At 38.8% G+C, this 72,089-nt stretch overlaps 4 protein-coding genes and 1 pseudogene across 4 annotated transcripts; 1 reads left to right on the forward strand and 4 right to left on the reverse strand.

Annotated features, from left to right (window-relative positions):
* Nucleotides 1-4,819: 4,819 nt before the first annotated feature.
* Nucleotides 4,820-7,517, reverse strand: LOC104224630 (glucan endo-1,3-beta-D-glucosidase-like). Its single transcript, XM_009776311.2, has one exon. The coding sequence runs from the start codon at nucleotides 7,199-7,201 to the stop codon at nucleotides 5,018-5,020; it is 2,184 nt and encodes a 727-aa protein (XP_009774613.1). The 5' UTR covers nucleotides 7,202-7,517; the 3' UTR covers nucleotides 4,820-5,017.
* Nucleotides 7,518-21,401: 13,884 nt separating this feature from the next.
* Nucleotides 21,402-22,070, reverse strand: LOC138878452 (uncharacterized). The gene has a single exon (XM_070158131.1). The coding sequence runs from the start codon at nucleotides 22,068-22,070 to the stop codon at nucleotides 21,402-21,404; it is 669 nt and encodes a 222-aa protein (XP_070014232.1).
* Nucleotides 22,071-31,495: 9,425 nt separating this feature from the next.
* LOC104224631 (uncharacterized) lies at nucleotides 31,496-36,958 on the forward strand. Its single transcript, XM_009776312.2, has 6 exons — nucleotides 31,496-31,893; nucleotides 34,789-34,911; nucleotides 35,518-35,694; nucleotides 35,791-35,872; nucleotides 36,309-36,373; nucleotides 36,477-36,958. The coding sequence occupies exons 1-6, from the start codon at nucleotides 31,603-31,605 to the stop codon at nucleotides 36,765-36,767; spliced, it is 1,029 nt and encodes a 342-aa protein (XP_009774614.1). The 5' UTR covers nucleotides 31,496-31,602; the 3' UTR covers nucleotides 36,768-36,958.
* A 1,142-nt stretch (nucleotides 36,959-38,100) lies between these two features.
* Nucleotides 38,101-43,694, reverse strand: LOC104224632 (protein trichome birefringence-like 19). The gene is made up of 4 exons (XM_009776313.2): nucleotides 43,236-43,694; nucleotides 42,764-42,902; nucleotides 39,507-39,796; nucleotides 38,101-38,725 (listed from the first exon to the last, which is right to left on the reverse strand). Exons 1-4 carry the CDS (start codon nucleotides 43,583-43,585, stop codon nucleotides 38,200-38,202), a joined length of 1,305 nt encoding a protein of 434 aa, XP_009774615.1. The 5' UTR covers nucleotides 43,586-43,694; the 3' UTR covers nucleotides 38,101-38,199.
* Nucleotides 43,695-44,165: 471 nt separating this feature from the next.
* On the reverse strand, nucleotides 44,166-49,326 carry LOC104224634 (protein trichome birefringence-like 19; annotated as a pseudogene).
* Between the last annotated feature and the right edge of the window lie 22,763 nt (nucleotides 49,327-72,089).

A 72,089-nucleotide genomic window follows, 5' to 3' on the forward strand; every position in this document is an offset into this window, starting at 1 on the left:
AATGGCTAAATTTATGACAATTATAACACTCAATGTTTTATTTGTCATACCTTTGTCCATTAGTTTCTTGTTTGTAGCCACAACATTTTTCTCCTCTTTGTCCACGACCCCTGACTGGGTGTTACCCGCGATTGGTAATGGCACAACCATAAGAGAAGTAGGGGAGACAAGGTTAGGCACTGGGTAGCGTAGTGCATCTGTTTCGGGTACAAAGGCGACGAAGGTGCTAACCCGGCCACCCAACCCAGCAGGTTAGGGGCAGGCCGACCATAGGTTCGAATCCTGCCACCTTTATCTGTGGATCATTTTGTGGTTACCGGATGATGGGAATAACAAAGCAGAAATTTGGAAATGAGCACGAAATGTCAATATATGAATTGTTTCACTATTCGTTATTTACTGGTCTTTTCGTTGCGTTCACTTACAACAAGAAACGGGTAATAACCCAAGTTTGTTTGAAGCTTTTAAGAAAGATATGTCCCGTGAGTTTGAGATGACGGACGTAGAATCATGTCAAACTACTTGGGCCTAGAAGTGAAGCAGATGGAGGATGAAATGTTTATCTCTCAAGAAAGCTATACAAAAGAGATATTGAAGAAGTTCAACATGCTCGATTGCAATCCCGTGAACACACCGATGTAGAGTGGGACAAAATTGTCCAAGTTTGATGAAGGAGAAAAAGTGAATCTCATATTTCTTAAAAGTCTTGCGGGAAGTTTGAGGTACTTGACTTGTACCAGGACAAATATACTCTTTGCAGTTGGAGTAGTAAGTAGCTTCATGGAAGCTCCTACCTCCACTTATTTGAAAGTCGCTAGAAGAATTCTTCATTACCTAAGAGGTAAAATTGACTTTGGGCTATTTTACTCTTCTTCTAGTGATTTCAACCTTATGGGATTTGGTGATAGTGATTATGTGGGAGATATTGATGATAGAAAAAGCACAACTGGATTTGTGTTCTTCTTGGGTGATTCTGTTATTTCTTGGAGTTCAAAGAAACAATCAATTGTTACTCTCTTGACTTATGAAGCTGAATATGTAGCAGCAATATCTTGTACGTGTCATGCTATTTGGTTGAGAAGATTATTGAAGGAGCTTAATTTGCCACAAATTGAAGCTACCGAGATTTATATTGACAACAAATATGCACAAGCACTCGCGAAGAATCCGGTGTATCATGATCGAAGCAAGCATATAGACACAAGGTATCACTTCATCAGAGAATGCATTGTCAAGAAGGAAGTCGAGCTCAAATATGTAAAGTCTTATGATCAAATTGCAGATATCTTCACAAAGCCTCTCAAGTTTGAAGATTTTCAGTTAAGATCCTGTCTTGCAATGAAGAGAAAAAATCAAAATTAAGGGAGAGATTTTGTGGGACCCATTTAAATAAAAATAAATAAAAGAAAAAGCAAAACAAAAGTTGCAACAAGTTGAAATGGACGGTAACAAGATGTTTGCAAATTGCAACGAATGAATTTGGTTGGCAGAATTGGACGGCTTCTTTCCTTATAAATAGGGCCATTCAGTTTCATTTCAAAACACACCAAATAAAGTGAACGCAATAGAGTGTAGAGAGAGTAATCCACGTATTGTAGCCCGTGAGATAAATAGAGAATGAGAGTAATATCATAGTATGGTATTTAAAATAAAGAGGGTTATTTCTTTTGAAGTTGTAATATTATAGTGATATTATATTGTTCGGCTCGGGTATTGTATTTTATCTCGTTAAAAGATTTGGTGTTGTTGTTTCTCTCTTGTATTATTGTTATTAAAGTGGATATTATTCCTGGGCGGGATATAATATGTTAGGTCTTAGTCTGCAGGAGGAAAGTAAACCAGGAAGAGCATATAGACTTTATACAGAACTGTCCAAGGAGAAACTACTTCTCATACTGGATGATGTTTGGTCATACATTGACTTCGCAAAGACAGGGATCCCTCACGGTGGCACAAGGCCTGCAGGATTATGCTTACCACGCGACAAAAGGATCTATGTACTGCTATGGGGACCAAAGGAATACCATTGAGACTCTTATCAGAAGAAGAATCGTCGCACTTATTGAGGAAAAATGCTTGCACAAACACTTCTTACCTTCCTATGGAATTGGATGGCATGGTCATGAATTTTGTTAAAGAATGTCAAGGTCTGCCATTGGCACTTGTGACTGTTGGAAGTGCATAACGAGGAAAAAGCCTAGTGGAGTGGAGAGCAGCACTATAACTGCTTAAGAAGTCCCAGCCCTTTAGCACCACTTATGCAAAAAGGACCATTTTCTCCTGTCTGAAGTTGAGCTACAATTTTTTGGAAAATGAGGAAATCAGGTTGTGCTTTCTGATGTGTTGTTTGTACCCAGAAGATGGTGAAATAAGTGTTGAAGACTTGACCAGAGACGGGATAGGCAAAGGGCTGTTCTCAGATGTGGACAAAATTGAAGAAGCTTGAGCCAGAGTGTGCTTAAGATTTAGCCAACTTAAAGCATCCTGTTTGTTGCTTGATGTTGGGAAGGAGGGTTTTGTAAAGCATCCACCCTTCTAGCTTTCCCTGAGAACTTTGATCTTCCTAACATACAGAAGTTTGAGATAACTGTAGGTTACAGATCAGCTATATGTTATCCAAACTCAAGGGCATTCTATCTTAGAGAAATAAAGACTGGTATACCAAATGGGATGAAAGATATGCTTCAATTCACAGAGGAATTGACAGTGTTCTGTGCATGCAAGGAAATACTGAAAAGTATCTTTGAGGTCAAAGGGGGTTTGAATCACTTGAGAACTCTTAAAATAACTGCCAATTGACGACATTACCTATCTCGTCGATGAGGTTCTTCATAGCGATGCACCTGTAATTTTAGGAGCTTTGGAGAAATTACAGCTTACGAATCTCAACAAGCTACGTTCACTTTCTTCATTTAAAGAAGGTTCCTTCAAGAATTTGCGGATCCTAAAGGTTGATCTTTGTCTACACTAGTTATGATGTCTTTGCTCAAGAGGCTATCAAGTATAGAAGAAGTTCATGTGAATTCGTGTAACACGTTAACAACAATATTTCATCTTCTTTACCTGACAACGTTTGATGAGATTAGTTATTGTAATAGCTTGAGATATATATTCCCATCCTTTGCTGCTCAAAATCTTTGTCAACTGGATAGGATAATCTCAGAATTGTGGGGTGTGCCATATTGGAAAGAATCATTGGAGAAGCACCAGAAGGGGTGTCAGCAAATATTCAAAATCGACATGTTTTATTTCCCAACCTCAGAGCTGTTCATGTAGAAAGATGCAACAAAATGAGAAATATATTTTCTGTTATGACAGCTCCAAGTCTTGGCAAACTAGAAGAGTTAAAGGTAAATGAGATGCCAAATCTGGTTGAACTCATAAGCAATGAAAAAAGAGAAAGGAAAGACACAATGATTGTGCTCCGCGAGCTGAAAAGCCTGAGAATTACAGAATCTAAAAATGTGGAACGGCTTTGTACAGAGGCATTCACAATGGATCTACCATCGTTAGAAGAATTTGTTGTTATGGAGTGTCCTAAAATGGTTGACACTATTAAACATGGACTGGGTAGCGCATCAAACCTTTTTAAAGCACAGATTGAGGAGCAATCATTCATTGGCACTATGGCACAACAGGTTTTCAGTGGAAATGTTTGAAGAATCACTAATTGCTAGTTTGCACAGGTACACAGTACACTTGCACATACAACCATCTTATATCATATTCACATGAATTGACATTATAGAGTTTCATATACCTTCTTCACATTATCATAATGAACACCTTTGATCTTTTCTCCCATGTTCAACTGACAATATCTTCTAGTCTAGTTAGTTTTACTTGAATCTTCCTTTTTTATTAAAAGCATCATGTTTCAGTAATTTCCCCCAAATCATCCCTCAGTTTTAGGAAAATCCGTTTAATATGTATGGTTGTTGGAAGTGATTTGCAGTTTACAATAAACAAGGGTAGCTGCCATAAGCTGCAGAATTTGCAAGGTAGTTAATAACTTTTGTGTTTTTCTTGAACTTCAATCCAAACAAGGTATAAATAATTTGCTTTCTGGAAGCTTATTCTTTTGTTTTATCTTTTCATATAGTGACAATAGGGGGTTGCTCTGATGGTAAGCACCCTCCACTTCCACCCCAAGAGCAAGGTGGAGAGTTCTTGGAGAGAAGGATGCCGAGGGTCTATCGGAAACAGCCTCTCTACCTCAGGTTAGGGGTAAGGTCTGCGTACACACTTCTCTACCCAGACCCCACTAGTGGGATTATACTGGGTTATTATTGTTGTTGTTGTATCTTTTCATATAGTGCAGCTTGTGTTATACAATTGACATCAACCATCAGTCCTCGGATAGTAAAGATTTAATGTTGTATGCTTCCCTAGCCATCTGTTTGTTGTAAGAATTGTTGGATGGTACAGTTGTTTTTTCTGTAAGTGAAAAGTTCCATTGTTTTTACATCCTGTGCTGTTGACATTTTGTTGGACACTTAAGAGTATCTAATTCTTTCTTTTTCAAAGTTATATTACTCAAAAAACTACAAAAGGTCTTACTTTTATAATTTGAGTCTGCCACCTGAAAAACGTCGAGGTTCAGAAACAAAGTTACCTGATTATGATCTTCTGGTGGTCCACTAGTTAGGTGCAACATTGAATTTGAGTTAGCAGCAATTCTCTTATATAAATTGCTACTTCAATGCTGCCCTTCATAAATAAAGGACCAGTTTCATTCATAAAGCCACATGGTCATGAAAACTGTTTGCAGGATAGGCTTAGTGAAGAAAGAACCTTTAATTTTACAGTGGTCTGAAAATAGTAGTAAAATCCAAGCTTGATCATTTATTTACAGACAATTTGTATAAGTATTACAACATCCATATTAAGAGCATAAATCTGTAGTTTATATACAGACAACACAAATGAAAAGTACCATATTACCAAACTAGTACATCAATCTTTTGTTGTAACAAAGACAATTGTTTTATTCACTGAATGTTACATTACCATAAATTCAATGAGAGTAATGACGAAACCAGCAGAAGTTGTTCCCTCTATCACCCTTCTCAGCTTCATCATCTCTTGTATGAATCCACCACAGAAGATTTGTAAGTGAATTTCCATCATCAAAACCAGTTAATCTCTTAGTTTTGTCCAAAGCACTTGTTTTATCATACATTCCTTCTAAAGCATACACAAAACCTTTCCATCCTTCTCCAACACCACTTCTTGCAAGAGCTGGCATTGTCCATTGAACCAACTCTCTCACAAACCGAACATCGGAAAATAGAACTTCAGTAATAGGCAATATAGGTAAAACCTGAATTCCAAGCCTACATTCTTTCCATTCAGCTGGAGCAAACCAAAGGCCACTGTCCCTTTTGGTAGACCATAAAACACCAACCACGCGGTTATTTTTCACGAATTCTTCTGCATACAAATTGCTTTCCTCTTTCACATGCCACCAAGTTTGTGCTGAATGAATCTCCATAGCTAAAAGAGTTGATCCAATAGCAACAAGATGAGTATCACCATAAGCCAATCCCATTAAAGCTGCTGAATAGTATGCATTTATCGCTTCACTTGTGCTCTCTTGATTCCTTCCATCTGCAAACTCGGTTAATCCTCCTGCCCAAGAATGCAATTTCCACAAATCAAAGCACCTTAACCGCGTATAATGTGAATTTTCTCGCCTGCTTAAGTTCATAAAATCCGCCATAAGTGAATAAGCTTGTGGCCTATACTTTCTCCCCCACATTGGATCTATCTTGGCAAGTACTGCTATAGCGTAAAGGAAGCAACCAATGTGGTAATGATGATCACTGTAAATTCCAAAGCCAAAATCAGCACCAGAATCAAATGAACCTTGTTTAGTTACGATACCTCCCCATTTTGGATCATAAACGAAACCATTTGCTTCAAAAGTCCCATCTAACCAAGGTTCAATTGTATCCTTCAAGAATTTGCGGATCGTTGGGATAACATCATGGTAACAAACTTCTTCAGCTATCAATACTAACCTTGCAGCTCTTGCAATTAACTTTCCATAAAAGTAAGATGATGATGTTGAGATTAACGTTGAGTTCAAGTCCGCGACATCTTTATTCAAAGCATCAATTATTTCAGAACAAGACTCCTCTTTTACACCTTTAATTGAATGCCATGTTACAGAAATTGGATCACTCTTCAACAACCATGTATCTCCAACAACACCAACAAGCTCACCATCAATACTATTGTACTTAAAATCCTCCAAGATAATTACTGAACGATTCGAAAGCAGCTGGAGATGAAGGGGATGAGCTAGCATCAACAAGTCTCCCCAGCCAGTCTTTTCCCACTTATACTCCAAGCTAAATGGCTGACTGAAAACAGCATTACCAAATTTAGGATAACAAGAACTGAACCGATCAAGAACTGATTCATACAGCGGGTTTTCAGAATTTGGCAAAAGAACAATCCTTATTATCCCCGAAAACTCACTAGAAGTGATATTATTCACATCATTATTGCTCAAATTGATAGGCGAAGACGCGTACAAAAGCCAAGTTTGGCCATTGTTGAGCTTAATAGTATATTTGGTAAGAGTAGCATTCCAAGAACATTCAAGAATCGCGTGAATCGTTGAAATTCTAAGTGCAACATTACCAATGACATTACAAGTAACAAAGGGACATCCCCTGACAAGAAAGAACCTAAGGTTACTTGATGGAAGATCCAATGTGACACTAAGATCACTAAATGATGAAATAACATGGGGTGCATTTGGATTAGGATTATTCAATGTACCAATAGTGATATCAGCATTGAATATTTGGTAAACAAAAGCAGGATTATGGAACTGAGATGGGTAACAAAGAGTGAGAGATGAATTTGATGATTTTATAAGATATGGTTGAATATATTCAGGTTGATCACCATTTTTTAGCACAAAGTTTTGAAAGAAAGAATTTGTGGGCAAAGGGGTTGATAAGAGATGATGAGCAAAATATGTTGATGGTTCAGGAAGGACAGTGGATTTTACTGTTGGAAAAAGAAAAGGTTGTGACATTGGCCTAATTTGGGGTTGTGGTTGAGACATTTCAGGGGATTTTGGTGGCGGTTCTGGTTGTAGAGGAGGTTTATAGTGTTTGGAATGTTTCTTGAAAGGTGTTGTGACAATTGTTTTGACTCGTTTTGTGATCTTTTTTAACACCATGATAGGTAAATTTGTCCGCGCAATCTTGAACAAAAACAAGATTAATTGCACTAAGTGTGTGTTTACCTGTCAAGTTTGGCTGCACGTTAGAGAGACCAAAGAGTGAATTAGTTTGCAAATTGATAGCAAAGGAAGCAAAAAACAAATTCTTGATGGTGTCACATTAAGGTAATGACGTGACTTAGCCGTATAGAAAGAGAGAGAATTCTGTTATGGAGTCACTTTAGTGTGTGTATATAGAAACCCCACGAGAGATAGAGATAGAAGAGGGAGAGAGAATGGAATTACAAAATAACAAGTAGGATATTGCTTAGAGAGGTGTTTAAAAAGAGAAAGGTCGGCTACTTTTAGTATTCACTTGGAGGCGGATCCGGAATTTAAAATTTATAATTAATCTTCTAAACAATCTCAAATGAATATAATATTCTGGTCAAAGTTATAGGTATTTAGTGAATTTTTTTAATACATATATAATATTTTGACAAAAGTTACTGAGTTCTCTCTGGATTTGGCGTTGATGCCATATTCGGAAAAAAATTATATGTACATTTTTATACCAAACAAATAAATACAAGATACATCATGTATCATTTTATCAATTATTAAATGAGATGTACATGTTCAATTTGTAACTGCTAACATTAATTTTTTAATTGGTATAAACACTAAGTGCGGATAAATATTTAGCGTGTCGAAGTTTAAGAGCAAGAATGAGTTGGATTGCAAGTGAAGATGAGTATGATGAGGGTAGTGGTAAGCAAGATACCTAAAGGACTTGAGTTAATGAAGGAAGGGATGAGCTGAAAATGGTGGGGTTATCTTTTGCTGAATGGGAAAGCAAAGAAAGGAAGAATTAGATGTGAAAATTCTTTTCGTCTACGGCAGATTACATTCCAGGGAATATTGAAGTTCATAGATTTAAACGTACATAACAGAATATTCTATTTAATTTATAGAAATGATCTAAGTTCAAACCTTGACATTCTAAAAGAGTACACTATTGAAGCATCACTTGCAAATATGGAGTTGATTAACACACACTTGTAGAACCTAATACAAGTGCTGAATACACGCAACACACAGAAATATAGGACCTAGTGTTGCATAAAAGAATGGTTTGGATCCAATATATTCGAACGTCGTGGGCTAGGTTTGTGTTGAAACTTCTCTGTACAAATGATATCGCCTAGCCCCTTTGAGCGGGGCATTTGCATAGATATTCATTTTTGGGCCGCCGTTGAAGTTATACTTACATTACACAAAAACTTACAAAATTTACTTAACAAATCTGAAATTAGTTCTATTACTTCAGTGCAACTTCAAAAATCAAAGCTTAAATTCTTCTTCTTTCAAATGCAACTTCAAAAATTCGAATCTTAAGTAGTTCAATTTCTTCAATGCAATTTCAGATATCAAATTTTAAGTTCTTCTATTTTTCAAATGCAACTTCAAAAAATTTAAATCTTAAGTAGTCCAATCCATTCAATGCAACTTCAAATTTCGAATCTTAAGTTCTAAAACATAAACTTGTTTTTCGAATTTTAACAATCCAACACAAGATTCAACGCCCAAATCTACTTCAAATGAGCTTAAACTTGAAACTGAATTTTCAAATATCATAAAGAAAAAACCTCAATTATCAAGTTGTCAAAACAACAATAAAATCTAACAAACTTATTTTGCAACTAAGAAGAAAACCTCCTAAGCACAACGTACAATCGTGTTTTGCAACTAAGAAGAAGAAACCAAAAGGCTCTTGGATATATGAGACATGAGTACATAGAAGAAGAAAGCAGCAACAAAGCTCCAGAATACATAGGACATGAATACAAAGAAGAAGAAAGCAGCAACGAAGAAGAACAGAAAAGTGTTTGTACATGAAGTTACCCAAAAACTGGGTATCAGTAAAACATTTATTAAAAATAGGTACAAGTTAAATGGGGGTGACCAAATAGGGCAATCCATGAAATTGTTACGCTTTGAGCACCTCTACTTAAATCAAATTAAGTTTTTTTTTAAAAAAAAATAAATATATTTAAAGTTTAGCTAAATTTGAAAAACTTCATGTAAGGCCCCGTAAAATTTACCTAAAATTCGGGGTTTCATAGTGCCGAGGTAGGCTATCATATTTGAAGATTGTAGACAAGCTCGCCGCAGTACTGACTTTTTTAGTTGTACAGTACGTTGGGGAGTTGGAAGAATAATTGTTACAGAACATGGCGTTTATGTTGTCTATTATGCGACTGCAGAACTGTCACGACCTGGATATCCCACCGTCGGGATCGTGATGGCGCCTAACATCGCACTCGCTAGGCCAACGTTAGAGTTATAATCACCTTTTCCCTTTACATTTGCATAGTTAAGATTAGCAAAAGCTAATTCAAATAGAAATAAAAGCGGAAGTACATGTTTAACTGATTATTTATACACTATTAACAACTCCAAAACTGTTACCACTCAGAAACTGGTGTCACAACCCAAGAACGTTCTATGAATTACTTCAAATACTGATCTGAAAAAAAAAGTACATCTGTCTCGAAAGAAAATAAAACAGAAAAGTAGAACATAGGAAGGGGATGCCAGGGCCTGCGGGGTTTTGCAGGACTACCTTAGGTCTCTTGATGAGTGCATGCACCCGATCTCTCAATCAGCCACAACCAGCTCCAAAATCTGCATAGAAAATATAAAGTGCAATATCAGTACAACCAATCCCATGTATTGGTAAGTGCCGAGCCTAACCTCAGCGAGGTAGTGATGAAGCTAAGGCGGGGCTTATACAATATAACCCGCAACAATATATAATAAAACAAAAGGGAAATACAGAACGACTTGAAATAGTAACTTGCAGCAAAGTAAATACAAAACCCAGATATTTTGCCAGTACTCAGCTATAACCAATCCCTAAGAAAGTTGCAATGCTACGGAATAAAATCACAACAGAGAAAGAATACATAATCAACAAAATAATGTGGCGCACATCCCGATACCACCATATAACAAGTAACAATATGAACATTCACCCTTATTACTCCTTGTTGCGACGTGCAATCTGATCCTACCAGTCCACCCTTATTACTCCTCAATATATCACCCTTATTCATCCTGTAGCGGCGTGCAACCCGATCCCACCAGTCCACCCTTATTACTCCTCAATATATCACCCTTATTCCTTCTGTTGCGGCGTGCAACCTGATCCCACCTGTCCACCCTTATTACTCCTTGTTGCAGCGCGCAACCCGATCCCACCAGACAATTACATTTCACCCTTATTCCTCCTGTTGCGGCGTGCAACCCAATCCCACCATATCATACTAATCACAAAATAAGAACAAGTATTTCACAATTTAGCTCGAAACCCTCAACAACATTTATACTTCAAACCAAAACAACGGGAAATCTATACAATTATGAAACTTCATCAATTAATACTACACAGCGAGACCAACCAAAGTGTTCTATGAAGCACGAATAAACCAACAATGTAATATAATGAAACTACGGAACAATTAATACCTTCAATAGAGAAAACAACATTTAACAAGAAACAATTAGATATGTAAACATCAATAAGCAAGTAGCAGTTAAGACAGAAAAACAATATACTAGGAACGAGGAAAGGAACAGGCTAAACAGATAATTTGGCGGCGCATATGTACTCGTCACCACACCTATACGCCACACACATGGAATTTCACATAACAATTAAGTCAGTGATCCCTAATCCCTCGAGTCAAGGTTAGACCAAACATTTACCTCAATCCAACGGGCAATTCAAAGCTCAATTACAGCTTTACCTCTCGATTACACCTCCAATCCACACGTATCTAGTCATAATTAACTTAATAACATCAATTATTGCTAAAGAAATCAATTAGAATGCATAATTATAGGTTTCCCTATATTTTTCCCAAAAAGTCAAAAATCGAGCTTGGGCCCACTTGGTCAAAACCTGAACTTCGGACCAAAACCCAATTACCCATATACCCCCGAGCCCGGATATACAGTCGATTTTGGAATCCGACCTCAATTTGATGTCTAAATCCCCAAATTTCGAAATCCCTAAGTTCTACCCAAAATACCCAATTCCACCATGAAAACCCCTAGATTCTAGGATGAAATCTTATAAAAAGATACAATAGATTGAAAGAAATGAGTTAAGAATCATTTATCTATAATTTGGGGAAGAACTAGCCTTTGGAAAATTGCCTCTTGAAGTTTAGGTTTTGAAAAATGGGAGAATAATGAAAAATCCCATCTAAGTCCAAAGTTATCAGTTATAGATGTCGCATTTGCGACCTGAGCTTTGCAATTGTGAAGCTCGCAAATGCGAAGAACCATCGCAATTGTGAAGTCCTCCACATTTTTGCTGCCTTCGCAATTGCGAAGGTAATGTTCGCAATTGCGAACAGGGACCTCCACAAATGCGACAAAAAGATCGCATTTGCGATCACTAATCCTCCCCCTGCTTCGTAATTGCGAAGAACTCTTCTCAAATGCAATTACTGCTGGCCCAACTTTCCTTCGCAAATGCGATGAAGGCCTCGCAAATGCAGGACCTGTGAGATTCCCAATTGAGATGCCTGATCTCGCAAATGCGAGATCAGAGACCTGCAACAGGTATTGCAGCATCAACTGTGTTCTAAGTCCAAATTCTACTCAGTCTATTTAAAACCCACCCGAGCCCTTAGAGATCTAAATCAAACATGTACACAAGTCTTAAAATATCATACTAACTTTCTCATGCGATTAAATTGCCAAAATAACACCTAGAACTATGAATTTAGTACTAAATTGCATGAAATTTTCAAAATAGTTTCAAAACTTCTATTTTCACAACCAAAGGTCTGAATCACGTCAAATCAATTCCGTTTTTCACCAAAATTTCACAGATAAAGTTTAAATATCATAACGGACCTGTACCAAGCGCCGAAACCAAATACGGTCCCGATACCAACAAGATCAAATCCTTTAAATTATTACATTTTTAGTCTTATTAATTTCCTTCAAAAATTCATTTATGGGGCTAGGGACCTCGGAATTTGATTCCGATTATATGCCCAGGTCCCATATTTTACTACGGACCCTCTGGGACCGTCAAAATACGGGTCCAGGTATGTTTACCCAAAACGTTGACCGAAGTCAAAAAAATCAAATTTAGGCCAAAAATTATTATTTTCTCAAATTTCCACATAAAGGCTTTCCGGAAGCACGCCCGGACTGCGCACACAAATGGAGGAGAAATAAAATGAGGTTTTTAAGGCCTCGAAACACAGATTTGAGTTCTAAAACAGAAGATGACCCTTTGGGTCATCACATTCTCCACCTCTAAAACAACCATTTGTCCTCGAACGGACATAGAAAAGTTTCTGAGTCGGTGAAAAGATGGGGATATCTGCTCTGCATATCAGACTCGGACTCCCAGGTAGCTGCCTCAATAGGCTGACCTCTCCACTGCACATGAACCGAAGGATAACTCTTCGATCTCAACTGACGAACCTGCTGGTCAAGAATAGCTACCGGCTCCTCCTCGTAGGTCAAATCGTTGTCCAACTGGACAATGCTAAAGTCTAACCCGTGGGATGGATCGCCGTGATACTTCCGAAGCATGGACATATGGAACACTGGATACACTGTTGATAAACCTGGTGGCAATGCAAGTCTGTAGGCCACCTCTCCCACTCGATCAAGGATCTCAAAAGGCCCGATGAACCTAGGGCTTAACTTGCCCTTCTTCCCAAATCGCATCATACCCTTCATGGGTGACACCCGAAGCAACACTCTCTCTCTGACCATAAATTCCATATCACAAACCTTACGGTCGGCATAACTCTTTTGCATGGACTGAGCTATACGAAGTCTATCTTGAATGATCTTAACCTTATCCAAGGCATCTTGTACTAAATCTGTACCCAATAACCAAGCCTCCCCCGGCTCAAACCCTCCAACCAATGATCGACACCGTCTACCATACAACGCCTCATAGGGAGCTATCTGAATGCTTGACTGATAACTGTTGTTGTAGGCAAACTCCGCTAACGGCAAGAACTGATCCCAAGAACCTCCAAAGTCAATAACACAGGCACTGAGTATATCCTCCAAAATCTGAATAGTACGCTCGGAATGTCCGTCCGTCTAAGGATGAAATGTTGTGCTCAACTCGACTCGCGTACCCAACTCACGCTATACTGCCCTCTAGAAATGCAAGGTAAACTACGTACCTCGATCAGAAATGATAGACACGGGCACACCATGAAGACGAACAATCTCACGGATATAGATCTCTGCCAACCTCTCCGAAGAATAGGAAACTGCCACAAGAATGAAATGCACTGACTTAGTCAGCGTATCCACAATAACCCACACTGCATCGAACTTCCTTTGAGTCCGTGGGAGTCCAACAACGAAGTTCATAGTGATACGTTCCCACTTCCACTTAGGAATCTCAATCTTCTGAAGCAAACCACCAGGTCTCTGATGCTCGTACTTCACTTGCTGACAATTCAAACACCGACCAACATATGCAACAATATCCTTCTTTATCCTATTCCACCAATAATGTTGCTGCAAGTCCTGATATATCTTACCGGTGCCCGGATGAATAGAATACCGGGAACTATAGGCCTCCTCTAGAATTAACTCACAAAGTTCATCCATATTAGGCACACAAACACGACCCTGCATCCTCAAAACTCCATCATCTCCAACTATAACCTGCTTGGCATCACCGTGCTGCACCGTATCCCTAAGGACAAGCAAATGAGGATCACCATACTGCCACTCCCTGATACACTCAAACAAGGAAGACCGAGTGACTGTGCAAGCTAAAACACGACTAGGCTCAGAGACATCCAACCTCACGAACTGATTGGCCAAAGCCTGAACATCTAATGCAAGTGGTCTCTCACCGACTGGAATAGACGCAAGGCTGCCCATACTGGCTGACTTCCTACTCAAAGCATCGACCACCACATTGGCCTTCCCGGGATGATACAAGATGGTGATATCATAGTCTTTCAATAGATCCAACCACCTTCTCTGCCTCAAATTGAGCTCCTTATGCTTGAACAAATATTGCAAACTCTTATGATCCGTGAACCCCTCACACGATATGCCATATAAATAATGCCTCCAAATCTTCAACGCGTGAACAATGGCTACTAGTTCCAAGTCATGAACTGGATAATTCTTCTCGTGAATCTTCAACTGCCGTGAAGCATATGCAATAACCTTGCCATTCTGCATCAACACCATACAAAGTCCAATACGAGATGTGTCACAATATACTGTATATGGCCCTGAACCTATGGGTAACACCAACACCGGTGCCGTAGTCAAAGCTATCTTGAGCTTCTGAAAGCTCGCCTCACACTCGTTCGACCACCTGAATGGGGCACCCTTCTGGGTCAACCTGGTCATCGGGGCTGCTATAGATGAAAACCCCTCCACAAACCGATGGTAATAACTCGCCAAACCCAAGAAACTCCGAATCTCTGTAGCTGATGTGGGTCTAGGTTAGTCCTTGACTGCCTCAATCTTCTTAGGATCTACCTGAATACCCTCTGCTGATACAACGTGACCCAAGAATGCAGCTGAAGTCAACCAAAACTTACATTTCGGAAACTTAGCATATAATTGGCTGTCTCTCAAAGTCTGAAAAATGATCCGAAGATGCTGCTCATGATCCTCTCGGCTGGGGGAGTAGAACAAGATACCATCAATGAAAACAATCACGAAGGAATCTAGATAGGGCTTGAACACCCGGTTCATCAAATCCATAAATGCTGCTGGGGCAAACAACATCACTAGGAACTCATAATGCCCATATCGAGTCCGAAAAGCTGTCTTTGGGACATCAGATTCCCTAATCCTCAACTGATAGTAGCCAGATCTCAAATTAATCTTCGAAAACACTTTGGCACCCTGAAGCTGATCAAATAAATCATCAATCCTCGGCAATGGATACTTGTTCTTGATGGTAACTTTGTTCAACTGCCGATAGTTTATGCACATCCTCATTGACCTATCATTCTTCTTTACAAATAACACCGGCGCACCCCAAGGCGAGATACTAGGTCTAATAAAGCCCTTATCAAGCAAATCTTGCAACTGCTCCTTCAATTCCTTCAACTCTGACGGGGCCATACGGTATGGCGGGATAGAAATGTGCTGAGTGCACAGAGCCAAATCAATGCAAAAGTCGATATCCTTGTCGGGTGGCATCCCCGATAGGTCTACAGGAAAAACCTCTGGGAACTCCAGAATGACTGGTACAGAATCCATGGAAGGAACCTCTGCACTAGAATCACGAACATAAGCCAAATAAGCCAAACATCCCTTATCGACCATACGACGAGCCTTCATATACGAGATAACCCTGCTGGTAGTATGACCAAGAGTCCCTCTCCACTCCAATTGAGGCAGCCCCGACAAGGCTAAGGTCTCGGTCTTAGCGTGGCAATCCAATATATAATGATAAGGTGACAGCCAATCCATCCCCAAAATGACATTGAAATCAACCATATCGAAAAGTAGGAGATCTACACTAGTCTTAAGACCCCCAATTACAACCACAAACGAGCGATAGTCACGATCTACAACAATAGAATCCCCCATCGGTGTGGACACATATACGGGAGCACTCAAAGAATCACAAGGCATAACTAAATATAAAGAAAAATAAAGAGACACATATGAGTATGTAGACCCTGGATAAAATAAAACTGAAGCATCCCAACTACAAATCGAAACCGTACTTGTGATGACTGCATCGGAATACTGAGCCTTAGGCCTGGCTGGGAAAGCATAACATTAGGGATGGGCCCCACCATCCTGAACCATATCCTTGGGACGACCTCCTGTTTCTGGCCTCCACCTCTAGCGGCCTGACCTCCACCTCTAATAGCTTGACCTCCAACTCTAGTGGGTTGACCCCTACCTTTGGCTCCCTAACCCCTACCTTTAGCTGGATGAGTGGGCGGTGCCGGTATCATGGCACGAGAACCCTGCTACTGTAACTAAACACCCACTAATCTTGGATAGGTCCTCTGGACATACCCATACTCACCATACTCAAAACATCCATCTAAATACTGTAGCTGAGGAAATTGAGACTAACACTGACAGGTTGGCTGACCACGATAGTAACTCTAAAAAGGAGGTGCTCTAATAGGAGCTAGCAGTGCACTATAAGCTGGATGCCCTGAAGGAGGTACATAAAGACCACGACCCCTTGAAGCTCAATGGGATGTCTGAAGTTCTGAATGAAATGGCCTGGGAGGATGGCCCCTACCAAAAGTATCTCGACCTCCAGATGAGGCCCCACTGAATCCACCGGAGTGATGAGGCCTCTTGTCAGACCCCTGACCACTCCCCTATGATAGAAACATCTCAACTCGTCTGGACACATTGGCTGCATCCTAGAAAGAAATCTCACTCCCTGACTCGTTAGTCATCTGCAATCTGATAGGTTGAGCAAGTCCCTCAATAAACCTCCTCACCCTCTCTCTCGGTAGGAAGTATAAGAAGAGCGTGACGGGCCAAATCAACAAATCTGGTCTCGTACTGAGTGACGGTCATAGAACCCTGCTAAAGGCGCTCGAACTGCCTCTGATAGTCCTCTCTCTGAGTGATAGGAAGATACTTCTCCAAGAATAGCTGTGAGAACTAGTCCTAAGTGAGAGCTAGTGACCCAACCGGTCTGGCCAAACAATAATCCCTTCACCATTTCTTGGCGGAACCTGGCAGACAAAAGGTAGCAAAGTCGACCCCATTGGTCTCCACTATACCCATGTTCTGTAACACCTTATGACAACTGTCCAGATAGTCCTGGGGATCCTTTAAAGATGCATCGCCATAGGTAGTGGTGAAGAGCTTGGTAAACCTTTCCAATATCCAAAAGGCCTCAGAAGACATAACTGATCTATCTCCGGTCTGTGCTACAACACCCGACGAAACTACCCCAACTGGTTGGGCTGCTGGAGTCTGAACTGAGGAGCTATCTACTCCAGAGTGTGAGTAGTGGGAGTCTGTGCTCTTCCCCCAGCCCGAGAAATGGCTGGTGCTACAGGAAATGTACCGGCCTAAGTAACGCTCTCCATAAGGCCTACTAGATGGACCAAAGCATCCTGAAGTACCAGGATAGCTGAACCCATCTGGAACTTGAGTTGGCCCCACTGGAATGGTCTGGGCCGGAGTCTCCTCATCAAACTCTACTTGAGGCTCCACCGCTGGTGCTGTTGCTCGAGCTCTAGGCTGAGCCCTTCCCCTGCCTCGGCCTTTAGCACGGTCTCGGCCTCGTCCTCTGCCCCTCATAGGAACTGCCACTGAGGGCTCGGGCTGCTGATCAGCTAATAAAGCGGTACGCGTTCTCGCCATCCACAAAGGAACAAAGTAGAGAGTTCAATTAGCATTGAGACATCAAATTGCACGACAGAGAAGAATAGAAGTGAAATTGTTCCTTACTCTATAGCCTCTAGGGGATAAGCACAGACGTCTTCGTACCGATCCCTCAGACTCTAATAAGCTTGTTCGTGAATTATGAGACCTAGGCAACCTAGTGCTCTGATACCAACTTGTCACGACCCAGATTTCCCACCAATGGGACCGTGATGGCGCCTAACATCGCACTCGCTAGACAAGCCAATGTTAGAGTTATAATCACCATTTTCCTTTACATTTTCATAGTTAGGATTAAACAAAACTAATTCAAACAGAAATAAAAGCAGAAGTATATGTTTAACTAACTATCTATATGCTATTAACAACTCCAAAACTGTTACCACCCAGAAACTGGTGTCACAACCCACGAACGTTCTATGAATTACTACAAGTACTGGTCTGAAATAAAAGGTACATCTATCTCAAAAGAAAATAAAATAGAAAGATAGAACATAGGAAGGAGATGCCAGGGCCTGCGGACGCCTGCAGGACTACCTTGGGTCTCCTGATAAGTGCCTGCACCCGATCTCTCGATCAGCCACAACCAGCTCCAAAATCTGCATAGAAAGTGCATAGTGAAATATCAGTACAACCAACCTTATGTACTGATAAGTGCCAAGCCTAACCTCAACGAGGTAGTGACGAGGACAAGGCGAGGTTTATACAATATGTCATCCTTATTCCTCCTCAATATATCATCCTTATTCCTCCTGTTGCGGCGTGCAACCCAATCCCACATGTCCACCCTTATTACTCCTTGTTACGGCGGGCTACCCAATCCCACCAGACAATTACATTTCAGCCTTATTCTTCCGGTTGCGGCGTACAACTCGATCCCACCATATCAGTACCAATCACGAAATAAAAACAAATATTTCACAATTTAGCTCGAAATCCTCAACAACATTTATACCTCAAACCAAAACAACGGGAAATCTATACAATTATGAAACTTCATCAATTAATACTACACAACGAGACCAACCAAAGTGTGCCATGAAGCACCAATAAATCAACAATGTAATATAATGGAACTATGGAACAATTAATACCTTCAATAGAGAAAACAACATTTAACAAGAAGCAATTAGACATGGAAACATCAATAAGCAAGTAGCAGTTAAGATATGAAAATAATATACTAGGAACAGAGAAGGGAACATGCTAAACAGATAATTTGGCGGTGCATAGGTACTCGTCACCAAACCTATACGCCACACACATGGAATTTCACATAGCAATTAAGCCGAGGATCCCTAATCCCTCGAGTCAAGATTAGACCAAACACTTACCTCAATCCTACGAGCAATTCAAAGCTCAATTACCGCTTTACCTCTCAATTCCACCACTAATCTACTCGTATCTAGTCATAATTAACTTAATAAAATCAATTATTGAACTACTTCGGGTAGATTCTTGTTGAAATTGGTTGAGGGAGGACGTGATTACCATTGTAGAGCCTTGTAGTCGATTTTGCATAATAGGTGTTTGACAAAATTCCTAGGAGACTTATATCATGAGAATTCTTCTAATTATGATTCGATTTTTATCATTTTCCTATAGACTGAAATTTCTAGGAGTATTTGAATATTGTAGTAATCTAAGTAAAGCTCAAGCGATGTATGTTGGCTAAACTTGTCTTGTAGAGTTGAATTCCATGATGCTTTCGTAAGATTCAGGTATGATTGGCTCAAGTTCCTAATTCCCATGTTCCGAGTCATTCTGAGTATATTCAGTTATTCCAAATAAGTATTGTGTCAAAAATTATATGCTGAAAATGTGTGCATTTGCTTCTCTTATATTATGCTCTCCTTCGGGAATGTATTCAAGTATGGTTTATGTATTATAATGTTATAACTTCAATTCATGGTTGAAATGCAAGATTAATTATGCCTTATTCTTGGAAGGAAAACTCAATGTGTTTAAGACTTCTATTGGTCATATACAAGTTTAAAGTCTTGATTACAAATCCCCTTATTGTTGATAATCTATGATGATGCTTGAAAGTGAAATAAAGGAGTATGAAATATAAAATATGGCCATCGTACCAAGAATGAAAATTAACCTGTGGCCCATGGAGCCAATGCAAGGAAAGGAAGTGTGAAAGATTATGAAATGAGCCGTGTGGTAGCTTGAAATGTTTTGGGAGTATCATTTAGTCACCGAGAAAGGGTAGCTTGAAACGACCTAACCTCGAAACTACACGTGCCGATATAGGAGCGATTGAGGGGTAAATCCCCGTGATTGATGTTTTGAGATTATTCCCCTAATTGAGATGGGATTGATATGCTGAGATTATTCCCCTTAATTAGGGTAAGATGATTGCTAGCAGAACGTGATGTTGACCCATATGGTATTGTGGTGAGATGGCTTAGCCGATCGGGCCAAGATCGAACGCCATGCCGCGCATATGGTGGTTTGTAATTGGATGTCTTGGGGTGAGACAACTTAGCCGATCGGGCCGAGATCGGGCTCCGTGCTAAAAGCATGGTGGTATATTGGTACTAAAGATCTCCCAACTTAAAAATATTGATATTCACTTGGAAAATTATCTTTTTCTTAACTTGATGCTTTGATATTGCTTGAGGCTCTCATTGATTCCATGTTTCTTTCTCCTTGTACTGTTACTCGATTCATCGAGAGGGTGTTCAGTCTTTACATTCTAGTACTATTCCATATGTACTAACGTCCTTTTTGCCGGAGGTGCTGCATCTTTAATGGATGCAGGTGGTTCCATAACAGGCGGCATCGATCAGTGATGACAATACATCAGCGGACTTGGTAAGCCCCACTTTATATCGGGGTCTTGTATCTTTTGTCCCTTATGTATAGTATTTTGAGGTATAGCCAGAGCCTTGTTGCCGACACCATCATGTTACTCTTTGTATCCATTAGAGGCTCTGTAAACATAGTGTGGGTTCTATTGTAATTTTGAAAAGTTAAACTAGAAATGTTGTATATGTATCATATGTTCCCGCTTCTAAACTATGAATGTGTAATATATTTTTTTTGGAAATTGTAAATGAAATAACTGATGGTAATGAAATTGTTGTTGTTCATATGATCTTCTCATTGCCTAATTAATGGAATACATCCTCACTTTATTCATGGGTAAGGTCGGGTAGAAGGCATCAAGTAGGCATGCTTGACTGGGATATCTCGGTTGAGCATCGTTGTGCTCCCCAAGGTCGGGGCGTGACACTTCAGACTACTCGTTTACTTCAAACCGCTCGTATTCTTCTTCTTCTTAGACTTGAAGGTCTGAAGTTTGATTTTGATACCTCAGACCTGCGATTTTAACTTCAGAAATTAATTTTGAGGCAACTAACCTTTAAAATTTGTAAATTTCGATTATTTCTTAAATAGGGGGGGGGGGTCCTAAAAATGGATATTTTAGCACTTCCCCATCTTCTTTCCTCCTACATCGACCCTTACAAATGTGTTGGACTGGACTTGGCCTTTATTGATCAATAACTCGGATCATAAATTTATTTCAAACACTGTTGTAATATGACTTTTTTTCTTCCTCGAAACCATACATCTATTAATATCTAAACATCGAGATATGTCCAAAGGAGCATACAACCTCATTTGCAATCCAACTTGGGAATATACTTTCCCAAGACACACCATATACTAGAGAAACTGAGAACTGCGCTAAGCTATGATCAACAAAATTAAATATCCTAGGAATATATACAAAAGAAACATGCTCAAGGTTTGAAGTCAAGTTCCAAATATCTTCACATGCCACTTCAACATCCTAAGAAGCCTTCACACTTTTCTTCAACATATCGACTATCCCTTTTCCATTAGAGAAAATATGTATTTTCCTCCATCCATTTTGAATTGCCCTTTCAATAGCTTTCCTAATTGCAAACGCCTCAGCAATCATGGCCTTCCCAACAAACTGAATCGGGGATCCATGGGCATGAAGCAAAGTGCCCTTGCTGTCCATAGCAACCAAACCAATGCTTGCCTTCTTTCTTTCAGCATGTAGCCATGCATCTACAAATAAACAAATCCCATCTTCGAGCATAGTTAGTGAATATTCATAACTTTCTTGTAAAGTACTATTTGGTAAGTTAACAAGCATTATTTCAGTGAATGCATTATACTCAAACAATGCTTTTGCAACGATATCAGGAGGTTCACTTTTTTCATTACTAAAATACCAAAAAATTCTACCTTTCCAAATATGACACATTATGATTATTGACAAATTTAATACCATAGCAGAGTCAGAACAATTATTTACCTTTTTAATCTTATCATTCCACCATATAGAGAAATCAGTTATACCATCAATGTCCTTCCAATTAACAGGACTCAGATTCCATATTGTTTTAGATTCGGGACAATTAAAAAGCATATGTTCTATAGTTTCATTTTCTAAGCCACATCTTTTACAAGTACCATTAACATGATTCATTCTCTTTTTAAGAATAATATTCACTGATAAAGTGTTAAGCACACATCTTCTAAGGAAATATTTATGCTTATTTTTAATATTTATTGCCCATAAATAGTTCCAAAAAGCTTCAGGGAAAGAGTGACAACTAGATTGAGCTATATTCCTGCTTTTCTCACCTTGTTTGCTTATACTTTTTGCAGTATAATAGCCAGATCTAACTTCATAGTTACCAGATTTAGTATAGTGCCATATTAAGTTATCTCTTGAAGTACACAACAACAACAACAATGACCCAGTGTAATCCCACAAATGGGGTCTGGGGAGGGTAATATGTACGCAGACCTTACCCCTACCCCGAAGGGTAGAGAGGCTGTTTCCAGGAGACCCTCGGCTCAAAAAAAGCAACAGGAGTCGATATATTAGTACCATAAAATTGCATAATAAAATAACATCAATATAAGAGATATGAAATACAGAATATGAAATATGAAATAGATGGCTGGTATAGTAAAACTAGCAGGTAAAGCCCTGCATCAATAGACGAACAATAACATTCTTAGTCTAACTCCTAACTGGCTAGTCTCACTCTATTGTGCTGTAGAAATATTCACAACTTTCCCCTAACCTACAACCTTAATGCTCGACCTCCATAATTCCCTGTCAAGGGCCATGTCCTCAGTAATCCTAAGTCGCGCCATGTCCTGTCTGATCACCTCTCCCCAATACTTCTTAGGTCGCCCTCTACCTCTCCGCGTGCCCACTACAGCCAGTCGCTCACACCTCCTCACCGGTGCATCAGTGCTCCTCCTCTGAATGTGCCCGAACCATCTGAGTCTTACTTCCCGCATCTTGTCCTCCATGGGGGCCACGCCCACCTTCTCTCGAATATCTTCATTCCTAATCTTATCCATCCTTGTATGCCCGCACATCCACCTCAACATCCTCATCTCTGCTACTTTCATCTTCTGGATGTGTGAGTTCTTTACCGGCCAACATTCAGTTCCATATAACATGGCAGGCCTAACCACTGCTCTATAAAACTTACCTTTTAGTAACGGTGGCACTTTCTTGTCACACAAGACTCCCGACGCTAACCTCCACTTCATCCACCCCACCCCTATACGGTGTGTGACATCCTCGTCAATCTCCCCGATCCCCTGAATAACCGATCCAAGGTACTTGAAACTACCCCTCTTGGGAATGACTTGAGAGTCAAGCCTCACTTCAACTCCCGCTTCCGTCGGCTCAACTCCAAATTTGCACTCGAGGTATTCCGTCTTCGTCCTGCTCAACTTGAAACCTTTAGACTCAAGAGCATGTCTCCAAATCTCTAGCCTCTCGTTGACGCCGCCTCGTGTCTCGTCAATTAGAATAATGTCATCAGCAAATAGCATGCACCATGGCACCTCCCCTTGAATATGATGAGTCAGTGCATCCATCACCAGGGAAAATAGGAATGGGCTGAGCGCAGACCCTTGGTGCAACCCCGTAATAACTGGAAAGTGTTCAGAGTCGCCTCCTACTGTCCTAACCCGAGTCTTAGCTCCAACATACATGTCTTTAATCACCCTAATATAGTCAACCGGGACCCCTTTATCCTCTAAGCAGCTCCATAAGACCTCCCTAGGAACCCTATCGTACGCTTTCTCCAGATCAATAAACACCATGTGGAGATCCTTCTTCCTATCCCTGTACTGTTCCACCATCCTCCTAATAAGGTGGATAGCTTCTGTGGTAGATCGCCCCGGCATGAACCCGAACTGGTTGTCTGAAATAGACACCGTCCTTCGCACTCTCATTTCTACCACTCTCTCCCAAACTTTCATGGTATGACTTAGTAATTTGATGCCCCTATAGTTGTTACAGCTCTGGACATCACCTTTGTTCTTATACAACGGGACCATTGTACTCCACCTCCACTCTTCAGGCATCCTATTAGTCTTGAATATAACACTAAACAATGCAGTAAGCCATTCCAAGCCTGCTCTACCCACACACCTCCACAGTTCAACCGGAATTTCGTCTGGCCCGGTAGCTCTGCCCCTTCTCATCTTACGCATTGCCTCCATGACTTCATCGATCTCAATGTCCCTACAATTACTTAATTTATGGTTACTGTCGACATTCCTCAATTCCCCACATATAATATCTTGATCCCCTTCTTCACTTAGAAGTTTATGAAAGTTGGTCTGTCACCTCCTCTTAATCTGGTCATCTCCCATCAAAACTTTTCCGTCATCATCTTTTATGCACCTCACTTGGTCCAGATCCCGAGTTGTCCTCTCTCTCGCCTTAGCGAGTCGGAATAACTTCTTCTCCCCACCTTTGTTCCTTAATTCCTCATACAGACGAGCAAAAGCTGTCGTCTTAGCCTCCGTCACTGCCATCTTCGCCTCCTTCCTAGCTACCTTATACCTTTGACTGTTCTCTCTCTTCTCCTCCTCGTTAATGCTTCCTACTAACCGCAGGTAAGCCGCCTTCTTTGCTTCCACTTTACCTTGGACAACTGCATTCCACCACCAATCTCCTTTGTGGCCACCATTGTGGCCCGTAGATATCCCTAACACCTCTCTCGCCGCCTTTCTTATACAGTCCGCCGTCGTCGACCACATTGTGTTTGCGTCCCCACTACTTCTCCAAGCTCCCATTGCCGATAACCTTCCTTCCAACTCCTTAGCTTTATCCTTAGTTAAGGCGCCCCACCTAATCCTGGGGCGTCCTTGTACTGACCTCTTCTTCCTCCTTATCCTAATACAAATGTCCATCACCAAAAGCCTATGCTGCGTTGAGAGGGTCTCACCTGGGATAACCTTGCAGTCCTCGCACAACCTTCTGTCGCATCTCCTGAGGAGGAGATAGTCAATCTGAGTCTTCGCCACCGAACTTTGGTAAGTAACCAAATGTTCATCCCGCTTCGTAAAACTCGAGTTTGCAATGACTAGATCGAAAGCCTTGGCAAAGTCCAACAGCGCAATGCCCCCTCCGTTCCGCTCTCCGAAACCAAATCCGCCATGCACCTCAGTGTACCCACCTGCAGATAACCCAATATGACCATTGAAATCTCCTCCTATGAATAACCTCTCAGAAGGCGGTATACTACGAACAATCTCATCCAACCCCTCCCAAAAGTGCCTCTTAATATCCTCATCCAAGCATGCTTGCGGTGCGTACGCGCTAACGACATTTAAAGTACCCTCACCCACCACCAACTTAATAGTCATTAGTCTATCATTCACCCGCCTGACCTCTACCACAGACTCTCTAAGATGGCTATCTACCAGGATACCCACTCCATTCTTACCCCTCATGACACCAAAGTACCACAACTTATACCCATCCACATTTTTCGCCCTCGATCCGACCCACCTAATCTCCTGGACACACGCTATATTAATCTTCCTCTTCTGCAGGATTTTCGCCAACTCTATGGATTTACTCGTTAGTGAACCTATGTTCCATGACCCGATTCTCAACCTATAGGCTCCCTTGCCCCCTCTACCTTCCCTGCTACCCGACCCACCCCCTGACCCCAGCCCCACACTCTGCCCCACCCGAGGACATGCCCTTATTCTATCATCCCAGACTGCAGCCACTACACCTACAACAATCTAGAGAAAACTCGCTAGTGCATAACGGACAACAAATCAAACTAGAAGGAAACAAGTGGTAACTAGTATCCTAGTTGAAAGGTTTAACTATTACGAAGTAAAGTAACGGTAATTTAGCTAACACCAAAAGGAAAACAGTAAAACAGGAGGTATCAACTCCCGATAACAAAACTTGTGGGTGATTTGCTGTACTCGATGTAGTTGTACGCTCACGCACCACTTCCTACCGCCCTTTGCTGACACTCGCCCAGGTTGCTTTCCTTTGCCAGTGCTCGTGCGCCCAACTTGTCTCCAATACTCCGAGAATTCCTGAAAACACAGAAAATACCACGACCCAAAAACCAGAAGGAGCTATCACCGCTACCACTGGTATAGCCCCAACAATATAAAATGTACCAAGAAAGGAGAAGAAGAAAACGAGAATATAAGGGGGTGGGGGCAGATTTGGGACGCAAAAGGACAAAACCAATAAACCTAAAAGGAATGTTAAAAATAAAAGGACAAAACAAAAAGAGAAACAACAATGTACGATTAGACTGTGGTGTAAAGAAAAAAGAGTAAAAGAAAACGTATGAAAATAAATTCAAACCTAAAAATCAGATATCCAACAAGCAGTTATTCACTGAAATAAAGCAGTTATTCACTGAAAACTCAAAAAAATCATAAAATTTTAGTATTGTATTGTCTAAATAGATCCGCTATACCTGAAAACCCAAGCAGATCGAGTCAAATCCGACAAAAAATTATCGAAAGGGGCATGAATGCGAAGCAAAAGCGAAAGCGAAACGATTCTGGATCTGATAAAACGGCCATTACGGGATTGAGGGTAACGACCCGGCTTCATCGTGAATGGGCGACGTTGAATGATATAGAAAGACGAGAGCTGGAGGAAGGACCTAGAGTTGGATCTGATATTTGCCAAGTATTACCCAGAGCTGGATCGACCTAGCGCATGTTTCACAAAATAATAATAATAATAATAATAAAAAAACTGTCTATCTCTTGAAGTAGTGGTAGATAAAGGTATTGTCAAAATAGTATTTATATCATCTTTATAAAACTGTCTATTTAATTCTCCCAATTTTCATGTCCCAGATTCTAAATTAATAAGTTTTAGGTCAAAGTTATCGTTAACAATACTTCTATAAGGTCTAAAATTTGTAGCATTCGGAATCCAAGGATCTTTCCAAACATACGCATTCGTCCTATTAGCAACTCTCCATCTTAATCCCTTTTCTAGTAATTCTCTATCCCAAATAATACTTCTCCAAATCCATGACGCAGATGAAGAAATAGTAGTATTCAAGAATGAGTTATTAGGAAAGTATTTACTTTGTAGGACGCACGAAAGAAGTAAATCTGGATTAGTTAAAATTTGCCATGCCCTTTTAGCTAACATTGCTTGATTAAAATTTTTAATATCCCTAAAACCCAGACCCCCTATATATTTAGGTTCACGTAATTTATCCCATCTCTCAAAATAAATTTTTTTGGTTCCATCCCCTTGGCTCCACCAAAAATTTGATAATATAGAAGTAATTTCCTTACATAATCCATTCGGAAGTTGAAAACAGGATAAAACATATGTAGGAACAGTTGTTAAAACTGCTTTTAACATAACTTTTTTCCCCGCTGGACTTAGAAACATTCATTTCCATCCTTTAATCTTACTACGCACTCTATCCTTAATATAATCCAATATTTTTTCTTAGATCTTCCTATTATAGCAGGTAATCCGAGGTACATACCCATTTGATTTCCTTGGCTTTGACCCAATACTGAAAAAATATCTTCTTTCTCAGCCTCTATGGTATTCTTACTAAAATAAATGGCAAATTTTTCTACATTAATAACTTGACCAGAATATTTTGTATATAACTTTAATATATCTACAATAATTCTAGCACTTTGAGTATCAGCCAAACAGAAGATTAAAGAATCACCCGTAAAAAGTAAATGAGATACATTAGGGCCATTCCTAACCAAGCTTAAGCCTCGTATTTGACTCCTTCTTCTGCAGTTTTTAAGAGAGTAGATAAACCTTCAGCACAAATCAAAAATAAATACAGTGATAATGGGTCATCCTGTCTTAATCCCCTTGTTGGCTTAACCCAACCAGTTACTTCACCATTAATATTAAATCTATAACTTGTTGAAGTAATACACTCCATTATCCATCCAACAAATATTTTGTCAAATCTTATTCTTAAAAGCATTTCCTTAATAAAAATCCATTCCACTCTATCATATGCTTTGGACCTATCAAGTTTCATAGCCATAAACTTCTCTCTTCCTCGTCATTTAATTTTCAGTAAATGCATAAACTCATGAGCAAGCACTACATTATCAGTAATTTATCTATTTCCCATAAAAGCTGCTTGATTAGGTGAGATAACCATAGGCAAAAATTCTTTCATTCTAGCCACTAACACTTTTGCAATGATTTTATAAGCAGCTGAACACAAACTTATAGGTCTAAATTGAGCCACAGTGATAGGACTTTTAACTTTAGGAATCAAAGTAATTAAAGTTTGGCTCCATTCTGGAATTAAATGTCTTGAATGAAAGAAACTTCTAACTGCTTCACAAACATCCTTACCAATAAAATGCCAATAGTTTTGGAAAAAAGTGGAGAAATTCCATCTATACCTGGAGCTTTTAAGGAATGCATCGAAAAAGTAGCTTTCTTAATTTCGGCATCAAATACATCTCTTATTAGTCTTCTATTTATTGACTCATTAATAGAAATGGGCATATAAGGAATAATATGCTCAAGGTCTAATGGTCTAGTAGATTTAAAAAGATTATTATAATTTTTTTTTACCATTTTCACAATACCTATTTGATCTGAAATCCAGCGGCCATCATCAGTTTGAAAACCCTTAATGGTATTTCTCCTTCTTCTCTGGATAGTAGATATATGAAAAAGGATGTATTCTTATCTCCTTCTTTCAACCATAAAGCTCGAGATTTCTGTTTCCAATAAATTTCTTCATCCTTATATGCTTGGCCTAAATCCTTTCTTAGCATTTTTAGTTTATTCATATCAAGCCCACTCGGATTTTTCCTAACTTTCTCAATCATCTTTTTTACACCTAAGATTTTTTTTTCTGGAATTTTCATTACCAACCCTTAACCAAGCTAAAGAACGTTTACAGTTTTTTAAATTGAAATAAAATTTAGATTGTTCAAAGCCATTAACATTATTAATATTCCAAGCTCTTTGAATCATGCCAGTGATTTTCTCCTTATCACACCATCTTTTATCAAAGTAAAATCTTTTCTTTTTTTCTTACAAGACAAGTTTCGGTAGAAATAATAAGAGACACGTGATCTGAAGCTTTAGTTTCAACATGAATAACATTTGCATTATCAAATTTAGCTCTCCAATTAGGAGATCCTAAAGCTCTATCCAGTCGTTTTTTCTTTATAACACCACCAAGTCCATGGCTTTCCTTTATAACCTAAATCAATTCCATTTAGTTTCCAAATGAAAATTTTAAAATCATTAAACGACCAAGATTCTCGTGTATTTTAAAATCAAAATTTTGCACACCTTTATAATAGATTTTCTAGACATATATAATAGTGTTATTCCTATATTTCAAAATCAAGCACTTAAACCTCTTCTTTAACGGAAAATCCTAGACAAACAAATTTCTATCTAATTAAATAATTTTAACTTTTAGTTATTCTACTTTAATATACTTAGTTATGAATATACCCCTACTATTTAAAATTAAGCATTTATGAAAATTTAATTCAAATTAATATTTTAATCTACAATTTTCATTATATAAGAGAGCTAATTATATAAATTTGACATATAAGAGGTGTATTTGCAATTGCATTATGTTAGAGGAATGTTCGGTGTATTTTAACCTTAAGTTTTGGTTGCCTAGCTATGTCTGATTTTCTTGGGATATTTGTTGGTAGTTAACAAAGTGAAGGAATATGTATAACCGCTGCAAATTGGGAGGAGAAAATGATAGTATAATTTATCCTCTATTTGAGTAAGTAATTCTTAAATATACGAATGAACAATTTTAATTTTTTATGTTTGCCAAAAGTAAAACTTTTGGATTCCACCAAATATTTAATAAATTTTGACAAATATTTAACAAACTCTGATCGTTCCTTGAATCTGTGCAGGTTTTTGTTTAAAATACTGTGAAAGTCCCATCAAATCCAGGATACTTCGGCAAACATTGAAAAATAGATAAAAAATTACAGGAACTATACTAAATAAAAAAATTGATAAAAAATAGTCGAAATTACAGCAATGTTTCTCCAAATATGAGTTCAAGTTATATATTTCTTCCTTTTCATATTTTTCATTAATTCTAACCGTATTTATTAAATATTTGAGGTTGACCAAAAGTACTAATTTTACAAAATTAAAGGATCAAAACTGTTCAAAAATATATTTAAGAAATTATTTTAAACTTAATCCAAATATAAGGGAGACTTACAGCTTGTTTGGATGGTTGTTCCCCGTTGTATCTAGGGGTATTCATAAAAATCCGAAAATTCGAACCAAACCAAACCGACCAAAAAAACCGATACCTTTTGGTTTGGTTTGGTTTTGATTTTGAAATTTAAAAACCGATCAAATTTGGTTTGGTTTTGGTTTTAATTAAAAAAAACCGAACCAAACCGAATATAGGAGTAACTATTTTAAATTTATTATTACACCTATATATATGTATACTTTTATGCAAAGTTTTAAAATTTTTATAGTAAATATTAATCGTTTGCACTTTTAGTACAGTTCTTTACCTTTACATTCTAGATTAATTGGTAGTTTTCTTTTGTTAAGTGTAAGAATCTAGTTCATGTTAAAAACAATATATTTTTAATTGAGTCCTTAAATTATTCATCACTATTTGATTCAATTATCATCAATATATCTTGGTAAATAATAGATTTCTCAAAAGGCAATTAATTTGATAGTGTTACGTTGAAAATATGGTCGCCGAAATGTGTGTTTGGTAGTGTATGTCTTATATTTAAGCAAAAACCGACAAATAACCGAAAAAATCGAAAAACTGACATAAACCGAATCGAAAAAAATGACTTAATTATTGGTTTGGTTCTAATATTTGAAAAATCGACTTATTTGGTTTGGCTTCTTTTTTTAGGGAAAAACCGATCCAAACCGAACCATGAACACCCCCAGTTGTATCGTATTGTATTGTTAATCCCAAAATAATGTTTGTTTTGATTGTTTCATTAAAATTAGTTGTATTGTATTATTAAATTCATTGTTCCGGAACAATGAAAAATCCCTTTTTTTGAAACAACCAATTTGGTGTGGTGGAGTTGTTTTCTATTTTTCTTTCCAATTATACCCTAACTTATTACTCCACAATTCTATTTTACCATTTACCCTTTTTTCTATTTTAACTCCAAATCTCCAAGCTATAACCTACTTTGTTTGTTTCCAGGTCTTCTAACGCCAACGTTAAAGGTGTTTTGCCGCCTTCAGTTTTATTTTTTCTCCTAATTTGTTTTTAACTCAATTCTAATTAGTTGTGCTCCTTTGTTTTGCCTTCTTCTGTCTCGCTCTTTTATTCTGCTTTCTTAAGGTGTTTTGCCTTCTTTTGTTTTGTTATTTTAAATTATTTTTATGCATAATTTTTGATAAATTTAATATTTAAATAATTAAGGGCATTTTAGTAAACTTATCAATTACAGTACGTACGATACAGTCAAACTAAACAGCAAAATATTATTTAATAATAACAAACAATACAATCTATTTAAATATTATATTTATAAAATAATACCATACAATTCAATACATTATAAAATAATGGGAAATGATCCAAAGATAGAGTTATGTTATTTTCGGTAACACAGTCAAACATCCATGGCAGGGTGAACAAAGTTAGAGGAATTAGTGCTACTTAAGAAGAAATCAGAGACGCTCTGAGCAAGAAATGGCGGGTTTGTTGGCATGGGCAGCAGATGTAGTAGGAGGTGGGCAAAGCAACGACGAAGATGACAACAATCCCAATTCGATCCCTTTAATCTTCACCCCAGAACAACAAACCTACCTTCAGGATTTGAATCGAAAGGCCACTTCTCTTAGCCGTACGATCCAAGATCTACGGCTCAGACTCCCTCCTCCTGACATCTCACAGCGTCTTCCCCATCTCCACGCTCACTCCCTTGCTTCTAATAATGCTCTTGCTCTTCAACTTAATGCTCACTCTGCTACTAAAGAACAGGTCAAATTTTCTACTTTACCCCTCTTTTTCATTTTCAGCTTTTTTTTATGACTTAATTTTATTTTGTTTGCAACTATAGACATTGTAAAGATCGAACCTCTTGTGATCAGTTAATTCCTAATGTTGCCTAAGCAGGCGGATCAAGATTTTAAGTCGGTGTGTGCGGAGTTTTACAACGCCCATTTTTTTTTTTTTTTTGTGACAATGAGTGCTGACGATATTGATATATACTCCCTCTATTCCACTTTATGTTACATATTTACTATTTTGAGAGTCAAAAAGAGTTTTTCTTTGACCAAGGTTGTCAGTCGCATATATTGGTAAAATATTTTGAATTTTTAGCTATTGTGACTTATAATACTTTTACCTAGTTTCCAAATATGTCAATTTTATTTCAAAAAGCTTGAAGATTCTATGTCCAAATTCGCGTAAGTTTGACCGTCGTGCTACGCTACGAACTAAAAAAGGGCAGCCTGGTGCACAAGGCATCTCGCGTTCATGCAAGGTCCGGGGAAGGGCCGCATCCCCAAGCAGTTTGATGTAGATAGCCTACCCTAATGCAAGTATTAGTGGTTGCTTCCGTGGCTCAAACTGACTACGAGTACGAGCTACGACACATAAAGTGGAAAATATAGAGTACTTATATTGGGCTGATAGAACTTAGAAGTGGCTGCACATGCATCTATTGCTGAAGGAGTACATTCTCTGGTTATTTTATGGAATCATATGTTGGTGTACGGCTCCTTATCATCCAAGTAACATGATTTAAAACCAATACTTTCCAGATGTTTATGGTGAAGGACAAGAACAAGCCATACTCAGCTAGTAGGACCAGGAAATTGGAGGTCCAGAACAAGTATCAAGCCCCAAAATTGACCTTCGACTGGATTCAGAGAATAGGATCAGGGAAAAGGATAAAGCTTGCAACGAAAGGTTGAGTGAAACTTGAGTAGAAAAAGTTCTCTGCAAAAATTCGCTTTTTTCGGTTCTCCCTTTTTCCTTTTTGCTAAATGGAGGAGACCTGTTCTAGCTGCTAAAAGCTCCCTATGTGTACAGAGATCATTGAATTTCGGTGATACAAAATGGCAACATAATATGAACTGCTAAGTTAATAACTGCCTGTTTCCCCTGATTTCGACTAACTTAGCTCTGAGATTGTTATTATTGATTATGCTGGGAACACGAGGGCGGAAAAACAGTTCGATCGTTTAACTAAAAATGTTCAATGGCCCCTGGCACACCTTATTTATCCTAGATATAAGTAGGTGCCATCGCCTAAAGCAAGCAGTCAAGGTTGTTCTATACTAGCTATGGTTTATACCACTTGATCACACACATAAGCTTTCAGATTTTGAGAGAAGATGGGATCAGCATTTAATATAACTTTCTACTCCATTGCCTGTGGGAGCTTGCTCATAGGAAGCGATAATCAATCTACGGGATTGCCTATTTGTATATTTTTCTGGTGAAGAGAGAATGGAATAGACTCTCAATAGGGTGAGCACAAAATACCTTGTCGAGTCCAAAGCTTCAGTTCAAGAAAAAAAGTCCAAAAAGGAGATCTCTGCTTCGTCTCGCTCAACCTAAAGCTCAGTCTGCTATAACCAATCCATCACTTTGCATTATTTGGATCTAAAGAACCAGTCAAGATATAATATATAGGTCATATATTTGTAGCAACAAATGTTTGCATAAACACAAATTTGTGCTAATGTCAATATTGATCATTTGCTGTGATCAAAGATATGATATACTAGGAGGCTACTTCATTGAGAGAGCAAGTCTTATGGGATGTTAGCCTTTCCTAATTGCTTTTTACACTGACATTAAAGATGTCAGAGAATCCAAACAGCCCAGAGCAGAAATATCGGAATAGATTTATCTTTCCAATTGGCTAGAAGTAGAGCATAGGGCCTTGCTTAATGTATTACACAAAGTTTCCAGATGAGATGAATACGACGAAGTTTTTGCCTAGGTGTCAGTTTTCTCTTGTTACTTTCCTCTTTATTCTTTGATGAGGTGGGGATGTCATTAATAGTATGAAACTTTTACTAGCTTTCCTACTCTTAACTATTTCAATTCATTTGTATTTGCTTCTGGTTTATATTAACTTTAACTGTATGTATATTAATTCTTGGAGTGATGTATTAAATTAAGAGATGGTTCTATTCACTGAAGACGTTATTTAAGTAAAGTAAAAGTGCTCTTTCTCTAACATAAGCTTTTAGGTGAGATGGTCACACACTTCCATATGGTATCAGAGCAAGCAAAGGTCCCGGGGTTCAAGTCTCACCACCGCCCAATATAAAAAAGAATATCCACATGCTTGAATTCAATTATGTCTTCAGCACGCCTTCTTAGGTGCGGGCTTGATTCTTTTTCAGTAGCCAAGCACGTGAAAATTCTTTTTAATAATGGGTGGTGGTGAGGCTTGAAAACAAGACCTTTGCTTGCTCTGATACCATATTGAAGGTGGGTTACCATCTCATGTAAAAGCTTAAGCTGTTAAAGACAACTCACTTTTATCTATTTATTATATTATGTCTCAACGCTATTGAGTTATTTGGCTAGGTATCAAGGACATCAAAGATGATACTTTTGAATGCACTGGAATATGCATTTAGAGCTTGGAATTTAACGTATAATAGTTTGTGCTAACTTGATGGCAGGCACAATTAAGAGAAATTGTGCCTCAACGCACAATTTCTCTTGATGGCAGGCACAATTAAGAGAAATTGTGCCTCACTTTTATCTATTTATTATATTATGTCTCAACGCTATTGAGTTATTTGGCTAGGTATCAAGGACATCAAAGATGATACTTTTGAATGCACTGGAATATGCATTTAGAGCTTGGAATTTAACGTATAATAGTTTGTGCTAACTTGATGGCAGGCACAATTAAGAGAAATTACTCTGCAAGAAGAAAATTCCGAGTATGAGAAGGCTATCTCAAGTTATGAGAATAAGATTCAGGAGAAGTCACAGGAAGCAGACATTCTACACAGCAAGTTGAAGGTTGGTCATAACTTTCTATAAATGGTCTTTTATGAGTTACTGCTGTTCAAAAAGAAGGGACATGTTTGTTCACTGTTTTATCATTTTATTGCATGTCCAACTGTCAGAGGACAGACGAAATTCTCCAATAAGTGCTCACATAGACAACTGTTGATGTGACTTTTCTTTGTAAAATCAGGAAGCAAGTACAGAACAGAATCCAGAATAAATTTCATGTCAAGTTAGAATCTTAGAATCCCTCGCAAAGAAGTTGTGCAGAGTCTCCTCTCTCTCTCTCTCTCTCTCAATTTAGAAATCATCTTTTTTTTTTCCTGGCATATCCCATGCAGTCTTAAACTAGTAAAAACTTGCCGGCCTGCACAGCAGATGAGTCAGTCCTATATGCGGTTATGTATGGAGTATTACGAATTGTCTTACAAATTGTATTAAAGGATAAGCTTCATTATCTCCTGTATCAAATGTCTGAAGTTCTCACAAGTCACAAGTTATTGCTGGATATAATTTCACCTTCATCCAGTCCACTGATTCCTTTATACATAATCATCTCTGTTACTGGGATCTTCATTGATATAGAGCAAGATTTATGGAGCACCATGCAATTTACAGGAACTGGCTTTAATTGAGGAAAATTTGAAGTTAGAGTTAGAACAGGCGCAGGCTGCAGCAGCCAGCAAGTCCAAATCAAATGATTTTCTGATTAAAAATAATGGTGAAGATCAAGAAGATGAGGAATCCGCAAATTTTGCATTGCTGGGGAAATTAGAGGAGAGAAAGAAAGAACTGGTGTGTAGCTTAGTTTATCTCGGTTGCATCATAATATCCAATGTAAACTAGTTCTCCTCCTTTTCCATCTGCTTGTGCTGAACTATTTTATATTAGACATCAATGGAAGAAGCTGTGCATGACCTGGAGAAAAAATGGGCAAAAGTTCAAGATTATGCACTCAAGCAACCTTCCCCAGGTACCCAACTATGAACATATACTAGCTTACATTATTGTGTATAATGAAAGTGACACACTTTTTATATTTTAGATTTTCCATTATAAGATCACAAGTTATGAGAAAGAGTTTTTTTTTCCTGAAACGGAAAAGGCTATTAAACTTGTCGAATTAGCTTGATGTATTCTTTCATCGAGATTCATCAACACCTATTGTGTGTGGTCAAACCATTATAGATAGATTGGTGTCTTTAAGATTTCTTTCAATTCATGCTTATAAAGAAGCTGGTTTCTTTCATATGTCCACGCACGTTATTTTGAATACACATTGGTAAACTAGTTAGAAATTTAGGGGAATAAAGCTACATAATGACATTTTATAACATGATGAGCCTAAAGAATGACACATTATAACATGATATGCCTAAAATCTCGATCTCTCATGCTCTTTCTTTCAGCTCAGCGAGAGAAAATATTGGATAAGCAGCTTCATAGTCTAATAGAGCAGCTTGCTTCAAAACAGGTGAATGATCTGCTTGTTTCTTATTCTCTTTATATTTAGCATTCTGTTATGCAATTTTCTATCGATTTGTGGCTCCTAATTGTTTGTGTTTTACCTACTTTAGGCCCAGGCGGAGGGCCTAGCCAACGAAGTCCATCTAAAGGAGATGGAATTAGAAAGATTGAATGGCCTTTGGGGGAAGCTTGAAGCTAGCAATGCCGATATTAATGCTGCCAGGAATAGGTATACAAGAAGCAGCATCGACAGGGGACGTATTTCTTCAGATTATATTGTTGATCCTCGTCAAAAGCCTGGCCGAATGGAGAATTTGCAGAAGCTTATGTTACTTAGGTCAGCCTTTGTTGTTTACGTTTTAGCACTCCATATTTTGGTATTCATTAAGATATCATTCTAGAGCTGAGCATATTTGCTTCATGAATTTTTGTTAAACTTTTAAATGTATAAAATGTGAAAAGTCCCTGCATACAATGATGTAGTTTTGCTTGAGAATTAACGTGTAATTCCAGCCTAGTAGTAATGTTTGAATATTCACAATAGTGTTGTCTTTTCGGAAATAATGTATCTAGCTTCTGTTCTTTGTTCTAATGCTTCTCATTTAGAGACCCCGGAATGTTTCCCGATAACTTTGCTTTGATGTAATTGTTTTAGCTTGGCTGTTGAATGAAAGCAAGGAAGTTTTTTGTTAAATTGCTAAAAGTTTTTCAAAAGAAAATATTACATTTACTTTAAAATAATTACTTAAAATGTTCAAAATGCCACCTCTATTTCTGTAGGTTGATAAAATTTATAGCTGTCAAGAATGGCTGAGGATATTCCATGTGCTTTATGTTATTCTTTCTAGAGAGAAGCATTGTCTACTGAATACATCTCCTTCCATTTTCAAAACTGTGAATCGAAAAAGGAATTTTTCGAATCTACAGTTGGTCACAGATTTCTTCTCATGTAGCTAATGCCCATAATAGTTAGTAGCTACAACTACCTCAAGTTAATATACAGTAATAACTAGATTCATAGTCAAATATCTATAGATTTTGATACATAAACAGGGTTTGAGCAAAAGCTACTGGATTAACGTGAACTCGTAACTTATAAGCTAAATCCGCCCTTGAAATATTTACCTATACCTGGTGTTTACACTAAATAATATAATTTAATCTTATCCAAAATGAGAGGAGGGAAGGCACGCTACAACTAACATAACAACCAGCTGAAAACCGTTAGCTAGCTAGGCTAGCGCGCAATAGCTTTCTCTGATAGGGGCTTGCATCTTTAAACTCAGCGCAACCAATACACGGTGCTGCTCGCTTTTTCTCGGCCACTAGTAGCTTATGTAGTGGTTGGCATTCAAGTTTAGTTACAGAGTTTAGTTTATTTTTCCCTGTAGGGGTGTTTAGTTGGTTAGCAGCTATGTTTGTACGCCTAATAATTATTAGTATTACAATGACAACATTTGGACATTACCACCAAATGGCACGAATTAATAGTTATGTCTGGTAGGGACATTTAACCACAATCATCATCTTTTAACTTTTTTTGGGCTGTTGCGAGTCTGACTTTCCTGAATTTGCTAAGAACGCCCTATATTTGGAGAGTTATCGAAGGTTTTTGTAGAGAAATTCATCACATTAAACTTCAATCCTAGCTGTGAACGTAGTTCTTGTCTCCAGAGGTCGATGTTCTGTAGTTTCAACAGGTTCGACCAGTTCCACTTTTACATGAAGCATATGTGAAAAATTACTAAAATTTCAATAAATATTAACTTCTAAATCATAATTGTAAATGTGCAATGAATTTAATGGTACAAAAATAAATATTGAACCCTTTGCTTATAAGCTCCATTGTTTCATATATTGAAGCTTTTCCTCATGAGATCTCTTGCCCTCCAACTTCAACATATGAAGCAAGAAATCACTCCAAGAATCAATAGGACCAGGCAAACACCAATGAACACAATCATTATACAACACAACATTCTCATTTGGCCAATGTCCATATCTACTTGGATGACCATCTGGTCTTAATAACATGGCTTGTGTTGTATCCAACAATCTAAATCTCTTTCCCTTTTTCTTCCCTTCCTTCTCTGCTGCCTTAAATTCTTCAACTTGAATAGTGTATAAATCCAAGTGAAAACCCTCCAAAGTTGTTTCATTGCTTGAAAATGGTTTTCTCCTCACACAATTCCCACCATTATTCCATTCCCCACCTTCAAAATGAGAAGGTGCAAAAGTCCTAAGAAAAGTTATGCCCTTGAAGTTTGCCAAGTTGTTGATGGTTTTCAAAACAGTCCTAATTGCCTTTTGGTAGCCATAACTAGATGGGAGGTCAGTAACATTTGGAAGTCCACAGTACCTGCAGAGCGGGTTAATTTCACGTAAGATAACTATTATAATAGTAAAATCATAAAATTACTCTATGCCGCATCAATGTAACTTAACCTTATTTACTATACCAACAAAGTCACTAAACTTATCAACTGCAACAGTAATGTCATAGGACCTTTTCACGTCTGAAATTTACGTACTATAACAATAAAGTCGGCAAACTTTATCCACTGTAGTAGCAAAACTTACCCATCAAGTTAATTTACTGCAATATTGGATAAAGTTTTGTGACTTTGCTGTTGTAACTTAATCTTATCTACTATAACAACAACGTCAATAAACTTTACAAACTACAACGGTATTGTCATAAGACCTTGTCACGTTAAAGTAATTGAAATTTATCCACTATAACAATAAAGTAGGTAAACTCATGTTATAGTAGCAAAACTTATCCAAGTTAATTTCACCGTAATACTGGGCGAGGTAAAGTTTTGTGACTTTGTTGTTATAACTTAACCTTATCTACTATAACAACAAAGCCGTTAAACTTTACCAACTATAATAGTAAGGTCATAGGACCTTGTTACGTTAAAGTAACTTAAATTTACCCACTATAATAGTAAAGTCGGTAAACTTTATCCACTATAGTAGCAAAACTTACCCATCAATTTAATTTTATTGCAATGTTGGGTAAAGTCTTGTAACTTTATTATTATAATAGGTAAGTTCAATAATCTCTTTAATATGATAAAAGATTTTTATTATTATAAGCAGGTAAGGTGAGTTACTAAACTTAAAATTAGGTGTACCTGCAGCCAACTAGTTGGTTTTTCTCGTAGTATACACTGCATCTAGTAAACCAGTGGCCAGCATTGAGGATGACATAATCAAATTCTTCAATTTGGTTTGCCCATTTCTCGTCAACTTCGTCAAGATAAAGATTGAAGAGTCCAGTTTTAGTTGGACCATCAGAGTCTATATCTTTCATTCTGACCAAGAATGGTGACCAATATGTTGCTAGGGTAAAATTGTAACTCGTATATTTCCACCTTTTGAAGTTTTCATCTGGAGTAGTAGAGACATCAATTGGATATACTGCCTGTAAAATAAAAATAAAAGAAATCAAGAAAAACAATTAAAAAAGCCATGACTCCTCACATAACAATAGGGTAATTTTGACCATTACTATATTTTACATATTATAATAAGTAATTTACTTTATTAATTTTTTAGGCACTAATTCAACTTTGTATGAGCGATTACTTATAATTGTCTTTTAGATGATCGAAAAATTATTTATCGCTGTCGATTTATTGAAGTTAAACTCTTTTACTAAAAAAATTAACTTATATACACTAATAGTTTAATTTTTTTTGCACTATTCCACTCATTATAGGCTTTGCTTGTAGTTATCTCTAGATAGACTTGATGGTGTAAATTTTCTAGAACAATAGCGATGCATAGAAGTCAAACTCTACGCCAAAAGAGTTTAACTTCTATATATCCATCAACAACGTAAAATTTTAATTTCTTGCACTATTCTACACATTACAAATGGTTACATATAATTATCTCGTAGGAAGTCGAAAAATATAAAAACGCGTTAATAATGTCGGTGAATAAAAGTTAAATTCTTTTGCTAAAACGAATATTGAGACACATGCAGAAGCACATGCGGTGTTTAGCAGGCCCCGACTTAAAAAAAAGAAAGAAAAGCTCCGATCGATCTTGTTTATGTCAGGATGTAAAATATAACATATAGAAAAATCTGCTGATTCCTGTCTTTTTCTCGAGCTTAAATATTTTTTAAATTAACCAAAAACCATTTTTATAAGGGGAAAAAGATGGAAAGACCATGGTGTTGGACCTTGGTTGTCAATGAATTTGTCAACAAATCTCTGAAAAAGACAGTTATCCTCTCATTTCTCAACATTTCTCGAGGGAATAACATGTTAGGAACCCACGTTGTCATGCTTGGATTCTATCACAAGTTTGTCATTACGGGGTGAGAACTTCGGATCTACTAAGCTACCCAATCCTGATAAGATTTTACAAGTATATATTTATATATATAGTCTCTGAGTTAAAAATAAGTTTTACGTCATAAATATATCTTAAACATAGTGTAACAACCAATGTCTCAAAAGGCTTTTTTGGGATGCATTTAGGGTTTGTCCTTGGGCGGGGCACTTGCAATACACACCGAGGTTTACGAGTATGGCTTAGTTCTATTAGATTTATGTCCAAGCGTCCGACTATGCACCCTAAGCACGCCAATTGTTCGGAGCTCGCTTAATAATTCTTACGGAAATTATGTGTAAAATTTCCTAATTAGCACAGTTGATTCCCGAAATTCTTTTACCAAATGAATGATAAGAGTTCTATTCATCTATAAATATGAAGATTGAGAGTAACTTTTATAATGAGCCAGCATATTGCAAAATTTAATAACTGAGAATCGTGAGGGTGAATATTACTTCAAAATTAGATAGCCGAAACTTATATCTCACTCGTTAGTCTCAGTTCATATGTCTCACAAAATTTCCAGTGTTTTATTATTTTGATATTTGAGAGAAATTTTATATTTATTTATGAAGGAGTAATGTTTTAAATTATAGTACTAATAAAATTTCTTGATTATTTACTTTTTAAGAGGTAAAATGTGTAGTTTGATATATGCTACATGTTTATTTTCTATGAGTTTTTTTTTAAAATTATTTTTAACTTTCTTAAACATTTTATGTACTTTCTATATTTTTTGTGTTATTATATTATTTTATAAAAATTAAAAAGTTTAAAGATCTATTGGACTTACGCCCACATATCTCGAAATTTATGCCTCATCTCGTATTAAGTAAAATGCCCGCCTCATGCCCCTTTAAAACACAACAGTTAATCTATCTTATTTTCAAAGATAATGAACTCACTTTTTATGAGTAGTCATTTGTCGTTTCTTTTAGGTGATTTTGTAATATAAAAATTCGTTTTCACTGTTTATAAAAACTCACCGTTCTAATAAAATGGCAGATCGACCGTGCTATATATGAATTCACCCAAACCTAGCAATTTTTACTCTTGTACATGTATTCAAAAATTTACTAAATAGTAGTATCTATTAGTTTTGACCGCGAACAAATTAATTTGAGATATAGTACTAAATCCTAAACCCATAAGCTTCAAATCCTTATAAAACTGTTTCTGTTCTATATGATTGTGAAGCTGAAATGCAATATGATAAACTTTATACTAGCACTCTACAAGATTCCATTGTCGTAACTTTCTATTTAAAGTGAGAAGTACTTGTCCAAAAATTTGTTACCAATAGGAAAAATTATTTAACCCTTAAGCTTCTTGTAGTACTTTGCGATGGGTCTTTGTCATCCTTTTTTTTCCTTTTCTTTTTCTTTTTGATGATTAATATATGAAGTAGGAGAAAAGGGTAATGCCGTTGTTCGACTATCAACTCCAGCTCGAAAATCACTTTGAGAATAACGATAATTACATCATTGTTAATTTCGTATTCACAAGAAAAGAAATAGTATAAATTTCAGGTTCAAACCTTATTTGCCTTCAATAGAATTTCACCTAAACCTTGAAAAACGTCAATCTTTGGTTAACTAACCTTCCTCCACATCGAACCTCTATTACACTACAAGCTATGTGCACTTAACCCAAGATAAGCAAAGAAAAGAAAATTAAAAAGAAAAAGAAAAATGAACATCTATTTTTCTTCCATCTAACTAGAGTTTCAAGGAACAAGGTGGTTTATAGTATTTTACCAAGTATTTCTACTGTTTTATTATCTGTTTTGTAAAGTGTATGCACATTATTTAAGAAATACATTTAATAGCCTTAATCATAAGATCAATATTTGCTTGAATAATCCTTTATCTCTCATTTAAATATATCACTTAATAAACGTTTCACTAATTAGAGAAGTAATGGTAGATTTGCAAAAAATAGGTAAAGCAATGAATGTTCAAATACTATATGCAGAATGGAAGGAAAGTTGAGGCTTTAGGCAAATGAACCACAATAATAACAACTATAGAGAGGCAAATGGTACCTGAGACAAGAGACATATTAAGGATTGCATTTGGTTTCTTCCCACTGAATCTCCAACAAATGCCAATGACTTGTTCCTCATCATATCCAAGAATTGATATGGATTGAAGATAGGCAACTCACATCCCTTGGGCTTCCACCTGTTGGAAATACAGTTAAACCTCTCTGTAACAGCACCGTATATAACAACCATTCACTATAAAATTCAACTTTTTAATAAAACCAATTTTCATGCTATGTTATAATATGTGTTCTCTATAAAAGCACTTCACTACAACAACCAAAAAAATCTGAAACAAATAAGGTTGTTATAGAGAAGTTTGACAGTACAGATCAGATCCTCTATCGTTTTGTTTGAGATTGAGGACATAATTGTTGTTGTGCACGCATCGTTTTAATTACTCATGAACTAAGGGAAAAAGAAAAGTCTAAAACTAAATTATGATACATGTACTAAACTAGACACACTATACCTCCATTTCAAGAAGTCAGTATCAGGCCTTCCATATTTCATGCAATTTTGATGTTCATGGATAGCCCAACATGTCGTGTTCGTGTAATATGGACCATCTGGATTTGGAATCCACTCTCCTGTAAAAATATCACATGTTTCATCTTCTGTAAACTTTATTTCCATATCTTCCATATGATATGTTGGTGACTTTTTAGACTGATGGTTTACTAAATCTTTGGCATGATACCGCTTTGAAGTGTGGTGAAGAGGGATTATACCTAGAATGATGAATGTTAAAGCAACAAGTATGAATATTTTTGGGGTTCTTTGAGATGCATTAATGGAGTTTTTCCCACAAGGGAACTCCATTGACTGGAGTTTCTTCAATAGAGTATTGAAAAAGGGAAAGAAGAGATGGGAGGAAGTAGAAAGTTAACAATTAAATTATATTCTTTGTGGAAATGGTATCAAGAAATTAAACAAGGACTAGTTGGCACTGATATGAGACACAACCAACGTGCTAGTTATATAATAATGAATTTAAATTATATACCCTTAGGTGTAAGAAATTTTTACTCACGAGGGTGTAGCAGGTAAAACATATTTTATTTTTCAAGATTATAAAATTTCTTTACATTATGAATGGTTATACTAAAGCCAACCGTTAGAATTAATCGTACTAAAACAACACATTTCCCATAATTTAAATAAAAAAATTATTCAAACAAAAAGAAATATTGGAGAGTTTTCGTCAAAGAATCTCTTGCATAGGCGAAACCATGATTTGAAACTTATGAGTTTTGAACTTGCCATGGATATTCATAGCTCGTCTTAGTTAATGAGTTTACAATTAAGTATTTCATACATATATAAAGAACTTTGTAATACCAATGCAAAATCTAAGCAAAAGTTATTGGGTTCGCCCGAATCCATAACCAATGCTCTAGCTCTATCCTATCTCTTGTTGCTCCATCTTCAACATATGAAACAGGAAATTATTCCAAGAATCAATAGGACCAGGCAAACACCATTGCACAGAGTCTTTGTTCTTCACTTTTTCAGGCTGCAGATGCCCATATTTACTTGGGTGACCATCTGGGCTCAATAACATGGCTTGTGTTACATCCAACAATCTAAACTTCTTCCCCTTTATCTTCCCTTCCTTCTCAGCAACCCTAAATTCTTCCACTTGTGACTTATAAAACTCCAAATTCAAACCTTCCAAAACTATTTCATTGCTTGTAAATGGCCTTTTCCTCAAACAATCCCCACCTGCATTCGTTAATTCTACATACGGTCAGTAAACTAATTTATCCACTAGAACGTTAAAGCTGCGAAACAATTTTTTGTCACATTAAAGTACGTAATTGAACTTTATTCCACACTACAACAATAAAGTCATTAAACTTTACTCAGTAATACAATAAAGTAATATAACTATTTTTAATCACGTAAAAATAACTAAACATTAATTACTTACTATACTCGTAAATCCAATCACTATATATACGCATTATAACGACAAAACCTACTTATTAAGGTGACTTTAATTTACCGCTATCATGGTAAAGCCTAACGACTTTACTCTTTCAGTAAGTAATTGTTACAGTTGGAAAAAGGGCAGCCTGATGCACTAAGCTCCCACTATACGCGGTCTGAGAAAGGGCCGGACCACAAGGGTCTATTGTACCTTACCCTGCATTTTCGCAAGAGACTATTTTCATGGCTCGAACCAGGACGTCACATGGCAGTAACTTTACCAGTTACGTCAAGGCTCCCCTTCTATCGTTACAATTGGAAAAATTCAGGGAAAATACATAAAATGATCTGACCTGTATACCATTCTCCACCTTCAAAATGAGCAGGTGCAAAAGTCCTAACAAAAGTTGTACCCTTAAATTTCTCTAAACTGTTGACGGCTTTTAAAGCTTCCCTAAATGCCAGTGTACGCATAATGAACTGGGAATTCAGTAGCATTTTTTAGTGAACATCGCCAGCAACCAACTAGTTGATTTTTCTTATAGTATAATCCATTGAACCAGTGGCCAACATTAAGGATGATATAGTTGAACTCATTGACTTGGCTTGTCCAATTCTTATCAACTTGGTCAAGATAAATGTTGAAGACTTCGTCGTCCCTACGACCAACCAAGTTTGTTTTGACTAAGAGTGGTGACCAAAATGTTGCGATGATAAAGTTGTATGATGTATATTTCCACCGTTTGTACTTGACATCAGGAGTGGGAGAGATATCGATTGGATGTACTACCTGTCACTACTAGAATTCTGGAAAAAAGCGACCAAATCTTAGCGACCAAAGTTGGTCTGTCAAGAAAAGCAATTAAAGTTGGTCGCTAAATTGGCGAAAATAATAAAATAATTTTTTGATATACATTAGCGACCAAGGTTAGTCGCTAATTTCATCAAAATATTGACCGGACTGGTCAGACTTGCTTGGTCAAAGGTATACTGAGATTAGCGACCAACGTTGGTCGCTACAGGGGATCCACTTATAAAATTATAAAAATTATAATATTATTTAAAAAGAATTATAAAATATAAAATTTAAAATGACCAAAGTTGGTCGCTAATTAAGGGGTAAGCAGATAGCGACCAACTTTGGTCGCTAAAATGGGACCCAATTATAAAATTTTAATAATTATATTTTTATTTAAAAAAAATTATAAAATATAAAAAAATATAATTCAAATTTAGCGACCAAAGTTGGCCGCTTACAAAAATAGAGACCAACTTTGGTCGTTAATCTGGGATATAGTTCTAACGTTTAACAATTATATTATTATTTTAAATATTATATAAAATATAAATAAATCTGATTTAAATTTAGCGACCAACTTTGGTCGCTAATTTAATGTCACGACCCAATCCCCGAACCCGGTCATGATGGCGCCTCTCGTGGAGACAAGGCCAGCCAGACCAAAACGGAATACCTCTTTTAAACAGTTAATCATCATAAACAGTAATAACATATAATATAATGCTCATAAATTGCGGAATTTAACGATAATAACAGCAGGAACCATCCCGACACAGCCCAAACCAGGGTGTCACAAGTCATGAGCTACTACAGAATCTGCTATAGGTCTACAAAGTACGGAATCCGATACAACAGTCTGAAGAAAACATAAATGATAGAGGATAAGAGAGACAAGGGGCTGCGGACGTCAACATCTACCTCGTAACTCCAAATCACTGCCAAGCCTGGAAGGAATCAGCGCTCAGGTGCAGACTCTGCTATACCTGAATCTGCACACATGGTGCAGGGAGTAATGTGAGTACTCCGACTCAGTGAGTAATAACAATAAATAATGGCTGACAGTATGAAATCACGTAAAGGCACTAAGCAGTTCTATATCAAAACAGTAAAATTATTTAAACATCAGTGAATAAGGAAATCATGTGAAATTCTTTTAACCAGGTAAAACAGATGTAATCAGTATAAATCAGCTCCTCAAGCATTTTATTTCATCTATTCATACTTATTCTCAGTTCTCAATTCATATACTTCTCACGATAACCGAGTCAATAAACATATATACCGCTGCGACGTGCAGCCCGATCCGTATATCGCTGTGGCGTACAACCCGATCAATAATAATAATAGCCGACTGCGCTCACTGGGGGTGTGCAGACTCCGGAGGGGCTCCTTCAGCCCAAGTGCTTTATAATTGCTGCGGCGTGCAACCCAATCCATATAAGTAATTGCTGCGGCGTGCAGCCCGATCCATAATATGTATAATATATATATCTGCTGCGGCGCGCAGCCCGATCCATATCATATAAAATATCCTTACTAATGGGTCCTCGACCCCTCTCAGTCATTTAAAATCACAGCCTCTCGGGCATAATGTACGGTCGGGATCTCAGCCCTCATATCTCTTTCTATTTATGTTTAACATTTCAAAAATCTGGTTCATATCATTCTTAAGCAGTTGGAAACATGACTCAGGATATAAATTCTTTAACAAAGTAAGTGAGGAAAACCCGTCAAAAATCCCCTTAGGGTTCTACAGGTCGGCACAAGGCCCCAAGCATGACAACAAGCCCAATTCACAACAATAAAGTATATGTCTCAATCAAAAATATAGTAAAATATCATTCGGGATGGACCAAGTCCCAATCCCCCTAGCATTGAACCTCACGTTCGTCACACAGCGTGTATCTCTACTTAGTATAGCACTACGTTGTGCAAATCCGTGGTTTCAAACCCTCAGGACATCATTTAAAATCATTACTCACCTCAAACTGGCCAAAACTCTAGCTCGCTATGCCCTTGCCTCTCAAATTGGCCTCCACGCGCGTCGAATCTATCCAAAATCAGAACGAATAGGTCACAATATTCTAAGGGAACAAAGCCCAAGCGAAAACATTCAAAAAATATTGAAAATCTCAAAATTAGCAAAACCCGAGCCCCGGGCCTACGTCTCGGAATCGGGTAAAATTTACATTTTCAGAATCCTCATACCCTCACGAGTCTAACCATACCAAAATTATCCAATTCCGATACCATTTGGTCCTTCAAATCATCATTTTACATTTTTGAAAGGTTCCACAATTTTCTTCCCAAATTCCATCTCAAATCACGAATTAAATGACGAATTCAGTGATAGATTCATGTATTCTAGCCAAATCTGAGTTAAAATCACTTACCCCGACCAATTTCTTGAAAAACCTTCGAAACAATCGCCAAAATCCGAGCTCTCTAGGTCAAAATATCAAATAAAACCCAAAACCTCGTATTTATAGGTACCCCTCAGGTTTCCAGCTCACGCGGCCGCACCAAAATGCACGCGGTCCGCGCAAGCCAGTGCGGTCCGCGCAAAGGCAACGCGCGGCCGCACAGGCCTTCTTCTGCAATGACAGGCTTTAGTATTTTAGCCATAACTTTTGCTACAGATGTCCAAATTGTGATATCTTTACCTTTCTGGAAACTAGACACGAAGGGCTACAACTTTCATATTGGAATCACCTCAACATTCCTTGCGTATCAAAAGATATGAGCTTCCGAAGTAGGACCAGCAACCTGCAGCCTTCACGACCGCGGTCGCGGCCACTTTGACGCGGTCAGCGTGCCCAGCGCGAAAAGGAGCACGGTCCGCGCCACAACTGCTGCCCCCTCCATTTTCTAAGTTTCGGGGTGTCTGTACTCGCTCAAAACTCACCCGAAACACACCCGAGGCCCCCGGGACCTCAACCAAAAGCACCAACGCATCCTAAACATTATTCAACCTCGTTCCAATCATCAAAACACCTCGACTAACACCAAAAATCATCAAATCACATCGAATTCAAGCCTATGAATCTCAAGAACTTCCAAATTCCATTTTTGATAAAAAATCCAACCAAACCACGTCCGAATGACCTCAAATTTTGCAAACAAGTCCAAAATGACATAACGAAGCTACAGAAACTCTCGGAATTCCATTCCGACCTTCGGATCAAAATCTCACCTATCAACCAGAATTCGCGAAAATACTAACTTCGCCAATTCAAGCCTAATTCTACACCGTACCTTCAAAACCACTTCCGATCACTCTCCTAAGTCACAAATCACCTCCCGAAGCTAACCGAACTATCAGAACTCACATCCGATCCCTCTAACACATAAGTCAACATCCGGTTGACTTTTCCAACTTAAGCCTTCTTAAAAGAGACTAAGTATCTCATTTCTGACCAAATCCTGTCGGAACTCGAACTAATCATCTCGATCCCATAAAACACAGATAACGAAGCATAAAGAAGCTGAAATGAGGGAAATAGAGCGGTAACTCATGAGACGACTGGCCGGGTCATCACATCCTCCCCAACTTAAAAAAACGTTCGTCCTCGAACGAGTAAAGAGACATACCTGAAGCCTCAAACAGATGAGGGTATCTGTTCCGTATCTCCCGCTCGGTCTCCCAGGTAGCCTCCTCCACGGGCCGGCCTCTCCACTGCACCTTCACTGAAGCTATATCCCTTGATCTCAACTTCCGAACCTGGGGACCCAAAATAGTTACTGGCTCCACCTCAAAGGTCAAATCGTCATCCAACTGAACCGTGTCGAAGTCCAAAACATGAGACGGATCCCCAATATACTTCCGGAGCATAGAAACATGAAATACCGAATGCACACTCGACAGGCTGGGTGGCAAAGCAAGCTCATAAGCCACCTCCCCAATCCTCCGAAGCACCTCAAAAGGCCCAATGAACCGAGGACTCAACTTGCCTTTCTTCCCAAATCTCATAACACCCTTCATGGGCAAAACCTTCAGCAAGACCTTCTCACCGACCATGTAAGACACATCTCGAACCTTCCGGTCCGCATAACTCTTCTGACATGACTGCGCTGTACGAAGCCTCTCCTGAATCACCTTCACCTTCTCTAAGGCATCCTGAACCAAATCTATCCCCAATAGTCTAGCCTCGCCGGGCTCGAACCAACCAACCAGAGATCAACACCGCCTCCCGTACAAAGCCTCATATGGAGCCATCTGAATACTCGACTGGTAGCTGTTGTTGTAAGCAAACTCTGCAAGTGGTAGAAACTTATCCCATGAACCTCCAAAGTCAATAACACAAGCACACAACATGTCCTATAATATTTGAATAGTACGCTCGGACTGCCCGTCCGTCTGAGGATGAAACGCTGTGCTCAACTCCACCTGAGTACCCAACTCTCTCTGCACGGCTCTCCAAAACTGCGAAGTAAACTGAGTACCTCTATCTGAGATGATGGAAACAGGAATGCCATACAACCAAAAAATCTCCCGGATATAAATCCCTGCCAACCGCTCTGAAGAATAGGTAGTACACACAGGAATGAAGTGCGCAGACTTGGTCAGCCGATCCACAATCACCCAAATAGCATCGAACTTCTTCAAAGTCCGAGGAAGTCCAACCACAAAGTGCATAGTGATTCTCTCCCAGTTCCACTCGGGAATAACCATCTGCTGAAACAAGCCACCCGGTCTCTGATGCTCATACTTCACCTGCTGATAGTTGAGACACCGAGCAACAAATCCCACAATATCTTTCTTCATTCTTCTCCACCAGTAGTGTTGCCTCAAATCTTGATACATCTTCGCGGCACCCGGATTAATGGAATACCGCGAGCTATGGGCCTCTTCCAGAATCAACTCTCTAAGCCCATCCACATTGGGCACACAAATCCGACCCTGCATCCTCAACACACCATCATCATCGACAGTCACATCTCTGGCATCATCATACTGGACTCTGTCCCTAAGGACAAGCAAATGCGGATCATCATACTGGCGCTCTCTGATGCGATCATATAAAGAAGACCGAGAAACCACACAAGCCAACACCCGACTGGGCTCCGAAATATCCAACCTCACGAACCGATTGGCCAAGGCCTGAACGTCAACTGCAAGGGGTCTCTCCCCAACTGGAATATATGCCAAACTCCCCATACTCACTGCCTTTCGGCTCAAAGCATCGTCCACCACATTGGCCTTTCCCGGATGGTACAATATAGTGATATCATAATCCTTAAGCAACTCTAACCATCTCCGCTGCCTCAAATTAAGATCGTTTTGCTTGAACAAATGCTGAAGACTGCGATGATCAGTGAACACCTCACAAGATACGCCATACAAGTAATGCCTCCAAATCTTCAATGTGTGAACTATGGCAGCCAAATCCAAATCATGAACGGGGTAGTTCTTCTCATGGGGCTTCAACTACCGAGAAGCATAAGCAATAACTCTACCCTCCTGCATCAACACACAACCAATCCCAACTCTTGAAGCATCACAATACACGGTATATGAACCTGAAGTTGATGGCAAAACCAACACTGGAGCTGTGGTCAAGGCTGTCTTAAGCTTCTGAAAGCTCTCCTCACACTCGTCCGACCATACGAATGAAGCACCCTTCTAAGTCAACTTGGTCAAGGGCGATGCAATGGATGAAAATCCCTGAACAAACCGACGATAATAGCCTGCTAACCCAAGAAAGCTACAAATCTCTGTGGTTGAGGACGGTCTGGGCCAACTCTGAACCGCCTCTATCTTCTTCGGATCAACCTGTATACCCTCGCTGGACACCACGTGCCCCAAGAAAGCCACTGAATTGAGCCAAAACTCACACTTGGAGAATTTTGCATAAAGCTTATCCTCCCTCAGTCTCTGTAACACAACTCTCAAATGCTCCGCGTTCTCCTCCTGACTACGCGAGTACACCAGAATATCATCAATGAATATAATAACGAACAAATCCAGATAAGGCCGAAATACATTGTTCATCAGATGCATGAATACTACTGGGGCATTGGTTAGCCCGAAAGACATAACAAGAAACTCATAATGACCATATCTCGTCCTGAAAGCAGTCTTAAGAATATCTGAATCCCTGATCTTCAACTGGTGATAACCCGAACGGAGATCAATCTTGGAGAACACCCTCGCTCCCTGAAGCTGATCAAATAAATCATCAATGCGAGGCAAAGGATACTTGTTCTTGATTGTTACTTTGTTCAATTGCCTATAATCAATGCACATTCTCATCGTGCCATCCTTCTTCTTCACAAAAAAAACCGGTGCACCCCAAGGGGACACACTAGGCCGAATGAACCCCTTATCTAGGAGTTCCTGAAGCTGTTCCTTCAATTCCTTCAACTCTGCTGGTGCCATACGATATGGCGGAATAGAAATGGGCTGAGTGCCCGGCACCAGGTCAATACCAAAATCAATATCCCTGTCCGGTGGCATGCCCGGCAAGTTTGCGGGAAAAACATCGGGAAAACCCCTCACAACTGGGACAGAATCAATACTAGGAGTCTCAGCTCCAACATCCCTCACAAATGCTAGATATGAAAGTCAACCCTTCCCAACCATACACTGGGCCTTCAAGAAAGAGATCACTCTACTAGGGATATAATCAGTCACACCACGCCACTCGATCCGCGGTACACCCGACATAGCCAAAGTGACTGTCTTAGCATGACAGTCTAGAATAGCACGACACGGAGATAGCCAATCCATGCCCAAAATGACATCAAAATCCACCATGCTCAATAGCAATAGATCCACTCGGGTCTCCAGACCCCCAATAGTCACCACACATGACCGGTACACACGGTCTACAACAACAGTATCGCCCACTAGGGTAGATACATGAACAGGTAAAGCAAGAAACTCACGGGGTGTACCCAAATAACGAGCAAAGTATGATGACACATAAGAAAAGGTGGAATCGGGATCAAATAATATAGAGGCATCTCTGTGGCAGACTGAAACAATACCTGTAATGACAACATCTGAAGCAATAACATCTGGCCTGCCAGGAAGTGCATAGAAATGGGCCTGACCGCCCCCTGATCGACCTCCCCCTCTAGGGCGACCCCTGGCTGCCTGACCTCCACGCCTAGCTGGCTGGGCGGGTGGTGAAGTAACTGGAGCAGAAGTCAAGGGCTGACCCCTTTGCTGATACTGACCATCGCGAAGTCGAGGACACTGCCTCCTCATATGCCCAAACTCTCTGCACTCGTAACAACTACTCGGCGCTGGAAATGGGGACTGAAGGGAACCCCTGGCACCAGAATGGCCAGAAGAAGGACCTGCCACGGAAGAACCCTGGACTGATGGGGCACGAGATGAATTCTGAGCTGGAAGGGCACTGAGTGATGACTGGCCCTGCTGCGACCCATGATAACCACGACCTGAGGATGCCCCACGATACTCTGGACTGGCCGACTGAGCAGGCCTAAAAGAATGACCTCTACCCTGCTGGAACTAGCCCCTCGAAGGAGCACCACTGAAACTTCCAGAGCCTCGAGGCCTCCCTCTCATCTCTATCATGATGGCAAACCATCTCAATCTCCCGAGCGATATCAACCACCTCCTCGAATGTAGCACCCAATACCCTCTCTCTAGTCATCAAGATATGGAGATGGTAGTTAAGGCCATCCACAAATCTCCTGATCCTCTCCCGATCGGTTGGAACCATCCAAACGGCATGACGAGCCAACTCAGAATACCTCGCCTCATACTGTGACACAGTCATATCTCCCTACTTTAACCACTCAAACTGCCTACGCAGCTCCTCCATGCGAGATTGCGGTACATACTTCTCCATGAAGAGAGTGGAGAACTCCTGCCAAGTCAGGGGCGCTGCACCAACCAGCCTACGCCTCTCATACGCCTCCCATCAAGTGAAGGCAGCCCCAGTAAACTGAAAGGTGGTAAATGCCACACCACTAGTCTCAAGAATCCCTATTGTATGGAGCATCCGCTGACACTTATCAAGAAAACCCTGGGCATCCTCGCCCTCAGCACCACTGAATGACGGAGGCTAGAGTCTACCAAACCTCTCAAGATGACGCTGCTCATCATCCGGCATAACTGGCACAATAAACCCCTGAGCTGGTGCAGTCGGCTGAGCTGGAGGTGCCCCCGGTGTCTGTAGTCCCTGCACTACCTGCTCAGGTGTGCGAGCAGCGGGGGTCTGATTGCCTCCCCCGGCCTGTGAAGTAGCTGCTGCTGTAGTGGCTGAAACTGCCTGAGCCAGGCCAGTGCAAACTGATAAGATCTGTGCCAAGGCCTCCTGAAGACCCAGAACCACGATAGGCACAACTGGTGCCTGAACTGGTGCTGCTGGAGCATCCATAGCAGGAGCCTGATCCGGAGCCGGGGCAGCTGGTGGGTCAATAGGTGCTGCCCTCGCTACTCTGCCTCTACCATGGCCACGACTGCGCCCACGGCCTCTGGTGACCTCAGTGGGTGGCACTGGTGGTCGTCCGCCTCGTCCGGTAGCGCGAGTCCTCGCCATCTACGAGAAAATAGAATAACGGAAGTTTAGTTCTCGGACCAACAAGTTCGCACGACAAGAGTTTCAAGAATATGAAATTTTCCTTAAGGTTCTATAGCCTCTCGAGGATAAATACAGACGTCTCCGTACAGATCCGCGAGACTCTACTAAACCTGCTCATGACTCGTGAGACCTAAGTAACCTAGGCTCTGATACTAACTTGTCACGACCCAATCCCCGAACCCGGTCGTGATGACGCCTCTCGTGGAGACAAGGACAGCCAGACCAAAATGGAATACCTCTTTTAAACAGTTAATCTTCATAAACAGTAATAACACATAATATAATGCTCATAAATTGCGAAATTTAACGATAATAACACCAGGAACCATCCCGACACAGCCCAAACCGGGGTGTCACAAGTCATGAGCTACTACAAAATCTGCTATAGGTCTACAAAGTACGGAATCCGATACAACAGTCTGAAGAAAACATAAATGATAGAGGATAAGAGAGACAAGGGGCTGCGGACGTCAACAGCTACCTCGTAACTCCAAATCACTACCAAGCCTGAAAGGAATCAGCGCTCAGGTGCGGACTCTGCTATACCTGAATCTGTACACATAGTGCAGGGAGTAATGTGAGTACTCCGACTCAGTGAGTAATAACAACAAATAATGGCTGACAGTATGAAATCACGTAAAGGCACTAAGCAGTTCTATATCAAAACAATAAAATTATTTAAACATCAGTGAATAAGGAAATCATGTGAAATTCTTTTAACCAGGTAAAACAGATGTAATCAGCATAAATCAGCTCCTTAAGCATTTTATTTCATCTATTTGTTCTTATCCTCAGTTCTCAATTCATATACTTCTCATGTTAACCGAGTCAATAAACATATATACCGCTGCGGCGTGCAGCCCAATCCGTATATTGCTGTGGCGTACATCCCGATCCATAATAATAATAGTCGACTGCGCTCACTGGAGGTGTGCAGACTCCGAAGGGGCTCCTTCAGCCTAGGCGCTTTATAATTGCTACGGCGTGCAACCCGATCCATATAAGTAATTGCTGCGGCGTGCAGCCCGATCCATAATATATTTAATATATATATCTACTGCGGCGCGCAGCCCAATCCATATCATATAAAATATCCTCACTAGTGGGTCCTCGACCCCTCGCAGTCATTTAAAATCATAGCCTCTCGGGCATAATGTACAGTCGGGATCTCAGCCCTCATATCTCTTTCTATTTATGTTTAACATTTCAAAAATCTGGTTCATATCATTCTTAAGCAGTTGGAAACATGACTGAGGATATAAATTCTTTAACAAAGTAAGTGAGGAAAACCAACCAAAAATCCCCTAAGGGTTCTACAGGTCGGCACAAGGCCCCAAGCATGGCAACAAGCCCAATTCACAACAATAAAGTATATGTCTCAATCAAAAATGTAGTAAAATATCATTCGAGATGGACCAAGTCCCAATCCCCCTAGCATTGAACCTCACGCTCGTCACACAGCGTGTATATCTACTTAGTATAGCACTACGTTGTGCAAATCCGGGGTTTCAAACCCTCAGGACATCATTTAAAATCATTACTCACCTCAAACTGGCCAAAACTCTAGCTAGCTATGCCATTGCCTCTCAAATTGTCCTCCACGCGCGTCGAATCTATCCAAAATCAGAACGAATTGGTCACAATATACTAAGGGAACAAAGCCCAAGCGAAAACATTCGAAAAATATCGAAAATCTCAAAATTAGCAAAATCCGAGCCCACGTCTCGGAATTGGGTAAAATTTACATTTTCAGAATCCTCATACCCTCACGAGTCTAACCATACCAAAATTATCCAATTCCGATACCATTTGGTCCTTCAAATCATCATTTTACATTTTTGAAAGGTTCCACAATTTTCTTCCCAAATTCCATCTCAAATCACGAATTAAATGATGAATTCAGTGATAGATTCATGTATTCTAGCCAAATCTGAGTTAAAATCACTTATCTCGACCAATTTCTTGAAAAACCTTCGAAAACATCGCCAAAATCCGAGCTCTCTAGGTCAAAATATCAAATAAAACCCAAAACCTCGTATTTATAGGTACCCCTCAGGTTTCCAGCTCATGCGGCCGCACCAAAATGCACGCGGTCCGCGCAAAGGCAACGCGCGGCCGCACAGGACTCCTTCTGCAGTGACAGACTTTAGTATTTTGGCCATAACGTTTGCTACAGATGTCCAAATTGCGATATCTTTACCATTCTGGAAACTAGACACGAAGGGCTACAACCTTTATATGAATCACCTCAAAATTCCTTGCGGATCAAAAGATATGATCTTCCGAAGTAGGACCAGCAACCTGCAGCCTTCACGACCGCGGCCGCGGCCACTTTGACGCGGTCAGCACTAGGCCAGCATGCCCAGCGCAAAAAGGAGCGCGGTCCGCGCCACAACTGCTGCTCCCTCCATTTTCTAAGTTCCGGGGTGTCCGTACTTGCTCAAAACTCACCCGAAACACACCTGAGGCCCCCGGGACCTCAACCAAAAGCACCAACGCATCCTAAACATTATTCAACCTCGTTCCAATCATCAAAACACCTCGACTAACACCAAAAATCATCAAATCACATCGAATTCAAGCCTATGAATCTCAAGAACTTCCAAATTCCATTTTTGATCAAAAATCCAACCAAACCACGTCCGAATGACCTCAAATTTTGCAGACAAGTCCAAAATGATATAACGAAGCTACAGAAACTCTCGGAATTCCATTCCGACCCTCGGATCAAAATCTCACCTATCAACCGGAATTCGCCAAATTACTAACTTCGCCAATTCAAGCCTAATTCTATACAGTACCTCCAAAACCACTTCCGATCACTCTCCTAAGTCACAAATCACCTCCCGAAGCTAACCGAACCATCAGAACTCACATCCGAACCCTCTAACACATAAGTCAATATCCGGTTGACTTTTCCAACTTAAGCCTTCTTAAAAGAGACTAAGTGTCTCATTTTTGACCAAATCCTCTCCGAACTCGAACTAATCATCTCGATCCTATAAAACACGGATAACGAAGCGTAAAGAAGTTGAAATAGGGGAAATAGAGCGGTAACTCATGAGACGACTGGCCGGGTCGTCACATTTAAATTTATGTATATTTAGCGACCAAAGTTGGTTTTTTTTCAAGTCAAGAATGGTCAAAATTAAAAATTACTTTTGTATTTACTATCTAAATAATATAAATGTAACCCGTTAACACTTTTGTAATACAAAGGATGAATAGACTAAAATATACTCTAACATGCTATATATGCAGTTAAGCAGTACTCCGAAGCGTGCGTCTCTCTCTCTCTCTCTCTCTCTCTCTCTCTCTCTCTATATATATATATATATATATATATATATATATATATATATATATATATATTATACAAGAACATGAAGCGCTCGGAACACAGGGATGGGTTCTTTTAGGTATTGATACACTTGTAAATTGATTCATCGACTTATAACCTACTCATATGCTTGTATATATATTAACAATAAATTAAAACGTCTCGACTTATATCAATTAATATATATATATATAAGTTGTATTCGATATAATATTAGCTAATGCACTAATACTTAGTGCATAGTATAGTATAGTATATATATACTAAGTGTATTATATAATACACTATACTATATATATAGTATAGTGTGTTATATATCAAGGTATATTCGATATATATAGTGTAATATAGTATATAAGCTATATATATATATATATATATAAGAACATGAAGCGCTCGGAACACAGGGACGGGTTCTTTTAGGTATTGATACACTTGTAAATTGATTCATCGACTTATAACCTACTCATATGCATATATATATATATATATATATATATATATATATATATATATATATATTAATAATAAATTAGAACGTCTCAACTTATATAAATTAATATATGTATATATATAAGCTATTTGATATAATATTAGCTAATGCACTAATACTTAGTGCATAGTATAGCATAGTATATAGTATATATATACTAAGTGTATAGTATAGTATATTATATAATATACTATACTACATATATAGTATAGTGTATTATATATCAAGGTATATCGATATATATAGTATAATATAGTATATAGTGTATAAGCTATATATATATATATATATATATATAAGAACATGAAGCGCTCGGAACACAGGGACGGGTTCTTTTAGGTATTGATACGCTTGTAAATTGATTCATCGACTTATAACCTACTCATATGCACGCACACGCACACACACACACACACACACACACACACACACACACACACATATATATATATATATAGCTTAAATTGAATTAAAATCCTAAATTTATACTACATATGTACATAATTTTAAATTGAATTAAAAGTAATTTTTTTTTAGAAATAGCGACCAACCTTGGTCGCTATTTAACCCAGATTTCTCAAAAACGACCAACTTTGGTCGCTATTCCATTTTAAAAAAATAATTTCTGGAAATATAGCGACCAAAGTTGGTCGCTTATAATTAAAAAAAATTATTTCTTGAAGTTAGCGACCAACTATGGTCGCTTATTTTTAAAATTTTTTAATAAAAAAGCGACCAATCTTGGTCTCTATTTTTCATAATTTAAAATATAATATTTGGATTAGAGACCAAAGTTGGTCGCTTTTTTATGATTAATAATAAATAAAAAAATATATTTTACATTTAGAGACCAACTTTGGTCGCCAAAATTATATTATTAAAATAATAAAGCAACCAAAGTTGGTCGCTATAGGCTTTACCCGGAATATTTGATCCTTTTACCTTAAAGACCAAAGTTGGTCGCTAAAACAAAGGGATCAGCAATATTACAACCAAACTTGTTTGGTCGCTTTTTGGTCGCTTTTAGGCCTATAAGCGACCAACTTTGGTCGCTTTTTGTGGTCGCTTTTTACCGATTTTCTAGTAGTGTGTAAGAAAGGAAAATCATCAAATAGGGAAATTAGTGCCTTAATAAATATTATCTTTATGTTCTATTGTAAAGCCACATAAATTTTAGTAGTTAATTCGGGCTAAAAACGAGCTTAAAGGAGTAATTGAGTTAGCCTATTCCAATAAGACCCATGGCATATAGGTCCTGCCATGCATGCCAAAATTTGCTATGTAAAAGTCAAGCCGGGAAAGAGAAAAATTTAATTGGATTTGAGTTTTAAGAGTTCTAGAGAGAAGAATTCACGACCACATTTCAAGGTATGTGTTGAAGGATTGAATCAACAAGCTGATACTTAACTATAATTAACTATTATTTTAATCACTAACTAGGTTGGTTAGTTAGTTAATAAAGGTAGTTAATTGTATGTTAGAAGTACATATAAATATCTGTACTCTTAGTTTGTAAACACACGATTTCATTTTATTTTCTTCTGCAGCTATTCAATGAAACAATGCTTGTTTCTCTTCTCTCTTGCTGCGTTAATCTTCTCTCCACTCAAGCTTTAGATCAGTTGTCCATGAAAGCTAACATGGTATCAAAGCCACTGACAATGATCTAGTCTGTCGTCGTTCTTCGATTCTCTTCTCTGCTTCTCTTCTCTACTTCTAGGTTATTTCAATTCTGCAAAATTAGGTGTAGAATTGTCTTAGAGTAATCACAAAATCGAAGCTAGGGTTTGCATTTTTTCTTCAAAGCTGAAGTCAATAATGGCGATTAGCACTGAAGATGACAATACAACAGATACACCAACTAATGGCACTTTTGGCAACTTTGCTCCAACTGGTTCATCATTTTCCTCTATCGATCATAATCACCCATTGTACCTACAATCAATTGACACACCAGGTAGTTCTCTAGTCTCTATTCAATTGACTGGGTCTGATAACTATGCTTGTGGAGTCGTGCTATGATAATTGGTCTGCTAGGCAAAAGTAAGCTAGGTTTGGTCGATGGAAGGTTTCCAAAATCAAAGTTCGAACCAGAACTTCATGATCTGTGGGAAAAGGTTAATGTTGTTGTTTTGTCATGGATAATGAATGTTGTTAGGCCTGGTTTGCTGCGTAGTGTATTATATGCATCTAGTGCTCACAAGGTGTGGGAAGATTTAAAAGAAAGATTTGACAAAGTGAATGGCTCTAGAGTTTTGTTTCTTCATAGAGAAATGCACAATTTGACTCAAGGAATCATGACTGTAGCAGACTACTTCTCAAAACTGAGAGATTTATGGGATGAGTTTGATGCTCTAATGCCTTGCCCAGGGTGTCCGTGTCCTAAGCCTAAACAATATGCTCAGCACTTTGAGGCTGAGAGACTGCTGCAGTTTCTTACTGGTTTGAATGACTCCTATGCACAATCCAGAAGTCAAATTATGATGATGACTCCAGTACCTACCATTAACAAGGCCTATTCACTACTTGTTGATCAAGAGCGTCAAAGAAATCTGGTAAGTATGGCTCAGGTTACACAGCTTGCAGAAGGTCTAGAGAGCACTACTTTATATGGAAATAAAGGTCCAAATGTCACAAGTGGAGGTTATAGACAGAGAAAGAACAATGTTCAGTGTGAAATATTGTCATTACAAAGGACATACTAAAGAAAATTATTTCAAGCTGATAGGCTATCCACCCGATTTCAAGTCTAAGAAGAAAGGAAGTGCACCTGGACTCTATGCTAATTTTGCAGGTAATCCAAACTTTGCAGCAAAGGAAGAGCACATCAGCTGCGCGAATCAGCTGAACACTGGATCTTATCATCAAAAGGGATTCATTTCAGCCAACCTTGTGACACCACAAATGATACAGACATGACCATTTTTCACTCAGGAGCAATACCAACAGAATGTTCAAATGCTCTCCAATGGAAGTGCAGAAGGTTCTATCTCATATAGCAAAATAGTTGCTACAGGTATTCACATTTGTGTCTCAGTGTATTAATAGTGACTGGATAATTGACACTGGAGCCTCAAATCACATGATATCTAGACTTGAGTTACTACAAACATATAAGTCACTTCCTACAACAGAGGAAAATATAGTTCATCTTCCTAATGGTAATGCAATGTTAATTTCACACACAAGGAGTACATATGTGTTGGATAATCAAAAGATTTTTATGTGCTATACATTCCAGACTTTAAGTTCAATTTACTCTCAGTCTCAAAACTCACCAAGAAACTAAAGTGTATGGTAGGCTTCTTTCCTGACTTTTGTATTTTTCAGTGGTCAGGTGAAGGGGTTAGTAAAGAGGAACATGGACTTTATGTGCTTAAAAGAGGTATCTCAGAATAGTTTTTAGTTCAAATGACAAATAAAAGTGCATCTACAAATGCTCCTCCTCTTGGAGGCTCAAGCTATTTGGGGCACATGAGATTGGGACATTGTCACGACCCAATTCCCGAACCTGGTCGTGATGGCGCCTCTCATGAAGACAAGGCCAGCCATTCAACCCAATTCATCCTTTTAAGACAACTAATTAACACAATTATAGTATAAACATGGTTTAATAATATCCAATAGAGGAAAGTATAGATAAAATACGAAAATCCAACCCAACTCAGCCCTAACCGGGGTGTCACAAGTCATGAGCTACTGCAGAGTTTACTAAAATTCTACAAAGTATGGAATTAGGAACAAAGTCTGAAGATATCATAAATAACAGAAGATAAGGGAGAAAACGGGTCTGCGAATGCCATGCAGCTACCTCGATAACTCTAATGAAAACTGAATAGCAGAAAACTCGCTCTATGCCTCAAGAATACCTGTACCTGCACACATGGTGCAGGGAGTAATGTGAGTACTCCGACCCAGTGAGTAATAAATATAAATAATGACTGAAGGTAAGAAAACACGTTAAGGCACACAACATTCTATACAGAAGCAGTGAAATCATTTAAAATAACAATTCAGTGAAACATCATGTGAAATTTCTTTTAAACCAGTAAAACAGGTAATTTGGCAGTAAAATGACGAGTAAAAATCTGCCCCTCGGGCTCAATATCAAAACAATAAGTATAAATCTGCCCCTCGGGCTCAGTATCAAAATAATAACTAGAAATCTGCCCCTCGAGCTCAGTATCAAAATAATAAGTAGAAATCATCCCCTCGGGCTCAGTATCAAAATAATAATTAGAAATCTGCCCCTCAGGCTCAATATCAAAATAATAAATAGAAATCTGCCCCTCGGGCTTAGTATCTCAGAACAGTATCAGCCCCTCAGGCTCAGAACAGTATAAAGCAACCAGTCAATGAAATAAGAGCACATAATTATTATGGCAGATAATGCAGATAAAGAATAAATGCATGAGTGCAATGCAATGCATATGACGGTACTCTCTGGTACCCACTACGGGGTGCAACCCGAGCCATCCATATTTATTTATCGTCGACGATGCTCACTGGGGGGTGTGTACAGACTCCGGAGGGGCTCCTACAGCCCAAACGCAATATCAAGCCATCTCGTGGCATCAAATCTAGGCCCTCGGCCTCATATCAATCTCAGTATAATCACCCAGGCTCTCAGCCTCAATATCAATGTAATCAACTAGGCTCACGACCTCAATATCAATGTAATCAACTAGGCTCTCGGCCTCAATATCAATATAACACTGCTGCGGCGCGCAGCCCGATCCATGCTCAGTCCAGAAATCATCATAAGCCCTTGGGCATTTGTAAAACAGTAGTTCTCAGCCCGAAATATCATTTAGAAATATCATTTAAGTTTTCAAATCTTAGAAAGATGGCTGAGTTTGCAAAACAGTATTTAAAACCTTGGACTGAGGTCAAATGATATGCAAAATATGCGAAAGCAGTGATATCAATCCCTGAAGGATTCAAATAATTGGCAAGAAGCCTACAATTGGAAACATGACTGAGGATATAAATTCTTTAACAAAATAAGTGAGGAAAACCAGTCAAAAATCCCCTAAGGGTTCTACAGGTCGGCACAAGGCCCCAAGCATGGCAACAAGCCCAATTCACAATAATAAAGTATACCTCTCAACCAAAAATGTAGTAAAATATCTCTCGGGACGGACCAAGTCACAATCCCCAATGGTGCTCTACCCCACACCCGTTATCTGGCGTGCAAGTCACTTCAATATAGCGTTACGATGTGAAATTCCGGAGTTTCAAACCCTCAGGACATCATTTACATCTATTACTCACCTCTAGCCGGCCAAATACTACTCCGCGATGCCCTTTCCTTTCGTATCGACCTCCTCGCGCGTCGAATCTGGCCAAAACCACAACGAATACATCACAATAGGCTAAGGGAATATAACCCAATCGAAAAGACTCGAAAAATATCAAAAATCATGAAATTTGCAAAACCTAAGCAACGGGCCCACATTTTGAAATCCAAAATTTTTTACATCAAAATGTTCCTTATCTCGCCACGAGTCTATACATACCAAATTCACAAGAATCGGAGTCCATTTGACCCCTCAAATCCCAAATTTAGAATTTCAATCTCAAGCCCTAATTTCTTATAATTTGGCTATGTTTTCATGGATTTCTAGGATGATTCTTCAATAAAATCATGTATTTAACTCATAAAACTTACCTCCAATCGATCTTAGTTGAAACTCCCTTCAATCCCCGTCCAAAAGCTCTCAAAATGACTAAAAATGGTGGAGAAATGGGGTGTTTTTCGCGAATGAAATGTAAACATTCTGCCCAGAATTTTTCGGAATTACTGTTCACCTCGTGTTACTGTTCACCAGTGTACTGTTCACCCGTGTTACTGTTCGTGGATACTATTACGGGTACTGTTGTGGGGTACTGTTCACGGCACTATTCACGGATACTGTTACGGGGTACTGTTCACGGCACTATTCACGAATACTGTTACGGGGTACTGTTCATGGCACTATTCACGGATACTGTTACGGGGCACTGTTCATGGACACTGTTCATAACTAATGTTCACAATGCTGTAAAAAAATGCAGCAACTTTATTTTTTTCGTGCCTAAATCGATCCGTTAACCTTCCGAAATACACCCGAGGCCCCCGAGACCTCAACTAAAAGCACCAACATATCTTAAAACATTATCCAAACTTGCTCCAATCGTCAAAACACCTCAACTAACGCCAAAATCATCAAATTATATCGAATTCAAGCCTAAGTTCTTTTAAAACTTCTAAAAACACATTCGATCAAAAACCCGACCAAACGATGTCCTAATGACTTGAAATTTTGCACACATATCCCAAATGACACAATGAAGCTACAACAACTCTCAGAATTTCATTCCGATACCCGGATCAAAATCTCACCTATCAACCGGAATTCGCCAAAATACTAACTTCGCCAATTCAAGCCTAATTCAATACCGGACCTCCAAAATTACTTCCGGTCCTGCTCTTAAGTCACAAATCACTTCCCAGAACTAACCGAACCGTCGAAATTCACATCCGAGCCCTCTAACTCATAAGTCAACGTCCGGTTGACTTTTCCAACTTAAACCTTCTTAAAAGAGACTAAATGTCTCATTTCTTATCAAAATCGCTCCAAATAAATTCTAATGCACCCAATACCGATAATGAAACATGAGGAAGCAAAAAATAGGATGAACGAGACAGTAACTCATGAGACGACGGGTCGGGTCGTCACATTCTCCCCAACTTAAACAAACGCTCGTCCTCGAGCGTACCTAGAGTTGTCCTAGAAGCCAACCAAAAGCCAAATGACCTTATCAAGCATAAACTCGGGGATGATCCCACGTCACCCTATCTCACATGGGTCCGATAATGCGTTGTAACTAAGATCACACAATCTAGTCTAGTCCATAAATCATAGAGCCACATTTCACCTTTTCGGAATCATACACAAGATCAGAACATCACACCTACATTCAGAATAAGTTTGAACCAGCTGTAATAGACCATGCCTGCAACCTTAGGTGCAATTGTTTGATATACCAATAACTCAAACAAATGCAGCAATAACTTCAATTCACAGCAGCTGCCCACAACAACCAAATACCGATAGAAATCTCTTATTAGCCAATGTCTCATTCTAACACTCTCATATACTGCCAATGATAATTGAAACACGCAATAAATCATAACCATTGCTCAGATCAACCATTCATGAGTCCATTTCTCCTCTAGCAATTATAGTAACAATTTTTTTTTAAAACCGAACCTCGATATTTATCCATCAAACATGCTAAAATCAAATCCGTTCGTATTCATCAATGACCCCAATGATCACCTCGAATCCAACACACCACTCTGGTGATATGACACCTCAATACAGGCCTAAGCCACAACTTTCATAATACGCGCACCAATAAGAAACGGCCTGAACATACTCAAGTCATGAAAAATGACTCAAACGAAAGAGCCGTACCTCAAGCTCATAAGTACCATCAGCGGACCCAACAAGAACATGCCGCAATACTACCGAAATATCATTAGATTAATAACATTACCTTTTTATGAGACATACACTCTCGTCAAGTCACTTTCAATTAGCAATACTATTTCCCCAATCATCCGAAGATCATTCGCCCTAATCATCTGAAGCTTTTTTCTCTAATCACCTAGAAGAAAATCGCTACACATCTCATGTTCTGCATGATGTACATAGGTATTGTTCTAACTCTTACAATATTGACATGACGGATGAGGTATGCATAAATTCATGACCACTGTCGAGACAACGATTCGTTGGTTCTATACTCCTGGCAAGAACTATCACCTCATTTTGAGCAAAATCATGGTCTTAGCTCCTTAATTTACTTCATATACTCAGATTGCACTAATCTCAAATTCAATGATCTCGTCTCACCCAGTACAAACTGCTCAGGCAATAAGCCACCCTAGACATAATCAAAAGTTGCATATGATACCTCAATATGCCAATAAGCTACCAATTCGAATGCGGTACAAAAGGAAAACAAACTCTGGAAGGAATTACCAATCTCACACACTAATACAGACTTTCCTTAGAAAACAGGAAGTAAGGCATACAAAATAGCATATAGATAACTATACTCAACATCAGACTGTTGCGGCGTGCAACCCGATCCAGATAACATACCCATGGCGGCGTGCCACCCGATCTCACATAAGGAGATGCACATCGAGCCAAATTTGCTCATTACAACAAAATACCGAGTATCGGTCGTAAGCATGCTAAGTGCATAATAATATCTCTGAGGGACATATAGCGTTATAAGCTACAAAACTCAAGCACAACTGAGGTGCGATGTACAATCTGAATTTCAAGAGCCAAGATGCTCATATAACGTCATTCCTACACAGATTCTCAACACATAGCAATTTCTCAAGTCGTCTCACAACTCACACGGCGCAATGTATCACTACGCGAAATACCTGACAATGAAACATCAACCTAAATTCTCCTCCATAAGGACTGCGTTACTAAAATGCACACATCTGGCCTGATATAGAGCCATTATTCACATTAAATCTATCAATCGACTTCAAGCCGATTCTGATCACACTGAACTAGTATGATAACCTTTCAAAGGTCCATAATAACTCCCATTTTTCTCATAACACACAAGAACAACCATCACAATTGGGGTAATCCTCCCCAGTTCACAACCCAATATGCCAAGTGCCCTCCAGACATGAATCTTTAATTTAACGACACCATCATAAACTTCATACTTGGTTTACATCGTTAATCAATCAAGTGATCACATGCCACACTTATATAATCTTCCCGTGGGACACACTCCCACAACCTACCACAACAATATCTGGAGCGTACCTCCAAACCATCGATCGCACTAACGCTGAAGAGCGATCAAGAGTCATTAACCGGGACGCAAAAACCTTTTTACAAAACACCGATCTTAGGTGACTCTGAAGACAATTCCAACTTACCGTAAACATCGAAACTTATCTCCTGCTCATCCGAGCTCATGACATCTTGTCAAAAATTTTCCTTCACTCGTGCCATTCTCGGCCTAATTTCCACAACCAGAACTGATTCACTAGCATGCATCAAATCGGAACTAACATAGTACATAACCGTACAATTCGCTAACTAATAGCAAGCTCCCCAACTTGGTTCGAAGCCATAGATCACAACACATATACTCTATTGCTGCCGTAATACTATGGTGAGATTAAACTCACTCCTTCATAAGCTTGTGGAAACACGAATCATCGGAAATTTTAACTCTTCTGCAATTTTTGCATTCACTCACACAACAGTTAAGCCCACTCTTTAGGCGACAAATTTTTTTACTAAGTCCCAAAATTTTCAAAAATTTCGGCAGAGTTTCCTTTGTAATTGAGCCTATCCACCTGCCAGAGAATCACCAAAACCATCCTAACAACACGTCCACAACTTGACAAAGCATCACAATGTATATCAACAACATTAATCTCAATATTACATGTATTATATTATCAAAATTGATACATGGACATGCGTTGCACCTATTTGAATCATAACACATAGAAAATACCTTTCAATCCTCCATTATTGGGCTATTCAACCGAGTAAGAACATATTCTTTCTTTAATGTTTTCGACCCTCAAGGTGGTCTCCTTGACTCAACAATTTCGTCATAATACATTTACAGAAGCGATCTCAGCTCCCAGACTTATCTAACTAGTATGACAAATAGATTCCCCTCATAAGCCAATTACCCACTAGCTTTACCTTTAGTTAATATTTTTTGTATACCTTCCACTGCCATACACATTACACAATCACTTAATCTTCCTGAGTCTAAACTCATACTGTAACATGAAATTTACTTCACTCCAAATAGGAGACATAAAAAGATTCTTCACGCACCCATAACTTGGGACTACACATCCTATCACAATGGAAATCATACACTCAATAGTTCATCTATCATCCAGTAGACCTTCCTCGTCACTTCCAAGTCATATAGATACATCTCGCAGTACTATCATACTCCTCACGTAGCTATCCAGCCATGATTCCCACTAATAGGGATAATACCGAACATAAAGGTTCAAAACACTTGCTCGCACCATCAACACCTTAGTGCTCAAGCCATAGGCAAGATCCGGCCTCAAGTCCTCCATACTGGCCTAACATCAAACTCACTGAGATCACGTCCCGCCCTTCTATCGGGGAATTACAAGCCATCAAGGTAAATCAAATACTGAGTGCTCGTTCGCGCATACGAACATGTGGAAGGAATCGTAAGAGTTACTTTTCAAGCAGAATCAAAGACGCACGATAAGAATTCAAGAATGTGAAGTTTTCCTAAAGGTTCTGCAGCCTCTCGAGGATAAATACAGACGTCTCCATATCGATCCGTGAGACTCTACTAAACTGGCTCATGACTCGCGAGACCAATTAACCTAGGCTCTGATACCAACTTGTCACGACCCAATTCCCGAACCTGGTCGTGATGGCACCTCTCATGAAGACAAGGCCAGCCATTCAACCCAATTCATCCTTTTAAGACAACTAATTAACACAATTATAGTATAAACATGGTTTAATAATATCCAATAGCGGAAAGTATAGATAAAATACGAAAATCCAACCCAACTCAGCCCTAACCGGGGTGTCACAAGTCATGAGCTACTGCAGAGTTTACTAAAATTCTACAAAGTATGGAATTAGGAACAAAGTCTGAAGATATCATAAATAACAGAAGATAAGGGAGAAAACGGGTCTGCGAACTCCATGCAGCTACCTCGATAACTCTGATGAAAACTGAATAGCAGAAAACTCGCTCTATGCCTCAGGAATACCTGTACCTGCACACATGGTGCAGGGAGTAATGTGAGTACTCCGACCCAGTGAGTAATAAATATAAATAATGACTGAAGGTAAGAAAACACGTTAAGGCACACAACATTCTATACAGAAGCAGTGAAATCATTTAAAATAACAATTCAGTGAAACATCATGTGAAATTTCTTTTAAACCAGTAAAACAGGTAATTTGGCAGTAAAATGACGAGTAGAAATCTGCCCATCGGGCTCAATATCAAAACAACAAGTAGAAATCTTCCCCTCGGGCTCAGTATCAAAATAATAAGTAGAAATCTGCCCCTCGAGCTCAGTATCAAAATAATAAGTAGAAATCTGCCCCTCGGGCTCAGTATCAAAATAATAATTAGAAATCTGCCCCTCGGGCTCAGTATCAAAATAATAAGTAGAAATCTGCCCCTCGGGCTCAGTATCTCAGAACAGTATCAGCCCCTCAGGCTCAGAACAGTATAAAGCAACCAGTCAATGAAATAAGAGCACATAATTATTATGGCAGATAATGCAGATAAAGAATAAATGCATGAGTGCAATGCAATGCATATGACGGTACCCTCTGGTACCTACTGTGGCGTGCAGCCCGAGCCATCCATATTTATTTATCGTTAACGGCGCTCACTAGGAGTGTGTACTGACTCCGGAGGGGCTCCTACACCCCAAGCGCAATATCAAGCCATCCCGTGGCATCAAATCTAGGCTCTCGGCCTCATATCAATCTCAGTATAATCACCTAGGCTCTCAGCCACAATATCAATGTAATCAACCAGGCTCACGGCCTCAATATCAATGTAATCAACCAGGCTCTCGGCCTCAATATCAATATAACACTGCTGCGGTGCGCAACCCGATCCATGCTCAGTCCAGAAATCATCATAAGCCCTTGGGCATTTGTAAAACAGTAGTTCTCAGCCCGAAATAACATTTAGAAATATCATTTAAGTTTTCAAATCTTAGAAAGATGGCTGAGTTTGCAAAACAGTATTTAAAACCTTGAACTGAGGTCAAATGATATGCAAAATATGCGAAAGCAGTGATATCAATCCCTGAAGGATTCAAATAATTGGCAAGAAGCCTACAATTGGAAATATGACTAAGGATATAAATTCTTTAACAAAATAAGTGAGGAAAACCAGTCAAAAATACTCTAAGGGTTCTACAGGTCGGCACAAGGCCCCAAGCATGACAACAAGCCCAATTTACAATAATAAAGTATACCTCTCAACCAAAAATGTAGTAAAATATCTCTCGGGACGGACCAAGTCACAATCCCCAACAGTGTTCTACCCCACGCCCGTTATCCGGCGTATAAGTCACCTCAATATAGTGTTACGATGTGAAATTTCGGGGTTTCAAACCCTCAGAATAACATTTACATCTATTACTCACCTCTAGCCGGCCAAATACTACTCCGCGATGACTTTCCTTTCGTATCGACCTCCTCGCGTGTCGAATCTGGCCAAAACCACAACGAATACATCACAATAGGCTAAGGGAATATAACCCAATCGAAAAGACTCGAAAAATATCAAAAATCACGAAATTTGCAAAACTCGAGCCCCGGGACCACGTCTTGAAATCCAGAAATTTTTACATCAAAATGTTCCTTATCTCGCCACGAGTCTATACATACCAAATTCACAAGAATCGGAGTCCATTTGGCCCCTCAAATCCCAAATTTAGAATTTCAATCTCAAGCCCTAATTTCTTATAATTTGGCTATGTTTTCATGGATTTCTAGGATGATTCTTCAATAAAATCATGTATTTAACTCATAAAACTTACATCCAATCGATCTTAGTTGAAACTCCCTTCAATCCCCGTCCAAAAGCTCTCAAAATGACTAAAAATGATGGAGAAATGGGGTGTTTTTCGCGAATGAAATGTAAACATTCAGCCTAGAATTTTTCGGAATTACTGTTCACCCCGTGTTACTGTTCACCCGTGTTACTGTTCATGGATACTGTTACGGGTACTGTTGCGGGGTACTGTTCACGGCACTATTCACGGATACTGTTACGGGGCACTGTTCATAACTACTGTTCACAGTGTTGTAAAAAAATGCAGCAGCTTTATTTTTTTCGTGCCTAAATCGATCCGTTAACCTTCCGAAATACACCCGAGGACCCCGAGACTTCAACTAAAAGCACCAACATGTCTTAAAACATTATACAAACTTGCTCCAATCGTCAAACACCTCAACTAATGCCAAAATCATCAAATTATATCGAATTCAAGCCTAAGTTCTTTTAAAACTTCTAAAACACACATTCGATCAAAAACCCGACCAAACGATGTCCGAATGACTTGAAATTTTGCACACATATCTCAAATGACACAATGAAGCTATAAAAACTCTCAGAATTTCATTCTGATACCCGGATCAAAATCTCACCTATCAACCGGAATTCGCCAAAATACTAACTTCGCCAATTCAAGCCTAATTCAACACCGGACCTCCAATATTACTTCCGGTCCTGCTCCTAAGTCACAAATCACCTCCCAAAACTAACAGAATCGTCGAAATTCACATCCGAGCCCTTTAACTCATAAGTCAATGTCTGGTTGACTTTTCCAACTTAAACCTTCTTAAAAGAGACTAAATGTCTCATTTCTTATCAAAATCGCTCCAAATAAATCCTAATGCACCCAATACCGATAATAAAACATGAGGAAGTATAAAATGGGATGAACGAGACAGTAACTCATGAGACGACGGGTCGGGTCGTCACAGACATGCTCCTTTAGATGTAATAAGAAGAGTAGACAAGTTAAATAAGCTGACTGCTAGTGACAGTCACCAGTGTAGTGTATGCCCAATAGCCAAGCAAACTAAACTTCCTTTTTAGCTTAGTAATACTGCAACTAAGTCCATTTTTAAACTAGTTCACTGTGACATTTGGGGGCCATACAGATGTCCTACTCATGATGGAAGAAGGTTCTTTGTCACTATAGTAGATGACTATAGTAGATAGAATTGGATATTTCTGTTAACCTCTAAGTCTGAAGCTTATGTTGTGCTAAGAATTTTCTTGTTCAAGTTCAAAATGTATTCTCTAAAACAGTTAAGACTATGAGAACTTATAATGAAAGTGAGTTTTTAAGTACTAATTTCAAAAGCCTGCTATCTAGTCTTGGTATTATGCATGAAAGTTCATATGTTTATACACCCCAATAAAATTGAGTTGTAGAAAGAAAATATAGAACTATTCTTAATATGGCAAGGGCACTCAGATTTCAAGCTTATGTTCCTTTAAAGTTTTGGGGTGAATGTATTACTACTGCTGCATACATACTTAGGAGACTTTCTTCTAAAGTGATTGAAACAAAGCACCCTTTGAGATGCTTTATTTGC

The sequence above is a fragment of the Nicotiana sylvestris genome, chromosome 9 (genome assembly GCF_000393655.2).
Source record: "Nicotiana sylvestris chromosome 9, ASM39365v2, whole genome shotgun sequence".
Classification (NCBI taxonomy): domain Eukaryota; kingdom Viridiplantae; phylum Streptophyta; class Magnoliopsida; order Solanales; family Solanaceae; genus Nicotiana; species Nicotiana sylvestris.

What these genes read in the sequence shown, in the direction of transcription:
- LOC104224630 (XM_009776311.2), bottom strand. Translation starts at nt 7,201, where the DNA reads ATGGTGTTAAAAAAGATCACAAAACGAGTCAAAACAATTGTCACAACA.
- LOC138878452 (XM_070158131.1), bottom strand. Translation starts at nt 22,070, where the DNA reads ATGAATCATGTTAATGGTACTTGTAAAAGATGTGGCTTAGAAAATGAA.
- LOC104224631 (XM_009776312.2), top strand. Translation starts at nt 31,603, where the DNA reads ATGGCGGGTTTGTTGGCATGGGCAGCAGATGTAGTAGGAGGTGGGCAA. An exon ending in ACTCTGCTACTAAAGAACAG is followed by an intron (nt 31,894 to 34,788) that starts GTCAAATTTTCT and finishes ACTTGATGGCAG; the next exon opens with GCACAATTAAGAGAAATTAC. An exon ending in AGCAGCTTGCTTCAAAACAG is followed by an intron (nt 36,374 to 36,476) that starts GTGAATGATCTG and finishes TACCTACTTTAG; the next exon opens with GCCCAGGCGGAGGGCCTAGC.
- LOC104224632 (XM_009776313.2), bottom strand. Translation starts at nt 43,585, where the DNA reads ATGGAGTTCCCTTGTGGGAAAAACTCCATTAATGCATCTCAAAGAACC. An exon ending in ACTGACTTCTTGAAATGGAG is followed by an intron (nt 42,903 to 43,235) that starts GTATAGTGTGTC and finishes TATTTCCAACAG; the next exon opens with GTGGAAGCCCAAGGGATGTG. An exon ending in AACCAACTAGTTGGCTGCAG is followed by an intron (nt 38,726 to 39,506) that starts GTACACCTAATT and finishes CCCGCTCTGCAG; the next exon opens with GTACTGTGGACTTCCAAATG.